The sequence below is a fragment of the Cannabis sativa genome, chromosome 3, assembly GCF_029168945.1.
Source record: "Cannabis sativa cultivar Pink pepper isolate KNU-18-1 chromosome 3, ASM2916894v1, whole genome shotgun sequence".
Lineage (NCBI taxonomy): Eukaryota > Viridiplantae > Streptophyta > Magnoliopsida > Rosales > Cannabaceae > Cannabis > Cannabis sativa.
The window spans coordinates 14850672-14922760 of NC_083603.1; the positions used below are offsets into that span (position 1 = coordinate 14850672).

The window sequence follows — 72089 nt, forward strand, 5'->3', positions numbered from 1 at the left end:
ATATATATATATTGTGAGATTAAATATGTAGAAATACTTATTTTCTATGTATTTATATGAAATATGTGTATATAATATATATCATGTATATTAATGTGTATATATGTTATATATGTGTGAGGTATGTAACATATATAGTTGTGTAATTAATGTATATATTATGTGTATATGATATATATATGTATATTATAGTATATATGTTATATATATATATGAGATATGTAACATATATATTGTGAATTTAATATTGATAATATGTGTATGTTACATATAAGAAGTTGATTAGTAACATACATATTATATTAATATATGAGTTATAACATACATATTATATTAATATATGAGTTATATAGTATGATAATAATATTGATAGTAGTATAATATTGTTTATTACTATTAATGTGGAAATTATTATCATCTATTTTGTGAATAAAGAATATTTTAAATTCTTTTTCAATTTGGTGGTGAATATCTCACTTTATGAGATAATAAAAGATGGCTTTTGAGAAGTTACATCTTTTATTGGATTATAAGAGATAATCATCTCATATTATGAGATAATAAAAGATGGCTTTTGAGAAGTTACATCTTTTATTGGATTATAAGAGATAATCATCTCATATTATGAGATAAGAAAAGTGAACTATATGAGAGTTACACTTATGAGAATTGTCTTGTCATAGCAAGAACAATAGATTAAAAGTGGATCCAAACTTGTGAAATGAGCCATAAATTAGAAGAGCAATTTTGGACTCAAAAGTAAATGAATCAATGTGGATTCAAAAAATAGTGAAGCAATTTGGAATCTTAAATAATCAAAGTTGTGAACAAAATTGATGAGAATTGTGTTAACTTTGGTATAATTTTGGGCTAATCTCAATAAGGAGATAACCTTAAAATTATGAGTAAAAATAATCACATTATTTTATGAGTAGTAATGTGAGTTTGATATTTTAGTTTTGTTGAGAAAACTAAAAATGTCAAATGGTATTTTTAAAGTGGCCTTAAAGAGTCATTTGGAGAGGAAAATACACAAAAGTGATATTTTATATACACTTTATAGTAAAAATATGGGGGTGAGCCACAAATTTAATCAAAATGTGTTGAGACATTATTGATTAATTTATTTGATTTTGAATTCAAATTCTAAATCAAATTTGGCTATGTGTATGTAAAATTTTGACATATTTTGGTGTCAAAGTTAAGTGAAAATAATTTCAAGAAGGAAATTAATTAAAAGAGTTATAGAGACAAAGTGGTCTTCTATATTTTAAAATCAAGATATTATCTTGATAGTGAAATGTGAAAGTGTGGGGGTGATACTCCAATATGAAAAGTTTAAGACATGTTTGGTGTCTTAAAATAAAGTATAATTTAGACATGTTTGGTGTCTAAATTAGTGTTTAATTTTGATATGCATGGTATCAAAATTATTGAGAATTTGAGTGTGTGAAAATTAATCTTTTATGATCAAATTTTCAAAGCTTAAGTACTTAAGGAGAAAAGTGGTCACAAAGTGAACACTATATTTTGGCATGCATGATTCACATGGAATCAATAGTGAGAGGTTATAACAAATCGCTTAATCTCCGTACAAGATTAAAGCATGAATTTTCGAGGGATGGGACCTAAACTCCCTTAGTGTTTTGCTCATTGATGGTAACCTATCTTAACACTAGTAAACATCTAGTCTTAAGTTCAATAGGTAATAACAAGTCAATAGAGTGAATATGGTACTCAATTGTCTCATCTATGAATGAGTACATGTGGTGAAAATTGAGGGTTAAAACCGAAAGGTTTTTTAATGGAGCTTAAGCTTAAGAAAACTCACTTAAGCTTAAGAAGTGTCTAAAGAGTGGTGAGACACTAAAACTCCACCTATATGGGCTAGAGGTGGTGCCGCCTCTTATGAGAATTGGGAGTCTTCTCTAGAGAGTCCATGAATTGGAATTTTGCACATGGCCATTAACGGTGCAAGAGCGAGACCTGCGGTCTCAAGTGAGCATTAGCGAGGGTGTGTGTGTTATCACCGGTTTGTATTAAAGGAATAATGGTTCAATGCTACGGCAACCAAAATTTCATCAAACTTTGTGGTAACTACACTAAGGTAAAATTCAAGTCGAAAGACATTTTACCTAATGCACCTAAGCAAGACTTCTTAAAAGTGTGTATTTAGTCAATCAAAGTGGGGGAATGTTATATTTTGATATAATATTTTTGATTGATTAAATAAATGTTACAAATGTTACAAGTTTATTACTAAAGAGATAATATTTAATCTAGTGGGGGATTGTTATATTATTTATAATAATATAATATATAGATTAAATATGTGTAATAAACTAATAATATGTAACATATGACTATATTACTTGTCATCTTTTTGTAACATTTGAGGAGTTGTTACTATGAGTAACCTCCACCATTATCACCAACATTAAGAGTGTAAAAGATGTTACACACCTTTATTTGAAATTCTTAATGCTATAGGAGTTATGGTGTGTGTAAGAGTTACATTTGAGTCCATAACATCTATAGGGGTTATGAGTTTGAATTTCAAATGGTGATATCCTAAACACTATATAAATGAGGTCTATGGTGCTCATTTGGGAGTAAGAGATGTCAAGTTTTCTATCAAGAAAGCACATTGCTAGAAAACTCTAAAAGGCTTGATAATTCCCAAAGCTATTTCCTAGAGAGTTCCCTTAGTGCTTAGAGATAGGGGGAAATAAGCTTTTGGACAAAGGTGTAATACTTTGTTCAAGTCATGGTGATCCCCACTAATCTACACTCAAGGTTGTGAGTGAGTGTTTATATATATATTACTCTCTTATTATATATTATATTGTTGTAACATTTATTTAATTTCTTGTTGGTCCTTGTATTGTATTGCAATAGAGTTGTAATATCTTGATTTTCTTCCATTGTTATAAAATCTGTAACACTTCTAATGGCAAAGCTAGTCCAAAATTTAATGAGAGCCAACACATGTAAGAATATAATTTTTTTTATTATTTTTTTTAATAATTTTTTACATTTAATTTTTTAAAAAAAATTATTATCTTCGTCGTGTAACCCTTAAAAATGTGTGCCGAAAGAAATAATTTTGTACTATAATATTACTAGCTAGGCTCAGATGAAAAAAAAACTAGGGCAAGAAGTTAAAAGTTGTGTTAAATTTGGACACAATAAATATTATTATTTTTATATATATTATAATGTTATTAATTATTATGATCAATTGACTTTTACTAAACTTTACCTTTTTTATTTACTATATTATATTTATTTAAATAATAAAAAATAAAAAATAATAATTTTTATATGTTATCAACAAAATATTAATTGATCATCAATATAATTAATTATTTTTTTTCTTATTTTACATTTTGTGCATTAGAGCACAATTGTAAATAGTGGGCAAAATATAACATAAATTTTATTTTTTTGTATTAAATTTAGCACAAATTTTAAAATCTTCTATTAGAGATGATTTAAGAGCATCATCAATATAGGGAAGAAATTAGACTCTATATTCTTTTTATATTGTCTTTTTTTTTTTTATTTTTACCCTCAAGTCTATCATTTTTACTTTTTTTTTAATATTATACTAATTTTGCCATGTCACTTCAAGATACTCTCTACGTGACTTTTTTATATCAAGGTAAATTTAGTTAATTGATAAATAAAAGAGATATTTTTTAATTTACTCCCAACCAGGCCCGGCCCTGGGCATTGGCGGGCTAGGCCTGTGCCTAGGGCCCACCCAGCTCAGGGGCCCAAATTTTTTTTTTCTTTTAAAATTATACATTTTTTTTTTACCAATTTTGAAAAATACCACATTTTTTCTAACATAAGGGCCCAAAATTTTTTTTGCTCCCTATGGCCCACTTTGTTTCAGGGTCGGCCCTGCTCCCAACTATAGGTGTTGACTGCTTGACCCCACATACAACTTTTTTTTATTAATTTTTAAAATAAAGTACCTAATCAAATAAAAAGGAATTAATTAAAAATATATATATATATAAATATATAAATTTAAGGTTAATAAAAGATTTTTGTACTCCAACTTTTGACCTATATGGAATCATGCCCTTAACTTTTCAAACTATTACAAAAGACTTCTAGTGTTAATTGTCTTCATATATAATTTGATATGTTTCACATGTAAACCACTTCTAATGTCTGAAATTCTTAAAATAACCTCACATGATATATCAAACACATTCCTTCCTTTTTGGAAGGTAATGTATGCTTTTTTTATTACTCATCTAGAAAGAACATAAATATAAAAGATTTAGTCAAAAGTAATCTAATTTAATTTTTTCCTATAATATTGGGTCTTGTATATATGTGTCTCTTTTATCATTGGCAGCCTTAAAATCCAAAGGTCCAACTTTACCTCACCATTTTCCAACCTTCCCTCACCACTAAACCAAACTACTACAAAAAAAAAATAAATAAATAAAAGAAACAAATATAAAGGAAAGAAGCTGTACACATTGAAATTGTTGTAATTATACCAAGTAACAATAGTTGTACAAAAATGATGAGATAACTAACTAGAAAACCACAAAAGACATCTCTCTCTCTCTCTTTCTTTCTCTCTATCTATTATGCTCTTATCTAAACACTACATAATACATATTTGGCCTTTAATTTCCCATGGCCACAAGATTACATGGTTACAACACCCTCACTCAACTAACTACTGATTGCCCTGTACATGTATAATATAAGGCTACAATTCTGGCATTCCAAACAATATAAATTAAGCGCAGTGCTCTCGCCGATCACATTAAATAAAAGACCAGCGAGGACAAATACGCAATCAGAAAGAATGGGAATGGGAATATAATGAACGTGCAATTTTTTTTATTTAAGTTACAAAATTGGAACTACCATGGCGTGCAGCAGCATGACAGCAACAAAGATTGCCGGTAGCATCTTGGAGAGCATTTCTCTCAATGAGCTGCTCGTGCTGCTGAGCTGCCCCGCGTTGATGTATTCATCCTTGCTAGTGGTTACAGAAACATTTACGGACGTTGAGCCTGGAAAGTAGAAGATCAACATAATTGACATCAGTACAAACTTTTACGAGAAAGAAAGGAAAGATAAACTATGTCGATAGATGATTCCGACTTACAATCGTAGTTAGCCCATCCAATCCTTTGATGAGCTAAATCATACACAAATATCTTATCTTTCAGAACTAGATCTGCAAAAGAAGAAACCAACAAGAAAAGAAAATCATAAAACTTGAAGGTATAAAGTAAAGGAGAGAAGTGATATAATGCCTTTTACTATCATCTAGAGAATGAAGTTAAAAACTGTAAGATGGGTTCATAATGTTACTTATTTTTTCCTTAATTGTGTTATGCCTGAGAAGTTTCGGAACAGGCATTGGGAATCTATTTGATTTCTTACCTCCTAAAATTGTTATGCCACCACTCTGAACTTTCTGGAAACCAACACACCACAATGCAGCAGCACCCTGTAATAAGGAACAATTATATTACTGCAATAATTCATACTTGAGATGTAAGCATTAAGCAATCTAAGGGTAGAAAAGACCCACCACAAGACCTTGACGCATAAGGTATTCTTCCGGTTTTAACACCATCGTTGCACCACCCGCAAAATTTAGACTTACTGGAGGAAATATGTCACTTACACTGAAAGAAAATGGTCATACAAGTACGATTGACTTAGATTGTATGGATATAAGAAGCCAAGAAAATTAATATGGCCAAATTTACTTGTGTCTCCTAGTAAAAGAATCTTTTCGGAAACAAAACAATATAGCGAACCTGGTAGGAACTATATAGCACTGGTTTCCTTTTGAGATGATGGGAGTCACAGATTGTGAAACAAAATTTGTTACCTACAAATCAAAAAATAAAATCAGTTTTCTAATAAGCACATCTTTTAACAGCTGCATATAGCCAGCTTGAAGTCAGCACTTCCAAAGCAACATAAACCATTAAACCGATAATCTTATATTGTCTAGCTTTTTCTACAGAAAAGAAGGTTCATGTATTTAGATTACTTGGAGAATGAGCAAAATTTCTATTTGTGTGTGTTGTAATTACAAATGGTCACTAAATTTGAACCATTCAAAAAGCTCTCAATTTCAATTTCAGGCCATGTACGTTAAACGAATTCCCAACTTAGATGAAACAAGAGAAACAAATCCACCTAGAAATTTAGTGAAAACTCAACTTGACAGCATCTCAGCAGCACATGTACTCTAGACAACAAATTTCCCCGTACATAAATGGATCTTACCCATCTTCGTTTATTATAAATTGAACTTTTGAACCACTTTAAATGTAAGTGACATTGTTAAATTATTAATAATATTGATAAAAAGAAGAAGAAGCAGAAGCCGAAGCCGAAACACTATCTTATGGATCTTATCTTATTTTATTGTTTTATCCAACCAAAGTAATTCTCTTTAGATATCAGAATACTTACAGCACTGACAAAAGGATTATATGCTTCCTCAACAAGGTATGCCAAGGTTGTTCCAGAATCAACAATAGTCCCCCCATTGCTTGATGTAGAAAATACTGCTGGATCAATTGACAAGATTTGTCCATTAACAGCTATGCTCTGTAGATCCAAATTGTAATGAGGCCTGAAGTTTAAATTAGTCAAAAGATAATAGAGACTCAGCATTTAGAGATCCAACTTAATTGAAAGTTAATTAGCAGTTAAATACAAAATTGACACAAAAGTAAGAATAGAGGCATACTGGGAAGGGACAAGAGGACTATAAACTATGCTTGGCTCCAGAATCTCACCAAGAACCAATATACCCCCTCCATTGCCATCTCCCTTTAAACAATGTGAGAACACTCTGGGAGTTATAGCTCGAGATGACAGCTGAGATATCACAGAGAATTCCCCTTGGCCAAAACCAAAAATCCCATCAACAGCTTTATCTGTCTTAGTCAAATCACCAGATTGATAGGTACTACAACTGTTCCCATCACAACCATCCAAAACAATAAGCTTCAACAAAAAAAATACGAGTTGCGGATCAACATGAAACTATAAAGATAGTTGTAATATAGATTATAGAGGGTTAATAACAAAAGTTTTAAGTTATTATCTTATTGCAGATAGAGTTAAAAAAGAATATACAATATCTATACATATGTTAGACTTCAGACACAAATTTCATGAAAAAATTCCAAAAACAAAAAGTCTTTACAATATGAACAATTCATTTTTGTTCTTATTTGGTACTTCTTTCTCTTATGTGGTACCATTCCTACGAGTGTTTGCTTTCACATTTCATATACTCAAACAACTACACAAACTTTAGAAGAAAGCTTACCCGAAAACAATGGGAGCGGAGGAGTTAGCTATTAATGATTGGCCCACAATCATGTCAAAATACAGCGCATCAGTTACATAATGACCTGATGTGCCACTTCCATCTCCATATTGAAATGAGTAAACACACTGATTTTCAGCAGAGCATTGTGTTGATGAGGTTTGAATTGCAGAATTGCACATTGGGTCGGAGCAACCAATCAGCTTAGCTGTTGATGAAGTAGTAGTGTCAAAGAAATTCAGCTTAATCTGTAGGAAAGTCAAAGAGACAACCATATATAAGCACCATATTAAGTAAGGTTTATTAGGATTAAACAAGAAAAAGGAAATGGATTTTACTCCTAGTCCACTAGTCTGGGGGCAATCATTGCAGGAGTTACAGGTAACCCACAAGATGTCACTTCCAGTATCAATCTGAACGTTAAACTCTGTTGGAGGAGAGCCTAATTTCACCTTTGTAAAATAAAGCCTAAGCAAAAACACGAACAAATAAATATTCAATCTTTATTAATGGTGAAAGAAAAGAACAACTTAGGAAAATGGAGAGGAGAGAACAAGGAGCAAAACTAGAAATAGAAACCACTAAGCAAACAGAGAAAAAATCAAACTAGTCAACACTTACGCACATAGAATAAACAAATAATAATTTGAAGTGACGATTGAAACTTTATCAGAATTTTTAAATACCAAAAGCCTATATCTCAAGGCTCATCAGAGCCAATTAAGTACAATATAAAGAAATGAGAAAGAACCCATTTTCCCAGGAAACAAAACAAGAAAACCCAAAAGAACAAAATCTCAAATTTTTATTTTCTCTTTTTTCCTTCCCCAGTTTTTACAAGAGCCAAACGAAATAACAGAACAACGCAGGAAGGCAAATTTAAAATAGTAAAGAAAATAAAATTAAGCAATTAATACAATAAATGCGTAACAAAGAACAAAAAGAAGAACTCTAAATGATCAACAAAATCTACCAACATGGGACAAAACCCATTAATGCAAACCACATTAAAAGCATCACAAAAAAAGAAAGAAAAAAAAAACCCAGTTGATAAAATTACCCGACGAGGTACGGATCGGAGGAACCAACGACAGGGAAGTCGACAACACCACCACCGCCACCTTGCAAGACTCTTCTACCATGCCTAACGCCGTCCCGAGCTCTGAGCGCGCTAAGTTCAACATGGTGAGTGGGTGGGAAAGCCCTCTCCAGTTGGAGAAAACTGGCCGGAAAAGCACAGTAGACAGCGGAAAGCGAAATGAGCACGGCGGAGACTGAGACCAAGATCGGAAAACGAAAGACCGGCGGCATTCTAAAGTGGGGTTGAGTTGAAAGGAGTTTGGAAAATGGAGAGAGCGAAAACTCAAGTGGCGAAGATCGAGGTGGTCGTGGTGGTACTGCTGCTAGTACTTTCTTTTGTGCATTGGACACAAAACAAAACAAAACAAATAGTCAGATTTTTGGAGAGAGAAAGAGAGAGGGAGTTTAGAGAGAGAAAGACTGTGAGACTGAATCCATCAAAGAAAGATTGGAAACAAATATAAAGAAGATGATTAACTAAAGTAATCTTATTACTAATAAGAAAGGTTCAAATGTTTTTGTATTTAAACTTGAGAGAGATAACTAGACTACATGAAAAACCTATTATGCCCTTCACACAGAAAAGCCAGTCTTTGGTTGAATCAACTTGCTCTACTACTTTACTTTGGTTTCACATTCCTTTTTTCGGAAATCCAAAGAATTTTTTTTATTTTCTTTCAATAAGCAATTAAGCTTATGCTTTGTTTTTGTTTATTTAATTGATAAAAACAATAGTAAAAATATATACTTCTATAATTTTTAAAATAAAATTAATTTATTTTTATGATCACACATATTCTAGTTATTTTTTTAAAATAAAAATAAAAATATATTGTATAATTATTTAAAATTACCTGTATATTTTTTAAAAAAATTTGAATAATTTAACGTGTCAAAAATAAAATTTAAATAATTACTTATATAAAAAAGAGACATGTAACAAAATATTTAAATATTATTTTGATATTATAAATTATTTATAACTTTTTTAAGATAATTTTACATAGTAAACAATTATAAAATAGTGACTAAAAAAATAAATATCAAAAAACATAAAAACATAGGTACTAAAATGACTATTTTAGAAGATAAATATTCAACAACTGTAAGAAAATAAAATCTTACTCCATAGTTGTATATAATATAACCATAAATCTGAATACATATAATTGTGTGATTAATTCATTAATTATAAAAAATAATTGAAACTTTAAAAAATACATTTGAATGATTAACTTATTAATTAGATAAAATTGAAAAAATGAAGTTGGGGTTATAAGAAAATAAATTGACTTATTTGTGAAATTTGGTCGGCTCAAGTAAAGTCAGTACGAGTCCGAACATGACATGAAAATGTAGGCGTACAAATTGTGTTGGGCTTATACTTTAAAATATTAGTACAATAAGGCATGACCCATATCTTTTTATAAGTTTTATTTTTTTAAAATAAAAGATGATGATTTTATTAATGCATTTCTTGCTCAATTACATCAAAGATGTTACTCAGAATGGAGGAAACCGAATAACTACAATCAGCATGTAACCATGAAACTCGAGCAAAAGCATGAGCAACACGATTAGCAGATCGTTTAACAAAACGAAAATTAACATTATTCAAGTTGGAAAGAAGAGATTTGCACTCCTCGATGCAACTACCAAATGGAGAAGCCATAGTTATGGAACTCCGGAGAGCTTGGACGGTAACAAGACTATCCTTCTCCACTGTGACGTTGGAGATATTTGAATTCTTTATCCAACTTAGAGCTTCTTTCACTCCTAACGTCTCAGCATAACCAGGATCAACCCTTCCTTGCCAAGAGCCGGTCCTAGCATGGATGAAACAACCGGTAGTATCCCGAAGCACCCAACCAAAACCAAATCGGTTCTTCTCCGCAAACGTAGCAACATTCATACGATCTATACTATTACAACTGTTAAAAAATAAATTGAACCAACACCATTCATACGTATTTATATTTTACTTAAATGTATATACAATTTTGAATTTATGTTCAAAATGCTATGTAAAGTGATGACTGTGAAACACATTAAAAAACCCAAAAAAAAAAAATGAATTTACTTGTAAAATCCACTTGTGGGTGATGAGAGACAATTCAATCAAAGGTTTAAAATAAAAAAAAAAATAAAACTAAAAAAAAAATCAAAGGTTTAAAATAAGAAATTATTTCACAAATACATAAAAATAATGAAAAAAATTACAAAAATGTAGTTGCTCAAAATTTTAAATATTTTTACGATTTTTTATTGTTTTATTTACATAAAATACGATCTTTTTATATAATACTCTTATTAATTTGTTGATTTTTTTTTATTACCTGTATGTTATTTTTTGTTATTGTTCTGATACTATTTGGATTTTATTTTCTTGCTAGTTTTATGTAACTTTCTTATTATTTTTATAAAAAAATTGTAAAAATATAATAAAAAAAATTAATATTTTATGTAATTCTTTTAAAATAAACCCAAATTGTGTTTCAAAAAAAAAAGCCCCAAATTGAAAAGGGCGAAGGGTAATTTGGACCATAAACCATAATACGTCATCGTTTTCCCACAGTGCTCGGGCATCACTTTCTTGACCCAATAAGTTGACAATCAATTCTTTCAAAAAAAAAATTGATAATCAATTATGAAGAAATTTAACTGCAATTTCTCGCGGTCGGTGGTCGCGGAAAATTTAAAAAAAAAAAAAAAGTGACAGTTGAGTCACACGCGCTTCCACGCGAGTAAAGAAAATAAGGTGGCGTTTGGTTGGAGGTAATGAAATGGAATGGAATGGAAAGGAAATAATTTTCATTCCATTCCTTTGTTTGGTTGCATTTTAAAGTATTGGAATGGCATTCCAATGGAATGCTCTTTCCACCATTTTGGTGGAATGGCTATTCCATTTTAAAAAGGAAGGAATAATCATTCCAATGTAACAAGAAAAAAAATTTAATTATTTTTTTATTAATTATTTTTATGCATTTTAAATTTTATTCCATTCCATTCCTATTCCCATTCCCATTCCTATTCCTATTCCTATATTTTCATTCCTCCCAACCAAACGCCTCCTAAAATTAATAAATGTGGGACCGCCACCGTGGAAAGGTTACGTTCGCCGTATTATAGTCCTCCAATCACACACCTACGTACAACTCCAAATATATTATTTTCTTTTATTTTTTTAGACAAAACATTTTTATTTTTTATTATAAAGAAAGAAATATCAAATATATTTTACTTATTAGCAAGTCTTGTATAATAATTTGGATAAACTCTAATCTTAAAATGTTGAGTTGTATTGTAAGGTATCAGATGTGTCACATTTTAACCACACAATATAATATATAATATAATATATGATACTTCTAGTCTTCTAGAGACACTAGTTTTTATTTTATTTTATTGTTTAAAAAATGTACTTGTTTTTATTAATAAATATAAATACACATTTATTTTGTATTTTTTTTATTATATTTTATTTTGCTGTAAATCAAGACATTTGTTTTGTCTATTTGGCAATAATAATTGAGTAAATAGCGTCATAAGTACCCAAAATTTTAAGTTTATAAACGGCATAAACTCTATGTTTATTTTTAGCGGCATAAGTACCCAATATTTGTAAACTGTAATTTTTTTTTAATTCGTCACTACAAACTCTGTTATTTTCTTGAACAGACCACATATAAAATCTAGATTCTTGATCATTGGGTCTAGACAGAAACATGTAGTATCATTTACTTCCAAATGTTTATTTAATAAATTCAAAACGGAGTCTGTACTGACAAAACTAGAAGAAAATTACAGTTTTACAAATATTTGATACTTATGCCACTAAAAATAAACATTGGGTTTATGCCACTTACAAACTTAAAACTTTAGATATTTATGCCGCTATTTACCCATAATAATTTAAAAGCCTTCAAAATATCTTCTTAAATTTTTTAGTAAAACAACCTAAGTTTCCATTGCCAAAAGAAAAAACACAACCTAAGTTATTAAATTTAATATAATAGTTGCTCCAAAATAAAATTATTGTATGGGATAAAAAAAAATGTCAAGATCTATTTTTTATTTCTTTTTTGAAATATATTGTAACTAGATTTATAAAAGTTAAAAGTACAAGTTACTATAAAATGTTTTGGAATAGTACCATTCCAAACAACCTCATGCTCTTGTCATAATGTTCTTTTTGCTATGAGATAGAAAATTATAGCAAATAATCTTAAATTACAGTATTTGTTGCGATATTTTGCACACGCAACGTATCGTTTCAAGTAATAAACTCACCAGGAGTGAGGTCGATCCCACAGGGAGTGTAGTTAAGTACGTTAAAATTAAACTTTTACTTCTATTTGGTTAAATAAAAATACAGATGAATTAAAAATAAGAAACTAGTAAGAAGCAATTATTCAAGAAAATTGATAGTTAATAAAAACTAGGGCTTCGATTTCAATTGTTTCTATTGATTATGGCCTAATATGATTATTTTCCTAATATTAATTTCTATGCAATAGCAGGTTTACTAAGGTAATTTATAGTCTTCTCAGATATATAAATTTCAATTACATGCAAATTTTCTACTCTCGTGATAAATTTAACATGCAACAGGCATTAAGCATAAAACCCTATAAGCTATCTAAATCATATAGGTACTCTCGTCCTATATCGAAATTCAGTTCTATTCTACTATAGCATATTTGACACTCACTTCTCAGATCTCGCATCAAAATCATAGACAGTTAATTGGTGACCAGACAATTAAAAGTAATTAAGCACAAATGAAATAGAATACATAGAAATTAGGGAGAAAATTAATCATATTAAAACCATAAACAATGTTAAACAATATCTATCTAACCCTAATTAAAGTGTTTAGTTACTCATGTTCATTGAAGCACAATTACACATATTAACTTTAAGAAAAGAGATGAAAATAGAGAAGAGAAGAAGAGAAGAATGCTGAAAACCTTGAGAAATATGCCTCCAATATTGCAGTTGATCTCTCCACTCTGTATCTAAATTCTCTCTTTTTTTCTCTCTGAAATTGCTTGATGAAATCAACTCCCTTCTTCCCTTTATATAGGCATTGAAGGCCTAAAAAGATGGAAAAAACGCACATGTTTAAATTTGTTGGAATTTATTTTACTAGGATCTTAGATCTACTCACAAGTATGTTGATTAACACCCTAAATATGAACTTTCTAAAACGATGAAATAAACACATATAAAGTTTAGGAAACCTTACATTGGGTGCAGCAGAATAATATGACTCCTTCCGTTCAGATATCTAGCCCTTGATTCCTTTCTGTAGCAGAGCATTATCAATATCTGAACCTGAATCTCTTTCTCTGAATCTTTGATGCTGAAACTCCTTCTTGCTGAAAGTCTTTCTTCACGATCTTCCTCACTATGATTGAGGTATCACTTGCTGTGTGTGGGCACTACTCATACACTAAGGATTTCGAAATTCAAGAGGAAGAGAGAGAGAGTGGGTTCGGCCAAAGATAGGGAGAGAGAAGGCTCAGGTTTTTCTGATTCAGAAAGTGTCAGAAAAAAGTGTAATTTTCCTGAAGCCTTCACTATCTATTTATAGCATTCCACTAGGGTTAGGTTTGAATTATTTGGCATTAAAATAATGAAAATATCAGAGGGAAAAACCCTACAAAAGTGGCCGGCCCTACATAGTGGATTTGGGCCTCACTTTTTGTAATTTTTGCAGTTTTATCTTTTCTGCATCTGATTTTCTCTAAAACGCCAATTTTCTAATTCAACCATTTAAATGCCAATTCTAACTATTTAATAACTATAAATAATTATTAAATAATATTGTCATTTATCATATTTATTAATTGAACCATACAAAGTATCATAATTAACAAATATGCCCCTAAAACTCTTTCTTTACAATTTCGCCCTTACTTAGTGAAAAATTCACAAATAGACATAGTCTAATTTGAGAATTATAATTGATTAATCAAAACCAATTATATGAGTCTTACAAGCAATATTATCTCAACTAGTGTGGGGACCATGGGTCTATATAACCGAGCTTCCAATAAGTAGGTCAAGAATTTAGCACTAAAATTAACTAACTTATTAATTCTTCGTTGAATCCACGCATAAAACTTAGAATTGCACTCTCAGTATATAGAATGCTCTATATGTTCCACCATATAGACACATCATTAGTTATCCATTGTTATAATCCTAATGTGATCAATGATCCTCTATATGAATGATCTACACTGTAAAGGGATTAGATTATCGTTACACCCTACAATGTATTTTATCCTTAAAACACTTGACCCCGTATAAATGATATTTCAGCTTATGTGAAATGAGTACTCTACCATTTATGTTCTTTTTGTCAAGCTCGAAGGAGATCATCCTTTGCTTACTATTCGCCAGATAGAAGCTATAGATTTCATGTTTATGTTAGCGCTCCCACTCAATTGCACTACCGTGTTCCCAAAATGTACGTATCACCCTGACCTAAAAGTAGGCTTAACTAACAAATCAAAGAACACGAATAGCCTCTCGAGATTGAGCCTATTCATATCAGGATTAAGATCATTTGATCTAGGATCAACTAGGCGATATTGACTGGAATAGATATTACGGTAAGTTTAATAAATCTAAGTCAAAGTTCAATATCGGTCCCTTCCGATGCATACTCCATGCATGCAACCTGAGCTTTACTTTAACCAATGCTCTGGAAAGAACATAGCACTTCTCCAAATGCAAGTAAACTCTGCTGTAGATTATCATATCAGTAAAACCCTATGTCTGATAAATCTAGGAAACTTTATTCACATAGTCATGTTTACTTTCCAATGTGTTGACGGCACAATAAACAGGATCAAGTATGTGAAAAGGGTTTCAGATGAATTTATACATTATGTACATATAATCATGAAATAAATCATGTGAACCATGCAACATTAAATGTTATTTCTGATCTATATTAATAAGTAAATCTGATTATATTGAAATGAGTTTTATTAGGGCATAAAACCCAACAAACTCCCACTTGCACTAATATAAAACAAAAGTGTGTTTCAAATAATCTTAACACTTTGATATACAAATCAAGTGTAGTAGTAGTAAACTCCTCGTAATAGGATCTGAAAGGTTGAATTAAACACAACCTTTTCTCCACCATTACTCTTCCTTAATCACAAAATCATTGATAATGTGAAATTCCTCTCTATATGTCTACTCTCTTGGGATACTGAATTCTTATACCTTTGGCAACTACTTTTGGTTAATCAAGAAATTAACACTAGTAGTTTAGGCAATTTAGAATGGTGCCAAAAATGTATAGAACTTTCCTTAGACTGAATAAGTACCTTTCCTGTAACTTTAACATTCAGTCTCTCTCTGGTAGACCTAGAGACTTCAGATAGGTTTTTACACTTCTCCAAAATCACTATTCGACCCCCAGAGTAACCACCATCTTATCAGAAAGATTTACTAGCACAAAGGCAAATTTCGAAATCTGATATGGTGTAGTCTAAGAGTTTTAAACACACCTTTATAGACTAACATATAGTTCCTCTTCTTAATCTTAAGATTTACTTGATTGTCTTCCAATGTTCTTCTCCTGGATTAATCTGATACCTACTCATTACTCCCACTCAATAGCAGGTGTCTGGTCTAAGGCATACAAAAGCATATCTAAGACCTCTCACTGTTGATTTAAGAATTTCTTTCATGACTTTATCTTTTCTGGAATAGTTGAGACTTTTCCTTAGATAAATAAAATCTATGTCTAAGAAGTTGTGAAGCTTCTATAGATTGCTATTAGAAAGAAAATGCTTCGGCATCTTACTAAAGTAAGTTGCTTGCATTAGAGTAAGTAATTACCTGGTATACCACAAGCCATAGGTTTAGATAAACTCAAACCTATAATACTAGGAACAGGAAGTTTTGTTAAGTCCATTGAATGGACTTATAAACGAAAATTTCCTTTTATGTCCTTGTAATAGAAAACTTTAGGTTATTCCATGTGAATGGATTAAACCATAGTTCTATTGGCTTTCTTCTTAGTCTCTTATCTTGACAATCCATTACTTGTTTAAACTCACAATGGATTTTTAAATCACTAGTGTCTCCCAAGTCATACGAAAGTGAGTTCCTAGAAACTCTCCCACTACGACAAGGTACCGTGAATTATGTCTTAAAAAAAAACTAAATGGTATTAACCTCTTTGGCTGTGACAAGACAACAGAGGCAGTGGGATCATCATATGTCAAATAAGATGATAGAACACTTTTGGAATCAAGAATTAAATATCTCATTTATTTGCTACTTTATTTTCAGACTTAGTCATTATCTTAGAAAAGTAGTATTTGTTTGAACAAACACTTTCTTATCTATTGACAATGGGATGGTCCACCCCTAATCACTTAGAACAGCTAACAAACCATGGTTAACAGTTCTAGCTTTTCTTAAGATTTTGATTAGGTCATCCATGAATCTAGTAATGATTTACATTAAGTATACAACCATTACATCATTCTGAAATTGTATTACCATAGAAGGAATTAGGCAACGACTAGTAACTAATCATCAATATGCAACTCGAAATTTCTGGGGAGGTAAGTTTGGATATAATTCAAAAATCAATTTAATGATCTTTGAACTGCATATCTACTAACTATTTCTCCACCCCTATCAGTTCGCAAGATCTTTAACCACTTACCTTAATGGTTTTAACCATTGCTAGAAATTAATGAAATTTTTCAAACATTTCAAATTTCTTTGCATAAGGTATAATCTAGAGTGATCGTTTTAAGAAAACAACGAAAAACTCATATCCACCCCTGAATGTACATCCATCTGCGAATGAGATGAACTACTTTCAGTGGATATAGGCATATTAACTCTTTGCAGAGATTGATCTTGTCAAATCCACTATGAACAAGATACAAATGCCATAGATTAAAAAAAATGTGGTAGTGTCTTTTGATGACTTAGGTTTATAAAAGAATTCTTAGAATAGTGCAAGTGGATCCTGGTCACAGAATACCTAACTCATATTCTATACAGTTTGAATCCATTAATAAAAGATGGATATTAAACACTTGAGAAAGTGTAACTGTATTGTATTCTGGAATTAGAAATAGAAGAAAATTTCTATTTGAAATCTAAAATTAAAGTCAAAGACTTAAATTTATACCAAATATAATGAGTAATTCTATCTTGGACCATCACTACTAATACAAACTCTAAGTCAGATTTGCCCATACAAGTAGGAGATTTCTAAGATTGAGGATTTATATCAATTGGGAATAGAATTTCAAGATTATAATCATATGCGTCATTTAATTTCTTACGAGAAAATATAGAATGACATGAAATGATTTATAGACCATTCATCCAATGATATGTTATTGAGCTAATTCGAAATGAATAAGCTAAGAGGAATTAGGATAATTTCGTTTATAAATAAGAATCCAACGATGCTTCGATTAGCGAATGTCAAAGTAATCTTATTTATACAATCTTCTTGTTTCATATCGTAAAAATACTAGTCTAAGGTGTCATCAATTGATGAACAGCTAGATGTCGCATATACAATATTTATCTTTCGAGATCTAACACTATTATGTATGTCTAATGGTGAAAATCCACTAGGGATTTATCTCATTAGATAAACAAGCCAAGTTAGACCAACAATGAAGATTCGAAATTAAACTACAACTTAATAACAGAAAATAACATGGTTCAATATAAATTCATACACAATTCAGAAATTATAAACATATAGCAAGTAGGAATGACAAGTGAAAATACTAAAACTTACAATCCTAAATAATTTTCAAGGTTTTCAACAAACTGATATCAGTGTCCCGTTTAGGCGAGAGTCAAAGCTACCATTCATTGAATAGAGTTGTCAGCTCGTCTAAAATGTTGAACATTCTAGCAACCTTTTATTCGATCAAGATTGGAATTCAGCGTTGTCCCGTTTAGGCGAGAGTCAAGACAATTCTATCTTATGAGCTTCTGTTAGGCTATTTTTAGCCTATGTTTTGGATCCAATTTATGTGCATTCTTAGCTGTGTTGGGACGGAATTACGCTTGTTTTCTATGTTTTCAGGTTCTTTGGAGTAAAAGAGGTCTCGGGTGCAGAAATTCATTGAAAGACGTGCTGAGCCGAAGAAAAACTTAATTTTTGAGTTTTTCCATATCTGGCCGCGGAGATGAAGAGGCTCGCCGCGGCGAGTTACGAGAAACAGAAAGCACCTAAAATTGGCAAATTCTCGCCGCGGCGAGAGGAAGCTTGGCCGCGGCGAGATCCCGTACGGACCAGGGGTATTTTCGTCCATCGAACCCTAAATTTCAAGTATAAATAGAAAACTGCGATTGGAAGTCAGGGAGAGCGATTTGGAACCCTAAAACACAGCTGAGAGCGGCAGGAAGAGCATAGAGATTCAAGTGAAGATCCAGAATTCATCCTCCAACAGTTCTTTTCTTTATTCCTCTTTAATTTATTTATGTTGAATATTGCTATAGGAATGGTTATGGATTTATTTCTGAACTAAATTTCCCATTTAGGGAGGATGATGATTGTTGTTTAATGTTTTGCCTAGTTAATGTTTAATTACCATTCCTCAATTCTTGTGTGTGAAATTATCTTAGTTTGTTCTTAATTTCATGTTTAAGATTGATCACCTTGTGCATGCTCTATGATCTCAATTCAAAATCTGAAAAGTGAGAATTGAGAATGCTAAAATTAAGATAATCAATGTTCTATGTGAAACGAAAGTATTTGCATGACTTATGTGACGAGTAGATTATTACTTAATGCTGATTTCATGTTAGTTTAATTAAGGAATTAATTAGATAACATGTGATTTAGAATCTAGAAGATCTGAAAGGAGCTAGGTTATTTCATAATCTGTCATTCACTCCAAGAATAGGATAGTAATTAATCATTAACAATTTGGGTAAACAACAACAGGATTCTCCTCCCTATTGCCTCATCTTGCTCAACTTTAAAGTGTGTTATTAAGTTTTCTGGATTTCTTTCATATTTTACTGCTTTTAATTCATAATTGCTTTCGATTTACCGAATAGAATCATAAGTATAATTTAGTGGTACTTAATCCAATTCCCTGTGGGATCGACCTCACCTGTGTGAGATTTACTACTTGATTGCGTATACTTGCGTAGTGTTTAAAATTATAGCAACAAGTTTTTGGCGCCGTTGCCGGGGAATTGTATAAAGATTGATATTACATAAAATTATACTAACTTCTACTTTGGTTTATTTTTTTTCTTGCTAATTTCTAATCTGTTCTTGCAAGATTGTTTCTATCTATTTCAGGAATTCTAAGTGTATGCGCCGTGAAGGACAAGCAGTCATAGTACCAGTTGATCCTGAAATTGAGAAGACTTGTAGGAGAAACAGAAAGAACAAGAGGCAAGAAAGAGTTTCAAGAATCGCCGAAACATCAGAAATCATGGCTGCTAATGTGAATGCGAATGCTCCAAATAACGGTCATAATGGTGGTGCCGTTGAAGATCAAGCTAATGGCCGTAGCTTGAGAGATTACATTCTCCCTACTCTTACTGGAGTGCAGTCATGTATCGAGCCACCGGCGATGGATGCGAATAACTTTGAGATCAAACCCGCCATACTCCGGATGGTGCAGTCTTCAGTCCAGTTTGGTGGACTCCCTTCTGAAGATCCTAATCTGCATCTATCGAACTTCATGGAGTTATGTCAGACCTTCAAAGTCAATGGGGTTAGTGATGACGCCATCCGTTTGAGACTGTTTCCATTCTCATTGAGAGAGCGAGCCAAGAGTTGGTTGATCTCCTTGCCACCAAATTCTATAGCAACATGGACAGACTTAGCAACAAAATTTCGTCTAAATTCTTCCCTCCAGAAAGTACGCAAAGCCGCGAGGAGAAATAAACAACTTCGTCGGCAAGATAATGAATCTCTCCATGAGGCTTGGGAGAGGTTTAAAGATCTAATCGAAAATGCCCTCATCATGGCATAGAGAAGTGGATGCTTTGGTTCACAATTTCTACAACGGGTTGGTTGGTAACACTAGAACTCGATAGATGCGGCGGTGGTGGAGCTTTCATGAGAAAGAGTGCTAATGAGGCTTACGATCTATTGGAGGAGATGGCTCTAAATAATCGGCGGTGGCCAACTGAAAGGAGTCAAACTAAGAAAGTAGCTGGTGTGCTAGAGGTTGATGCCATCACAAAGTTGACAGCTCAAGTTGAGGCCTTGACAAAGCTGATTGCAGGGCAAGCTAAACAAGCCCAAGTTATTTGTGAGATATGTGGAGGCAACCATCACTTTTCAGAGTGTCGAGCGGATGTGGATAATTTGCCAATGGATCAAGCAAAAGCCATTGGGAACTACTCCCAAAATAATAATTATGGGCACAACCAACGGGGGTTCTACCACAGAGAAATCACCCAACAAAACCAACAACAAAGTCCTAGTGGCTCCAATATCCAAGCTGATTTATTGCTCCAATTCATGATGGAAACTAGAGCATCTATTAAAACTCTAGAAACTCAAATGGAACAATTGGCTACTCAAGTGGCAAACCAAGCTCAAGGAAATTCACCTAGCACTAGTGAGGCAAAAGGAAAAGAACAATGTAAAGCAATTTCCTTGAGGAGTGGAAAGAATTATGATGGGCCTGATGTGGTACAACCATTCAATGAAGAAGTTAAAGATCAATCAGCACCAACTCCAACATCAATAGAAAAGAAAACTACTGATAGCCCTGCACCACCACAACAGTCTCCACCAATCAGTATTGATCATCATGTGAAGATACCTTATCCTCAGAGACTCCGAAAGACCAATCTAGACAAGCAGTTTACAAAATTTCTAGAGGTCTTCAAAAGACTACACATCAACATTCCTTTTGTCAAGCCTTGGAACAAATGCCCCGTTATGTGAAGTTCATGAAGGAGATATTGTCTAAGATGAGAAAAATGGAGGACTATGAAACGGTGGCATTAAGCGAGGAGTGTAGAGCCATTTTGCAAAAGAAACTACCGCCCAAGCTTAAAGATCCGGGTAGTTTCAATATTCCATGCTCTATAGGGGGTTCGGTGGAAACTAAAGCTCTATGTGATCTGGGAGCAAGCATTAATCTAATGCCGTTGTCTGTCTTCAAAAGGCTAGGATTGGGAAAAGCAAAGCCCACAACAGTGACTCTACAACTAGCGGATCGTTCTCTAACTCATCCTCGTGGCATAATTGAAGATGTACTGGTGAAGGTTGGTAAGTTTATCTTCCCTGCTGATTTCTTAATTCTTGATATGGAGGAAGATTCAACTATTCCCATTATTTTGGGAAGACCATTCTTGGCCACGGGTCGAGCATTAATAGATGTTCAAAAGGGGGAGTTAAAGTTGCGAGTCCAAGATGAAGAGGTCAATTTTAATGTTTTTGCCCCAACTGACATTCCTACCTGTTGCAAGATCGAGATGGTGAAGGGTTCTTTTGTTAAAGCTGATAAGAAGAAAGCAAAGCCTAAAGAGCGACTTCGAACGATTCAGCGTCGTTGGAAAAGATTGATGTGTGGTAGTTCTGAAGGTGAGCTTACTCTTGTGCAAAACTCTGAAATCAACACTATTGGTGGTAAATTTTCTTCATTCAGTACGAGGGCTCTTTTGGATGCAAAGGGTGGACTTGATCCCTTCTGATGGGGCTCAGGTAAGTTTCTCTCACCCTGGTTTATTTTCATACATTGGGGACAATGTGCATTTTAGTTTGGGGGGGGAGACTTAAATTTTTCAGTTTATTTGTTTTAGTTTAGTTTGTTTTAGTTTTTTAGTCTTGTGTGATAGCTAAATTGAAAGATTGATTGAATTGTTGTTAATCACTTGTGCAATGGATTAAAACATAACTGTGTGCTTGACTTGCAACTGTTTGAATTAAATTGGATGTGTGTTAGGAAGTGATTCATGTAGATTTAAAACATTTGCTATTCTCACATATCACCTCTGTTCTATTTGGTTTGTGGAATGATTGATTGAACATGGAATAGAATTTGTTTGACATACTCTCTTGAAGCGAAATCCTTGATGATTTTTGTTTGGAAAGTGATTTAGGCAAGTTTTCTTTGGAACGATTGAGCCTTTCAAGCCTGCCTATGAATTTTTTTTTTACCATAGTATACCCAAAGTTGAGCCTTAGCCTGTTTGAAAAAAAAACTTTTCACCACTTAACTGAGCTAAATTCGTTATCTTCAACTCTTTTCACCCTGAACATATCTTATTATGCCATGAGCCTTGAAGCAAGTTTGGGGGGAATAAGTGCTGTAAGTGAAAAAAATATAAAGTGTAGGAATGAGAGATTGAAAAAAAAGAAAAAAAAAGAATAATATTGTGTGTTGTGCCTATAAAAAAAAAAAAAAATGTGTCTTCTTGAAAAAAGTTAAGAAAATTATGAGGTACACACATAAGAAAAATAGCAATCTCTTATTTCTGTTTTTGGGATATATGGAAAGAAAGCAAAAGAATTGTCTAGGTTTGTTTGGTATAATTGTGCTTATGGTATAGTATAGCCTAAATGACTTCTCACCTACCCATGTACCTAAGCCATGTGATGCTAACCGAAAAAGACCTATTGATTCCAAATAGAAATTTGTCAACATTAGTGGAGAGAGGTATGTCATTCAAACTTATTGATCATGTGTTAGTGGGATGTTGGAAAGTTAGAACAGTTGTGATATTGATGGAAATTGCGATGCTTTATGTTTGTATGACTTACTTACTTGTAAACTGCACATTCAACTTAGTTCTTAGAGTTGGCAAGTTGAAATTCTGGTTATTGATGGATTGAAGTTGTGCAGGTGGTGGTAACAATTAAATTGTTGGAAAGTTCAGCTATCATTGTCAGTTTTCTTAGTTTAGTCTTAGTTTACTCGGGGACGAGTAAAGAGTCAGTTTGGGGGAGTTTGTTAGGCTATTTTTAGCCTATGTTTTGGATCCAATTTATGTGCATTCTTAGCTGTGTTGGGACGGAATTACGCTTGTTTTCTATGTTTTCAGGTTCTTTGGAGTAAAAGAGGTCTCGGGTGCAGAAATTCATTGAAAGACGTGCTGAGCCGAAGAAAAACTTAATTTTTGAGTTTTTCCATATCTGGCCGCGGCGATGAAGAGGCTCGCCGCGGCGAGTTACGAGAAACGTAAAAGCACCTAAAATTGGCAAATTCTCGCCGCGGCGAGAGGAAGCTTGGCCGCGGCGAGATCCCGTACGGACCAGGGGTATTTTCGTCCATCGAACCCTAAATTTCAAGTATAAATAGAAAACTGCGATTGGAAGTCAGGGAGAGCGATTTGGAACCCTAAAACACGGTGAGAGCGGCGGCAGGAAGAGCATAGAGATTCAAGTGAAGATCCAGAATTCATCCTCCAACAGTTCTTTTCTTTATTCCTCTTTAATTTATTTATGTTGAATATTGCTATAGGAATGGTTATGGATTTATTTCTGAACTAAATTTCCCATTTAGGGAGGATGATGATTGTTGTTTAATGTTTTGCCTAGTTAATGTTTAATTACCATTCCTCAATTCTTGTGTGTGAAATTATCTTAGTTTGTTCTTAATTTCATGTTTAAGATTGATCACCTTGTGCATGCTCTATGATCTCAATTCAAAATCTGAAAAGTGAGAATTGAGAATGCTAAAATTAAGATAATCAATGTTCTATGTGAAACGAAAGTATTTGCATGACTTATGTGACGAGTAGATTATTACTTAATGCTGATTTCATGTTAGTTTAATTAAGGAATTAATTAGATAACATGTGATTTAGAATCTAGAAGATCTGAAAGGAGCTAGGTTATTTCATAATCTGTCATTCACTCCAAGAATAGGATAGTAATTAATCATTAACAATTTGGGTAAACAACAACAGGATTCTCCTCCCTATTGCCTCATCTTGCTCAACTTTAAAGTGTGTTATTAAGTTTTCTGAATTTCTTTCATATTTTACTGCTTTTAATTCATAATTGCTTTCGATTTACCGAATAGAATCATAAGTATAATTTAGTGGTACTTAATCCAATTCCCTGTGGGATCGACCTCACCTGTGTGAGATTTACTACTTGATTGCGTATACTTGCGTAGTGTTTAAAATTATAGCAACAGCTTCCACCATTGTTTCGCAATTGCAAGTCAAGTATGGTCGCCACCATTAGGGTGATCCATACCATACAAAACACTTACAAACTACTTATCATGCGAGGTTAAACGGTGCAAAATTGCTAGTGAACGTTCCTCCATTAGGGAGGATTACTCACTAAAACAAACGCGGTGTAAAACCCACAATGGAGATCGAATATCTTAATAATAAAGCTCATTATTTAAAAAGAGTTGTATTTTATTTGATTCTCTTTATTTATTCTATTTATTTTAAATATATATTTATTTAATTAAAATTTTCAATTTAGAATGAAAAATTCTAAATATAAATTTTAATTTAATATTTATAAATTTTACTTAGATGGATGTGAAAATAACATGAATTATTTTCATCTTAGTAATGATTTCCAATAAATATTTAGAAAAATATTCAATTTAAGTTGTTACAAAATTAATTTAAATTAATTTACAACTCAAATTTTATTTTCTATAAATATATATTGCATTTCGAAAAATTAAAGTATTTAAGAATACAATTTTCGAAAAATACATGTTAAAATAAAAAATAAATCCTGGAAAAATTATTCTAATTTAATGTTGGCCCAAATTTAATTAATAAAATTAATTTACAACAAAAAATATAATTTTCCTATTTAATTAAATATATTTAAGAAAAATTTCAAATATTTAAGCATGATGATGAAAATCAACTTAAATATTAATTTTCTATTTAATTAAATACACTAGAAAAATACTTCAAGCGAAAATATCACCTATCTAGATTTTCTTTTAAATAATTAATTCAATTTCTAATAATATTTTAATTCATTTATTTAAAAATTAATCAATTAATGAAAAAATCATTGATTTAAGTTGGTCCAAAATTAAAATAAATAATTTACAACTTTAATCTATTTTTCAAATAAAATTCGAAATTCCAGCATTTAAGAAATGCAATTTCGAAATTTGATTAATCAAATAAAGAAAAAATATATTTTGAAAATTATTTAAATTTAGTTGAAAAAATAAATTTCAACTGAAATAATTTTCTATTTAATTAAGTGTCATAAAAAAAGAAATATTTAAGTATGATGATGAAAATCAACTTAGATATTTAATTTTCAAATTAATTAAATGTATTAAATTCAAGAAATAAATAATTAAGTGTAGAGAAGGCTTAATTATTAATCTCTAGTTTAATACTAGGAAAAAATATACTTAAAATAAATTGTACCAAAATTAATTATTTAAATAATTAATTTCACAATGTATAATATTTTCCTATTTAATATTAGAAATAATAAGCAGTCTAGAAATAACTATCTAGAAAATATCTTATTTGACTAAGTATCTTTTCCACAAAATTTGAAAAAAATATCTAATTTAAGTTGTATTAGAAAAAATCTAGAACTTAAATATTTTCAAATTTAAATTTAATTAAATATCAAAAATTAAGTTGTAACCACTTAATTTAAAAATATTCCATTTTAAGTTAATATTCGAAAAGATATTAACTCAAAAAATATCTAAAATATTCTATTTTAAGTTAATATTCGAAAAGATATTAACTTAAAAAAAATATCTAAAGAATCTTAATAACCAATGCCTAAAATTCCTCAACTTAATTTTGAAATTTTAAATCAAAAATATATTCAGATTTAAGTTGGTTAGTTGTAGATAATTAAATATCAACTTAAATAGGAATATTTAATGAAAAATTTACATTAAGCTTCAGAAAGAATCTAGATGGTTATAATTCTATATTTAATTAAATACAAAAAAATACATATAGTTTAGCTTAGAATAAAAAATTCTTTAAACTATAATTTTCTTAAATTAATTTCAAAATAAATGAAATTAATTATGTTGCTAATCAATTTTATTAGGTTAAACTAGTTTAATTAACCTAGTACAATCATTCAAATCAGGCAAACGGGCCTTCACAATTGGGGTGGTTCATGTGAGGGGGTGCTGGGTTCAGTATGTCGTACCCACTACTATGGCTCTCAACTCTCACACAAGGCCCAAAAGAGAGGAATTTAACCTTAAAATGAACAACTGTTATTAATTGAATAGGCCCAAAAACTAAATGGGCCTAAATAAAATCTATCAAGAACTATGATAATTTATTTTAGCAACAACAACATATATGCATCTATAATAAAATTAAACACATAGGCTCACACAGGCACACTTTGGATGGGTCCTATCATGTTGCTAGGTCATACACAGATGAAAGAAGATTGTAAATATACCTGTTACAAATTATTATCTTGACCAAGGGAGCCATCAGATCATTAGATCTGGCAAAAAGTAACCATGGCTATTTGCAATCAAGTAATAATAGGTTTTGAAAACTTACAAACAAGGTTAGCTGGATAGTTGGATGTAGGATTTATTTAATTTTAAATAAATAATTTCGAAAAATAATTAATTAAATAAATAAAAATTTATTTTCATAAAAAAAAATTAAAAAATTTTCGAAATTTAAAAAAAAATTTAAAATTAAACCTACAATTTTGAAAAATTAGGTTTCATCCAACCTAAATATCATTTCAAAATTTGCTAACTACTTTTAAAATTTAAATGTTATTTTATAAATAGAAATTAAATAAAAAATTAAAAAAGATAAATGAATATCTTTTTCAGATTTTAAATATAATTTAAATAAATAAAATAACAAAATTCAAAAGTTAGCAAAATATCTTATATCTATTTAAAATTACATGATTATAGTTATCTTATTTTAAATTTAAATAAGGTCAAATTATTTAAAAAAAAATTAATTTAAAATATTTTAAATCTGACCTTAAATTTAAAAATAAGATAAGATATAATCAAATTTTAAAATAAGATAGAATATTAAGCAAAAAAGATAGATACTAACTATTTTCAAATTCAAATTACACTAATATCTTGAATTAAATTTAAAAAATATTAAATTAATTCAAAATGATAATTAGAATTGAATTAGGAATAGTAATAGTATAAATACAGAACTACACAAAAAATCGGAAGTTAATTCCATGAAAAAGCATGAAAAAACGAAGAAAAACGAAAAAATTGTGAGCTGTACGGACAGTTTTCGCGATTGCAGGAAAATTTCAGCACAACTCCGATTTTTTCGAATCTTCAAAAAATCATAACTAATTCAAATTAAATCGAAATTGAGTTATGTAAAAAAGTAACTTGCTTAATTTTCTCCATACTATCCAATAAAAATAATTACAGAAAAAGATATTCAATTATTTTTAACGAAAATCTACAAACACCAATCAATCATCAAATAACACTCAATACAACATGATACCATCCAAAAACAAACAAACAATCGTTTTAAAGTTCAAATTTCTTGCAAGTAAATCAATTACCATGTCTCTGAGGCCAGTTGTTGGAATTTATTTTACTAGGATCTTAGATTTACTCACAAGTATGTTGATTAACACCCTAAATATGAACTTTCTAAAACGATGAAATAAACACATATAAAGTTTAGGAAACCTTACATTGGGTGCAGCGGAATAATATGACTCCTTCCGTTCAGATATCTAGCCCTTGATTCCTTTCTGTAGCAGAGCATTATCAATATCTGAACCTGGATCTCTTTCTCTGAATCTTTGATGTTGAAACTCCTTCTTGCTGAAAGTCTTTCTTCACGATCTTCCTCACTATGATTGAGGTATCACTTGCTGTGTGTGGGCACTACTCATACACTAAGGATTTCGAAATTCAAGAGGAAGAGAGAGAGTGGGTTCGGCCAAAGATAGGGAGAGAGAAGGCTCAGGTTTTTCTGATTCAGAAAGTGTCAGAAAAAAGTGTAATTTTCCTGAAGCCTTCACTATCTATTTATAGCATTCCACTAGGGTTAGGTTTGAATTATTTGGCATTAAAATAATGAAAATATCAGAGGGAAAAACCCTACAAAAGTGGCCGGCCCTACATAGTGGATTTGGGCCTCACTTTTTGCAATTTTTGCAGTTTTATCTTTTCTGCATCTGATTTTCTCTAAAACGCCAATTTTCTAATTCAACCATTTAAATGCCAATTCTAACTATTTAATAACTATAAATAATTATTAAATAATATTGTCATTTATCATATTTATTAATTGAACCATACAAAGTATCATAATTAACAAATATGCCCCTAAAACTCTTTCTTTACAATTTCGCCCTTACTTAGTGAAAAATTCACAAATAGACATAATCTAATTTGAGAATTATAATTGATTAATCAAAACCAATTATATGAGTCTTATAAGCAATATTATCTCAACTAGTGTGGGGACCATGGGTCTATATAACCGAGCTTCCAATAAGTAGATCAAGAATTTAGCACTAAAATTAACTAACTTATTAATTCTTCGTTGAATCCACGCATAGAACTTAGAATTGCACTCTCAGTATATAGAATGCTCTATATGTTCCACCATATAGACACATCATTAGTTATCCATTGTTATAATCCTAATGTGATCAATGATCCCCTATATGAATGATCTACACTGTAAAGGGATTAGATTACCGTTACACCCTACAATGTATTTTATCCTTAAAACACTTGACCCCGTATAAATGATATTTCAGCTTATGTGAAATGAGTACTCCACCATTTTTGTTCGTTTGGTCAAGCTCGAAGGAGATCATCCTTTGCTTACTATTCGCCATATAGAAGCTATAGATTCCATGTTTATGTTAGCGCTCCCACTCAATTGCACTACCGTGTTCCCAAAATGTACGTATCACCCTGACCTAAAAGTAGGCTTAACTAACAAATCAAAGAACACGAATAGCCTCTCGAGATTGAGCCTATTCATATCAGGATTAAGATCATTTGATCTAGGATCAACTAGGCGATATTGACTTGAATAGATATTACGGTAAGTTTAATAAATCTAAGTCAAAGTTCAATATCGGTCCCTTCCGATGCATACTCCATGCATCCAACCTGAGCTTTACTTTAACCAATGCTCTGGAAAGAACATAGCACTTCTCCAAATGCAAGTAAACTCTGTTGTAGATTATCATATCAGTAAAACCCTATGTCTGATAAATCTAGGAAACTTTATTCACATAGTCATGTTTACTTTCCAATGTGTTGACGGCACAATAAACAGGATCAAGTATGTGAAAAGGGTTTCAGATGAATTTATACATTATGTACATATAATCATGAAATAAATCATGTGAACCATGCAACATTAAATGTTATTTCTGATCTATATTAATAAGTAAATCTGATTATATTGAAATGAGTTTTATTTAGGGCATAAAACCCAACAAAATTCCCATTCGAATTTAAATTCCTGGGAAATCTCAAACGAGATATTTTTTCTGCTGCGTTGAATGATAGTATTTTGGCCATAACTCTCTTGATATTACTCGGAATTGGATGATTCAAGATGTTCCGGAAAGATAAAAGAGAGATCTAGAACTTTTATGTTTTGACTTTTTCCAAAATCTAATCAGATAGTGGAATTCCGGCTTGAAGTTTCTGCTTTATTTTCTTGCACAATTTTCTCTATTTTAAATATCATGATATTTTTATCTTTTTCCCATTTTTTTCTCTGATATTTTTCTAATCTTCTTCTATTTTAAATCTGCACAAATAAAAGATAACAAGTGTAAAAATGCTCCAAACATGATTAAAACTCAATTAAAAATATACTAAACTTAATCTAAAATTAATACTAAAAATAACCTAACAAATTCCCCCAAACTAAGCTTTTACTCGTCCTCGAGTAAAATACTAAATAAACATTAAACAAGTCAATCTCCAAAACATGAGTAAATTTCAAGTAGCTTCAATAACATGATTATGAAAAATTTCACTTATACATACAATCCAGAATTTCTGTTCAATTACACCCTTGACAGATTTCAATTTATTTTCATTTAGCTCATGAAACCATAGAATACAATTAACTAACAACTAAATCACTTTATGCATGCCACTTACAATCATCAATCCACTAACCTAAAATTCCATATGCTTGCAATACTTACTATTCTCCACTAATATAAATTAATGCACAACCAAGAATCAGAAGGTCTTTCTAGGCTTGTAATGTTAGGCTTAGGGTAAAGGTAGTTGAAATGGTCATTTAGGTTTTACTATACCATAAGCTTCTCCAATCATGCCTCCTAAAATATTTTTCACACAATCCCAATACCCCTTTTTCTAATTACATGAGAGATATTATTATTTTTTTTCCAACAAGATTGCAACAACTTAATGTTTATCTTCTTTTTTTCTAGATTTGACATTGGTTGTCAGATTTTTCTTTCTTTTTTTTTTCAAGTTGTTGCCAATCAATTTTTTTTTATATATTCTCTCAATTTTCATACATTTTTCCACACACACAACAAACTTCCCATCCAAATTCCCCCAAACTAAAGATCTACTTATGGTATAATTTGGGTTAAATATCTTGGATATTTATGGGTTTATCTTTTCTAGGCTCATATGTGTTGAACAAAGAATAGGTTAAGGCTCAAAAAAGGGTAACTACGATAAAATTACAAGGATGGCTTGAAAGGCACAATCGATCCAAAAAATTGCCTAAATCACTTTCCTAGTCATGCATAATTTATTATTTCGCCTCAAATAGCAAGCAAGCAAGTTCTAGAATTTTCCAAGCAACTTTCCACATGTTCCAATTAACATACATAAACCAATTCAATTACTGAAAAATTACTTAATATGATTCCATATTCTTTTAAAGCACAAAATTGAAATTAGTCAAGAGTATAACATCACCAAGCACACGGATTTTTTGAAATATAAATGAACATTTCAAATCATGCTATCTACCTACTTTCAAATTGACTCACATTAATCAAATTGACTCACAATAATAAAAACTAAAAATTAAAAATTAAAAGACATAAAACTTAAAAACAAAAAACTAAAAATAAAAATTTAAGTCACCTCCCCAAACTAAAGTGACACATTGTCCCCAATGTGACATTAAAGAAAAAGGAAAAGGAGACTTACCTGGGTGCCACATCACTAAGCGGTTGACGCCCATAATAAGCGTCATGCAAGACAACTTGAAAATTATTGTTGTACTTGCCTTCAAGCTTGGCAAGCGTTGAGTTTGTACCAAAGTCAGCACCAACAACATAAAATTTTGGATGATGAGCTTGGGGAGAAGCCTTTTGTAGCTTGTAGAGGATATAATATGGTATTGATGACATATATGGATCCATTGGTGGTTTATTTGTCAATATCATTGATGAAGTCGAATCAATGATGCCATGTTCTTCCTTATCCTCCAATGTCACAGTAGTTACACTTTCATCCAACAACCCTTCTTCTTGTTGCTCACTCTCCACTTGGCTATCCACACCCTCACTTGTGATTTCATATTCAATGATTTCTTGATCATGGATGAATTCATTCTCTTCCATGATTTCATTCACTCCACGACATTCATTATTTACCAAGTAAGAATCTGATGTAGCCAAATTTTGAGTTAATACCACTTCAAAAGGATCTTGATCTTCAATTGTAGGCTCATTATCTTTCTTGTATTCAAATAATGACCCTTCTTCATTGTACCAATAACTCTCATAACTTTCATCATTGGAGGTATTACATTCTGAATCATGAGCCATTGAATTATCACATAAGGATCTCACCATGTCAGTTAAACGATTAATCTCTCCTAGAAGTGATAGTAGTTGCTCCTCTTTTTCAGTTTGTTGGGATGAATTTGGGCAGTAAGGTGGGTATTGGTGACTCCAACCCTGAAGTGATGGATCCCAATGCCAGTCGTAATCAAAATTTGCCATATTATTCAACAGATTTATTACATCATAGCCTCTCATTAATAGAGGCAATCCAGTTGCCTCTGCTCCATATTAAACCCAGCTTCTTGTTTCATCGTTCAAGTCCATTATAAAAGAGCCACGTAAAACACCCACTTGAGAAAGTGGGATAACCTCTCTCTCCATACTCTTTAAATCTCCTCCAAGCAGAATAGAATGGTTCATTGTGTTGTTGGGCAAAATCCTCAAGATATAGCATCTGGATTTATCTTGCAGGTCAAACTCATCAATAAAACATTAGTAAAATTAAAAAAAAAAATAAAACTAAATTAGTACTAAAAAGATAAAAATTTGAAATAACAAAATTAATACTAAAAATAAGAAGAAAAACTAAATTAGAACAAAATTTAATTTTTAATAATATTAACTAACGATCCCCGGCAACGGTGGGTGACCCGGGTGTTGGAAATTATTTTACCAGGATCTTAGATCTACTCACAAGTATGTTTATTAACACCCTAAATATGAACTTTCTAAAACAATGAAATAAACACGTATAAAGTTTAAGAAACCTTACATTGGTTGCAGCGGAATAATATGACTCCTTCCGTTCATATATCTAGCCCTTGATTCCTTTCTGTAGCAGAGCATTATCAATATCTGAACCTGGATCTCTTTCTCTGAATCTTTGATGCTGAAACTCCTTTTGCTGAATGTCTTTCTTCACGATCTTCCTCACTATGATTGAGGTATCACTTGATGTGTGTGGGCACTACTCTTACACTAAGAATTTCGAAATCTCAATGAGGAAGAGAGAGAGAGAGTGGGTTCAGCCAAAGATAGAGAGAGAGAAGGCTCAGTTTTTTCTGAATGAAAAAGTAGAAAATTTAAGTGTAAATTTCCTGAAGCCTTCACTATCTATTTATAGCATTCCACTAGGGTTAGGTTTGAATTATTTGGCATTAAAATAATGAAAATATCAGTTTAAATTGCCTACAACAGTGGCTCGCCATGCTTAGTGGATTTTGGCCTCACTTTTTGCAATTTTGCAGTTTTATCTTTTCTGCATCTGATTTTCGCAAAAACGCCAATTTTCTAATTCAACCATTTAAATGTCAATTCTAACTATTTAATAACTATAAATAATTATTAAATAATATTGTCATTTATCATATTTATTAATTGAACCATACATAGTATCATAGTTAACAAATATGCCCCTAAAAACTCTTTCTTTACAATTTCGCCCTTACTTAGTGAAAAATTCACAAATAGACATAGTCTAATTTGATAATTATAATTGATTAATCAAAACCAATTATATGAGTCTTACAAGCAATATTATCTCAACTAGTGCGGGGACCATGGGTCAATATAACCGAGCTTCCAATAAGTAGATCAAGAATTTATCACTAAAATTCACTAACTTATTAATTCTTCGTTGAATCCACGCATAGAACTTAGAATTGCACTCTCAGTATATAGAATGCTCTATATGTTCCACCATATAGACACATCATTAGTTATCCATTGTTATAATCCTAATTTGATCAATGATCCTCTATATGAATGATCTACACTGTAAAGGGATTAAATTACCGTTACACCCTACAATGTATTTATTCCTTAAAACACTTGACCCCGTATAAATGATATTTCAGCTTATGTGAAATGAGTACTCCACCATTTATGTTTGTTTGGTCAAGCTCGAAGGAGATCATCCTTTGCTTACTATTCGCCAGATAGAAGCTACAGATTCCATGTTTATGATAGCGCTCCCACTCAATTGCACTACCGTGTTCCCAAAATGTACGTATCACCCTGACCTAAAAGTAGGCTTAACTAACAAATCAAAGAACACGAATAGCCTTTCAAGATTGAGCCTATTCATATCAGGATTAAGAACATTTGATCTAGGATCAACTAGGCGATATTGACTTGAATAGATATTACGGTAAGTTTAATAAATCTAAGTCAAAGTTCAATATCAGTCCCTTCCGATGCATACTCCATGCATCCAACCTGAGCTTTACTTTAACCAATGCTCTGGAAAGAACATAGCACTTCTCCAAATGCAAGTAAACTCTGTTGTAGATTATCATATCAGTAAAACCCTATGTCTGATAAATCTAGGAAACTTTATTCACATAGTCATGTTTACTTTCCAATGTGTTGACGGCACAATAAACAGGATCAAGTATGTGAAAAGGGTTTCAGATGAATTTATACATTATGTACATATAATCATGAAATAAATCATGTGAACCATGCAACATTAAATGTTATTTCTGATCTATATTAATAAGTAAATCTGATTATATTGAAATGAGTTTTATTTAGGGCATAAAACCCAACAAACTCCCACTTGCACTAACATAAAACAAAAGTGCGTTTCAAATAATCTTAACACTTTGATATACAAATCAAGTGTAGTAGTAGTAAACTCCTCGTAATAGGATCTGAAAGGTTGAATTAACCACAACCTTTTCTCCACCATTACTCTTCCTTAATCACAAAATCATTGATAATGAGAAATTCCTCTCTATATGTCTACTCTCTTGGGATACTGAATTCTTATACCTTTGGCAACTACTTTTGGTTAATCAGGAAATTAACACTAGTAGTTTAGGCAATTTGGAATGGTGCCAAAAATGTATAGAACTTTCCTTAGACTGAATAAGTACCTTTCCTGTAACTTTAACATTCAGTCTCTCTCTGGTAGACCTAGAGACTTCAGATAGGTTTTTACACTTCTCCAAAATCACTATTCGACCCCCAGAGTAACCACCATCTTATCAGAAAGATTTACTAGCACAAAGGCAAATTTTGAAATCTGATATGGTGTAGTCTAAGAGTTTTAAACACACCCTTATAGACTAACATATAGTTCCTCTTCTTAATCTTAAGATTTACTTGATTGTCTTCCAATGTTCTTCTCCTGGATTAATCTGATACCTACTCATTACTCCCACTCAATAGCAGGTGTCTGGTCTAAGGCATACAAAAGCATATCTAAGACCTCTCACTGTTGATTTAAGAATTTCTTTCATGACTTTATCTTTTCTGGAATAGTTGAGACTTTTCCTTAGATAAATAAAATCTATGTCTAAGAAGTTGTGAAGCTTCTATAGATTGCTATTAGAAAGAAAATGCTTCGCATCTTACTAAAGTAAGTTGCTTGCATTAGAGTAAGTAATTACCAGGTATACAACAAGCCATAGGTTTAGATAAACTCAAACCTATAATACTAGGAACAGGAAGTTTTGTAAAGTCCATTGAATGGACTTATAAACGAAAATTTCCTTTTATGTCCTTGTAATAGAAAACTTTAGGTTATTCCATGTGAATGGATTAAACCATAGTTCTATTGGCTTTCTTCTTAGTCTCTTATCTTGACAATCCATTACTTGTTTAAACTCACAATGGATTTTTAAATCACTAGTGTCTCCCAAGTCATAAGAAAGTGAGTTCCTAGAAGCTCTCCCACTACGACAAGGTACCGTGAATTATGTCTAAAAAAAAAACTAAATGGTATTAACCTCTTTGGTAGTGACAAGACAACAGAGGCAGTGGGATCATCATATGTCAAATAAGATGATAGAACACTTTTGGAATCAAGAATTAAATATCTCCTTTATTTGCTACTTTATTTTCAGACTTAGTCATTATTTTAGAAAAGTAGTATTTGTTTGAACAAACACTTTCTTATCTATTGACAATGGGATGGTCCACCCCTAATTACTTAGAACAGCTAACAAACCATGGTTAACAGTTCTAGCTTTTCTTAAGATTTTGATTAGGTCATCCATGAATCTAGTAATGATTTACATTAAGTATACAACCATTACATCATTCTGAAATTGTATTACCATAGAACGAATTAGGCGACGACTAGTAACTAATCATCAATATGCAACTCGAAATTTCTGGGGAGGTAAGTTTGGATATAATTCAAAAATCAATTTAATGATCTTTGAACTGCATATCTACTAACTATTTCTCCACCCCTATCAGTTCGCAAAATCTTTAACCACTTACCTTAATGGTTTTAACCATTGCTAGAAATTAATGAAATTTTTCAAACATTTCAAATTTCTTGCTAAAAGGTATAATCTAGAGTTATCGTTTTAAGAATACAACGAAAAACTCATATCCACCCCTGAATGTGCATCCATCTGCGAATGAGATGAACTTACTTTCACTGGATATAGGCATATTAACTCTTTGCAGAGATTGATCTTGTCAAATCCACTATGAACAAGATACAAATGCCATAGATTAAAAAACATGTGGTAGTGTCTTTTGATGACTTAGATTTAGTTACATCAAAGAATTCTCAGAATAGTGCAAGTGGTTCCTGGTCACAGAATACCTAACTCATATTCCATACAGTTTGAATCCATTAATAGAAGATTGATATTGAACACTTGGAAAGTGTAGCTGTATTGCTTCCTGGAATGAGTAATTCTATCTTGGACCAGCACTACTAATACAAACTCTAAGTCAGATTTGCCCATACAAGTAGGAGATTTCTAAGATTGAGGATTTATATCAATTGGGAATAGAATTTCGGGATTATAATCATATGGGTCATTTAATTTCTTAAGAGAAAATATAATGACATGAAATGATTTATAGACCATTCATCCAATGATATGTTTTGAAGCTAATTCGAAATGAATAAGCTAAGAGGAATTAGGATAATTTCGTTTATAAATAAGTATCCAACGATGCTTCGATTAGCGAATGTCAAAGTAATCTTATTTATACAATCTTCTTGTTTCATATCGTAAAAATACTAGTCTAAGGTGTCATCAATTGATGAACAGCTAGATGTCGCATATACAATATTTATCTTTCGAGATCTAACACTATTATGTATGTCTAATGGTGAAAATCCACTAGGGATTTATCTCATTAGATAAACAAGCCAAGTTAGACCAACAATGAAGATTCGAAATTAAACTACAACTTAATAACAGAAAATAACATGGTTTAATATAAATTCATACACAATTCAGAAATTATAAGCATATAGCAAGTAGGAATGACAAGTGAAAATACTAAAACTTATAATCCTAAATAATTTCCAAGGTTTTCAACAAACTGATATCAGTGTCCCGTTTAGGCGAGAGTCAAAGCTACCATTCATTGAATAGAGTTGTCAGCTCATCTAAAATGTTAAACATTCTAGCAACCTTTTATTCGATCAAGATTGAAATTCAGCGTTGTCCCGTTTAGGCGAGAGTCAAGGCAATTCTATCTTATGAGCTTCCACCATTGTTTCGCAATTTGCAAGTCAAGTATGGTCGCCACCATTAGGGTGATCCATACCATACAAAACACTTACAAACTACTTATCATGCGAGGTTAAACGGTGCGAAATTGCTAATGAACGTTCCTCCATTAGGGAGGATTACTCACTAAAACAAACGCGGTGTAAAACCCACAATGGAGATCGAATATCTTAATAATAAAGCTCATTATTTAAAGAGAGTTGTATTTTCTTTGATTCTCTTTATTTAATTTATTTATTTTAAATATATATTTATTTAATTAAAATTTCCAATTTATAATAAAAAATTCTAAATATAAATTTTAATTTAATATTTATAAATTTTACTTAGATGGATAAGAAAATAACATGAATTATTTCCATCTTAGTAATAATTTTCAATAAATATTTAGAAAAATATTCAATTTAAGTTGTTACAAAATTAATTTAAATTAATTTACAACTCAAATTTAATTTTCTATAAATATATATTGTATTTCGAAAAATTAAAGTATTCAAGGATACAATTTTCAAAAATGCAAGTTAAAATAAAAAATTAATCCTGGAAAAATTATTCTAATTTAATGTTGGCCCAAAATTAATTAATAAAATTAATTTACAACAAAAAATATAATTTTCCTATTTAATTAAATATATAAGAAAAATTTCAAATATTTAAGTATGATGATGAAAATCAACTTAAATATTAATTTTCTATTTAATTAAATACACTAAAAAAATACTTCAAGCAAAAAATATCACCTATCTAGATTTTCCTTTGACTAATTAATTCAATTTCTAATTATATACTTTAATTCAATTTATTTTAAATTAATCAATAAATGAAAAAATCATTGATTTAAGTTGGACCAAAAATTAATTAAAATAAATAATTAATTTGCAACTTAATCTATTTTTCAAGATAAAATTCGAAATTCCAGCATTTAAGAAATGCAATTTCGAAAATTGATTAATAAAATAAAGAAAAAATATATTTTGAAAATTATTTAAATTTAGTTGAAAAAATAAATTTCAACTAAAAATAATTTTCTATTTAATTAAGTGTCATGAAAAAGAAATATTTAAGTATCATGATGAAAATCAAATTAGATATTTAATTTTCAAATTAATTAAATGTATTAAATTCAAGAAATAAATAATTAAGTGTAGAGAAGGCTTAATTATTAATCTCTAGTTTAATACTAGGAAAAAATATACTTAAAATAAATTGTACCAAAATTAATTATTTAAATAATTAATTTCACAATGTATAATATTTTCCTATTTAATATTAGAAATGATAAGTAGTCTAGAAATAACTATCTAGAAAATATCTTATTTGACTAAGTATCTTTTCCACAAAATTTGAAAAAATATCTAATTTAAGTTGTATTAGAAAAAATCTAGAACTTAAATATTTTCAAATTTAAATTTAATTAAATATCAAAAATTAAGTTGTAACCACTTAATTCAAAAATATTCAATTTTAAGTTAATATTCGAAAAGATATTAACTTAAAAAAAATATCTAAAATATTCCATTTCAAGTTAATATTCGAAAAGATATTAACTTAAAAAATATCTAAAGAATCTTAATAACCAATGCCTAAAATTGCTCAACTTAATTTTGAAATTTTAAATCAAAAAGATATTCAGATTTAAGTTGGTTAGTTGTAGATAACTAAATAACAACTTAAATAGGAATATTTAATGAAAAATTTAAATTAAGCTTCAGAAAGAATCTAGATGGTTATAATTCTATATTTAATTAAATACAAGAAAATACATATAGTTTAGCTTAGAATAAAAAATTCTTTAAACTATAATTTTCTTAAATTAATTTCAAAATAAATAAAATTAATTATGTTGCTAATCAATTTTATTAGGTTAAACTAGTTTAATTAACCTAGTACAGTTATTCAAATCAGGCAAATGGGCCTTCACAATTGGGGTGGTTCATGTGAGGGGGTGCTGGGTTCAGTATGTCGTACCCACTTCTATGGCTCCCAACTCTCACACAAGGCCCAAAAGAGAGGAATTTAACCTTAAAATGAACAACTGTTATTAATTGAATAGGCCCAATAACTAAATGGGCCTAAATAAATTCTATCAAGAACTATGATAATTTATTTTAGCAACAACAACCTATATGCATCTATAATAAAATTAAACATATAGGCTCACACAGGCACACTTTGGATGGGTCATCATGTTGCTAGGTCATACACAGATGAAAGAAGATTGTAAATTTACCTGTTACAAATTATTATCTTGACCAAGGGAGCCATCAGATCATTAGATCTGGCAAAAAGTAACCATGACTATTTGCAATCAAGTAATAATAGGTTTTGAAAACTTACACATAAGCTAAAACACAAACTCCTGCAACAAGGTTAGCTGGATAGTTGGATGTAGGATTTATTTAATTTTTAAAATAATTAATTTAATAAAAAATAATAATTTTCGAAAATTTAAAAAAAATATTTCAAAAATTCGAAAATTTAAAAATAATTTAAATTTAAAATTAAACCTATAATTTTGAAAAATTAGGTTTCAACCAACCTAAATATCATTTCAAAATTTGCTAACTACTTTTAAAATTTAAATATTATTTTATAAATAAAAATTAAATAAAAAATTAGAAAAGATAAATGAATATCTTTTTCAGATTTTAAATGTAATTTAAATAAATAAAATAACAAAATTTAAAAGTTAGCAAAATATCTTATATCTATTTAAAATTACATGATTATAGTTATCTTATTTTAAATTTAAATAAGGTCAAATTATTTAAAAAAAAGATTTAATTTAAAAATTTAAAATCTGACCTTAATTTTAAATATAAGATAAGATATAATCAAATTTAAAAATAAGATAGATAATTAAGCAAAAAAGATAGATATTTACTATTTTCAAATTCAAATTACACTAATATCATGAATTAAATTTAAAAAATATTAAATTAATTCATAATGATAATTAGAATTGAATTAGGAATAGTAATAGTATATATACAGAACTACACAAAAAATCGGAAGTTAATTCCATGAAAAAGCATGAAAAAACGAAGAAAAACGAAAAAATTGTGAGCTGTACGGACAGTTTTCGCGATCGCAGGAAAATTTCAGCATAACTCCGATTTTTTCGAATCTTCAAAAAATCATAACTAATTCAAATTAAATCGAAATTGAGTTCTGTAAAAAACTAACTTGCTTAATTTTTTCCATACTATCCAATAAAAATAATTCCAGAAATAGATATCCAATTATTTTTAACGAAAATTCACAAACACCAATCAATCATCAAATAACACTCAATACAACATGATACCATCCAAAAAGAAACAAACAATCATTTTAAAGTCCAAATTTCTTGCAAGTAAATCAATTACCATGGCTCTGAGGCCAGTTGTTGGAAATTATTTTACCAGGATCTTAGATATACTCACAAGTATGTTTATGAACACCATAAATATGAACTTTCTAAAACGATGAAATAAACACGTATAAAGTTTAAGAAACCTTACATTGGTTGCAGCGGAATAATATGACTCATTCCATTCAGATATCTAGCCCTTGATTCCTTTCTGTAGCAGAGCATTATCAATATCTGAACCTGGATCTCTTTCTCTGAATCTTTGATGCTGAAACTCCTTTTGCTGAATGTCTTTCTTCGCGATCTTCCTCACTATGATTGAGGTATCACTTGATGTGTGTGGGCACTACTCTTACACTAAGAATTTTGAAATCTCAATGAGGAAGAGAGAGAGAGTGGGTTCAGCCAAAGATAGAGAGAGAGAAGGCTCAGTTTTTTCTGAATGAAAAAGTAGAAAATTTAAGTGTAAATTTCCTGAAGCCTTCACTATCTATTTATAGCATTCCACTAGGGTTAGGTTTGAATTATTTGGCATTAAAATAATGAAAATATCAGTTTAAATTGCCTACAACAGTGGCTGGCCATGCTTAGTGGATTTGGGCCTCACTTTTTGCAATTTTGCAGTTTTATCTTTTCTGCATCTGATTTTCTCAAAAACGCCAATTTTCTAATTCAACCATTTAAATGTCAATTCTAACTATTTAATAACTATAAATAATTATTAAATAATATTGTCATTTATCATATTTATTAATTGAACCATACAGAGTATCATAATTAACAAATATGCCCCTAAAAACTCTTTCTTTACAATTTCGCTCTTACTTAGTGAAAAATTCACAAATAGACATAGTCTAATTTGAGAATTATAATTGATTAATCAAAACCAATTATATGAGTCTTACAAGCAATATTATCTCAACTAGTGCGGGGACCATGGGTCAATATAACCGAGCTTCCAATAAGTAGATCAAGAATTTATCACTAAAATTCACTAACTTATTAATTCTTCGTTGAATCCACGCATAAAACTTAGAATTGCACTCTCAGTATATAGAATGCTCTATATGTTCCACCATATAGACACATCATTAGTTATCCATTGTTATAATCCTAATTTGATCAATGATCCTCTATATGAATGATCTACACTGTAAAGGGATTAAATTACCGTTACACCCTACAATGTATTTATTCCTTAAAACACTTGACCCCGTATAAATGATATTTCAGCTTATGTGAAATGAGTACTCCACCATTTATGTTTGTTTGGTCAAGCTCGAAGGAGATCATCCTTTGCTTACTATTCGCCAGATAGAAGCTATAGATTCCATGTTTATGATAGCGCTCCCACTCAATTGCACTACCGTGTTCCCAAAATGTACGTATCACCCTGACCTAAAAGTAGGCTTAACTAACAAATCAAAGAACACGAATAGCCTTTCAAGATTGAGCTTATTCATATCAGGATTAAGAACATTTGATCTAGGATCAACTAGGCGATATTGACTTGAATAGATATTACGGTAAGTTTAATAAATCTAAGTCAAAGTTCAATATCGGTCCCTTCCGATGCATACTCCATGCATCCAACCTGAGCTTTACTTTAACCAATGCTCTGGAAAGAACATAGCACTTCTCCAAATGCAAGTAAACTCTGCTGTAGATTATCATATCAGTAAAACCCTATGTCTGATAAATCTAGGAAACTTTATTCACATAGTCATGTTTACTTTCCAATGTGTTGACGGCACAATAAACAGGATCAAGTATGTGAAAAGGGTTTCAGATGAATTTATACATTATGTACATATAATCATGAAATAAATCATGTGAACCATGCAACATTAAATGTTATTTCTGATCTATATTAATAAGTAAATCTGATTATATTGAAATGAGTTTTATTTAGGGCATAAAACCCAACACCGGGTTCGCTCCCCGGTAACGGCGCCAAAAACTTGTTGCGATATTTTGCACGCGCAAGTGTACGTATCGTTTCAAGTAGTAAACTCACCAGGAGTGAGGTCGATCCCACAGGGAGTGTAGTTAAGTACGTTAAAATTAAACTTTTACTTCTATTTGGTTAAATAAAAATACAGATGAATTAAAAATAAGAAACTAGTAAGAAGCAATTATTCAAGAAAATTGATAGTTAATAAAAACTAGGGCTTCGATTTCAATTGTTTCTATTGATTATGGCCTAATATGATTATTTTCCTAATATTAATTTCTATGCAATAGCAGGTTTACTAAGGTAATTTATAGTCTTCTCAGATATATAAATCTCAATTACATGCAAACTTTCTACTCTCGTGATAAATTTAACATGCAACAGGCATTAAGCATAAAAACCCTATAAGCTATCTAAATCATATAAGTACTCTCGTCCTATATCGAAATTCAGTTCTATTCTACTATAGCATATTTGACACTCACTTCTCAGATCTCGCATCAAAATCATAGACAGTTAATTGGTGGCCAGACAATTAAAAGTAATTAAGCACAAATAAAATAGAATACATAGAAATTAGGGGGAAAATTAATCATATTAAAACCATAAAATAATGTTAAAAAATATTCATCTAACCCTAATTAAAGTTTTTAGTGACTCATGTTCATTAAAGCACAATTACACATATTAACTTTAAGGAAAGAGATGAAAATAGAGAAGAGAAGAAGAGAAGAATGCTGAAAACCCTGAGAAATATGCCTCCAATATTGCAGTTGATCTCTCCACTCTGTATCTAAATTCTCTCTTTTTTTCTCTCTGAAATTGCTTGATGAAATCAACTCCCTTCTTCCCTTTATATAGGCATTGAAGGCCTAAAAAGATGGAAAAAACACACATGTTTAAATTCCCATTCGAATTTAAATTTTTGGGAAACCTCAAAAGAGAGATTTTTTCTGCTGCGTTAAATGATAGTATTTTAGCCATAACTCTCTTGATATTACTCGGAATTGGATGATTCAAGATGTTCCGGAAAGATAAAAGAGAGATCGAGAACTTTTATGTTTTGACTTTTTCCAAAATCTAATCAGAAGATAGTCGAATTCGGTCTTGAAGTTTCAGTTTTATTTTCTTGCACAATTTTCTCTATTTTAAATATCATGATATTTTTATCTTTTTCCCATCTTTTTCTCTGATATTTTTCTAATTTTCTTCTATTTTAAATCTGCACAAATAAAAGATAACAAGCGTAAAAATGCTCCAAACATGATTAAAATTCAATTAAAAGTATACTAAACTTAATCTAAAATTAATACTAAAAATAACCTAACAGTATTATGTAAGTAAATATTTTTATTTTAAAATTTGTAAAAAAAATGATTTTTTACACTATTAATTATTTAGATTATTTTTTGCCATAGAAAAAAATATTTTTTTTCATATTTTTTTAAGAGTTAAAAGCAAATTACTTAAAGATTATGTTATATTTGTATTAGTTTTATTAAAATCTTTTTTATTTTAAAGTTGTATCAATTTTTTTAATTTTTTATGGGTTGTTGGTATATAGATTTTGTAGTATAGTATATTTCTGTTTTGTTGTATGATATGTTATTATTCTTATATGATATTTATTTTTTATTTTGTTATGTATAATAGTAATGTATAATTTGGTTAGCATAATACAAATATTTTAATGTATGTGTTATACCCAAAATTTTGCTGTACTTCAGAAAGTGACTTGTGTCAATTAAGTGGAATATGAAACACCAGATATAATAATAATTAAATTATTAAATAAAAATAGAATAACTCATTAAATATAGAATTAATAGAGTATATTCATAACTCGCTGACTGTTATAGTCTTAGGCGAGATAAGGATACACAAACTATCAATTCATATATTAACGAGATACCATCTTGCCTCAGAAGGCATAATCTCGAGGGAACTACAAATAATACATAGCGAGACACCTACCTTGCTACATATACGGAAGCATTGACGAGATGAACCAGCTGTTGAAACACTTAGTGTATAATCCACGTTATAATAACTAAGTGCAACAACTTGGGAGCATGTAGGACATGATTTTCCAGTCTACGAGGTCTTATGGTCAAAGAGCAGTTCTTAAGTTTGTTCAGTACACTGGTGCTCATGCCATAGCTGGAAGGCATATGAACAAACCACGTCATTATTGGTCATCTATGTACAAAGCAGGATGCCTCTAGCAAGATGTTTCTATCCACGTCAGCATCAATCGCCTAGAAGTTAGGAGTGATGACGGTTATGCAGTTTTCAAGTGTTATCTACACGTGTTTAAATGGAACGTGATCAAAGTTCACATTTCGTGAAAACAATTATGTAATTCAAATTTAAATGTAAATACTGCCAACCTATATTCCTATATATAGGGGCAGATTCTACAGAATAAGGGACAGAAAATCTTTGAGAGAAAAAAATCACAAACTGTAATTTTGTATCTAGAAATATCTTTAATAAGATAGACTCGTGGACTATGCAGATTTAACTGTAAAACCACATAAAAAATTTGGTGTCATTATTACTATTACTATTCTTTTCGGTTTTCTAATATATTTGTGTTTAATTTATTACGAAAAAAGGCTCATTATTCACTAACAAAAATCTGCGTTAACAATGTGTATATAATTTTATTGGCATGCTATATATATTTAATTATTATTTTTATATATTTTAATTGTATAATACATTATTTATTTTAAATAATATTTAATTACTTTCTATTTTATTATATATAATGGTGGTATATAATTTTGTTGTCACGATATATTTTAATTATGGTATATAATTTAGTTAGTCTAGTATATATATTAGTAATATATTTTTTTTTATTATTATTATTGATAATATATATGTTTTGGTGAATGGTAGATGTATTTTATGTTATACGGTATATTATTTTTTTTAAAATAATATTTAAGTTCTATTTTATATTATATTTTTTTTGACATGATATATAATTTTATTAGCATGCTATGTATTTTTATTATATATTTTTATTGTAAGGTATATATTTTTTATTATATGGTATATAAATTTTATTGTATAGTATATCATTTTATTTTAGATCATGTTTAATTTTTATTGTATATAAAGATGATATATAATTTTGTAAGTATAATATAATTACCACTAGCAGGAGGATTCGATGCCGTGACGACATCCTTTACAGTATGCTCTTTCGCAACATGTTGCTCAGCTTCTTCAGCAATTAAGGCTAGCTCTACCACTTTCTTGTACAAAGTGTCATGTGATGTGGTAATCTTCAAGTCCCGACTGATTGTGGCATTCAGTCCTCTCACATACTTCTGTTTCCTGGTGAAATCTGTGGGCACCAGATCACCAGCAAATTTCAACAACCGATCAAATTCTAGAGTATACTCGGCCACAGACATCTTTCCCTGAGTAAGCTTCACAAAGTCTTCCATATGTGAAGTTCTCACAGCGATATTGTAAAACTTTTCTTCAAACAGATTTTTAAATTCTTCCGAGGTCATTACATTAACAGCCCGGGTTTGGCCCACGATATCCCACCAAACGCGGGCATGATCTTGTAACATGAAGGCTGCACAGTTCACTCTCTCTGTTTCTGTCACTCCCATATTATCAAGGATACGGGTAATAGTGCTCATCCACTGCTCGGGCTTAATTATATCAATACCTCCCAGAAAAGTCAGAGGCTGGAGCTTCACAAACCGCTCAAAAATAGAATCTCGATGCGGCATAACAATCCCTTGGTTACCCACCACTGGCATAGGTGCTGGTGGTAACACTTGATCAACAGGGGCAGCCGGTTGCCTTAAACGTCACAACTCTTCTTCTTGGCGAAGTATGACACTTCGCATTTCTTGAAACATTTGTTGCCAGTCAGTATGAGGATTAGCACTATCAACCCCCGCATTATGCCCCTGATTCTGCGGAGGTGGAGGCGGTGCCGATGGATCGGTTTGGGCAGCCCCAGGATCTACTTGTTCACCCTATGGTCTAGATGATTGCGGAGGGTCCATTATTAGTACCTCTGTAATCAACAACCCCAGCGAGTTAAGCACCAATACCACACTTACGCACTTATTGCCTTAAACCCTAACTCATCTATTTACCTCATATAAATATTCACTTAATCAAATACCATTTAAAGCATGACATCACATAACACATAAACACTCTAGATGCTTGCATACTGCCTAAAATGGAAAGCGGTAAATAGATTATCACACAAACAGTAAAGTATTTACTCTCAATACTTACTGCACCATGAGTCGAGCTTGTCTCTGACGATGAATGTACATGTTCGGCCGGTCTACAAGAAGTTTAAAAACCTTGGCACTCTGATACTAAATTGTAACGCCCTAAATAATTAGGCACGCTACCCAAAATACTTATGAAACCCTAATCTCCTAAACGGGATTACTAATAAAAAGGGCGTAGAATTTAAACTTTTATAATAAACAGAATGAAAATAAAACTTGTAATAATTTAAATTTTACAATAGTTGGGATCCCAAAAATATTTACAAACTTTATTACAAGTCTTTTTCTTTCAGCCAGCCTAAGTGGCAAAATAGAGTTTCAAAATACATCACTAGTAGACCCTTAACCCGCTTGGTCTGATATGGCCCGGACATGTACATTCTTCGCCCAGTTCTCGAACTCATGGCTGATCAACTAAAGTCTTATCCTTTCCTGCACAATAGAGCACCCGTGAGCCAAGCCCATCAAGAAAGTATAAATCATAACAATAATATGCTCATCATGTTATTTAAAATAGTAACGCCATTCACATATATGTCTGTGTGATACAGACCTGCATGTTGCTCTCACATGCCTATTTATGTCTACGTGGCGTAGACCTACGTGTTGCTCTCACACGTCTAAATACAATAAGGCCTTAGAATGGTTCATCTCAGTTATGGTTACCGAGTCCAACCTGATTATGCCTTGAGCGCATAATCCCTAAATCTCATTACATTTAACATGGCATGGCATTTACACACATTTATCAGTAGAGTAATAACCCTAGGCTATTAAACCGCTCATGTTAGGGTAATAACCCTAATCCCGGTTACTATTAACTCACATATAACATTTTCAATATAAGCACCACTGCGCATACTCTATGTGCTAACTACTGTCTTACCTGTTGTCCCGCAATGGCAGAGATTTTGAATCCCCGGGTGCTCCTGACCAGGTGCCGGTAATCCTAGTCACACTATCCGGGATTTTTACACATAGGGTAAACCCCTGATTTCAAACTCATAAAATATAATCATGGCATTTAAAACTCAGAAAATCACATAGAGCCCGGAACGAGATTTCCAACAATATAAAGAACTCCCAAATCGGAGTTCGGAATCAAAAGTTATGAAATTTCAAAGTTGGGAATCTAATCTGCCCAAAAATTCGAGGGCGGGCCGCGGCATGCCCAAGCCATGTCGCGGCACCTGGGACAACATCCCAGGTTCCACCAACAGGGGCGGGTTGCGACATGCTCAACCCATGCCGCGACACCTAGGTTTCAAACCCAAAAACCAGCCACAAAAATCACGAAAATTCAACACAAACCTCAATCAAACTCATTCAAATTCATAACCAAAACTTCCAAATTATAAACTAGAGCTGCTAGCAAATATTAGGGACTTAAAACACATATTCATGCATTAATTTCCAGCAATAAACCCCCCAATTTGGATTACATAAAATGCTCAAAATCATGCTTCAAACTCATAACAATCAAGCTCTTGATCTTGAACCTAATTTCAACATACCCAAATATTTTCCGCAACAATCATCATCAAACAATTTGAATTCAAGATAAGGAAGAAACCCTAGAATTTCATCTAGAACTTAAATAACTAACACACCAAGAATTCAAGCAAAATTCACTTAAATTAGCAAAAGAACATCATCTCATGCAACCTATACTTATCATCTTCATCAACACCAAAATCATGCATTACTTGGAATTATTTTACTAGGATCTTAGATCTACTCACAAGTATGTTGATTAAAATCCTAAATATGAACTTCTAAAACGATTATAAGTAAACACATATAAAGTATGAGAAACCTTACATTGGGTGCAGCGGAATAATATGTCTCCTTCCACTCAGATCTCTAACTCTTGTATCGTTTCTGTCGCAGAGTATTATCAAGATCTGAGCCCGAATATCCTTCTTTGTTGAATCTAGATTCTTCACGATCTTCCACACTATGATTGAGGTACCACTTGCTGTGTGTGGGCACTACTCTATCACTAAGGGGTTTTGAAACAATCAAAGAAGAAGAAGAAAGAGAGGTGGCGGCTAGGTTTAGAATGATGGCTCAGGTTTTTCTCTAAAAGGAATAAGATGCATGTTACTTTCCTGAAGCCATCACTTTCTATTTATAGAATACCACATAGGGTTAGGTTTGAATTATATGGCATTAAAATAATGAAAATATTAAATTATAAACCATATGCAAGTGGCCGGCCATGGCTCGTGGATATGGGCCTCACTTTTGCAATTTGTTGTTTTATCATTTCTGCATCCCATTTTCTCAAAAACGCCAATTTTCAAATTCAACCATTTAAATGTCAATTTCAACTATTTAATAACTATAATTAATTATTAAATAATATTGTCATTTATTATATTTATTAATTAGACTTACCAAAGTCTCTTAATTAACAAATATACCCTATAAACTCTTTCTTTACAGTTTCGCCCTTACTTAGTGATAAATTCACAAATAGACATAGTCTATCTTGAGAATTATAATTGATTAATCAAAACCAATTAAATGAGTCTTACAAGTAGTATTGTATCAACTAGTGTGGGGACCATGTGCCTATATATCTGAGCTTCCAATAAGCAGATCAAGAATTTACCTCTTAAATTCACTGACTTATTAATTCTTCGTTGAATCCACGCATAGAGCTTAGAATTGCACTCTCAGCTATATAGAACGCTTTATATGTTCCACCATATAGACACACTATTAATTATCCATTGTTATAATCCTAATTTGATCAATGATCCTTTATATAGATGATCTACATTGTAAATGGATCAAATTACCGTAACACCCTACAATGTATTTTATCCTTAAAATACTTAACCCCATATAAATAATATTTTAGCTAAGTAAATGAGTACTCCACCATTTATTTTCGTTTGTTTAAGCTCGAAGGAAATCATCTTTTACTTTCTATTCGCCAGATAGAAGCTATAGATTCCTTATTTATGTTAGCGCTCCCACTCAATTGCACTACCGTGTTCCCAAAATGTACGTATCACCCTGACCCAAAAGTAGGCTTAACTAACAAATCAAAGAACACGAATAACACTCTTGAGATTAAACCTAATCATATCAGGATTAAGATCATTTGATCTAGGATCAACTAGGTGATATTGAATTGAATAGATATTACGGTAAGTTTAATAAATCTATGTCAAAGTTCAATATCGGTCCCTTCCGATGCATACTCCATGCATCCAACCCAAGCTTTACTTTAACCAATGCTTTGGAAAGAACATAGCATTTCTCCAAATGCAAGTAAACTCTGTTGTAGATTGTCATATCAGTAAAACCCCAGTGTTCTGATAAATCTAAGAATCTTTAATCACATAGTCATGTTCACTGTGCTGACAACATAATAAACAAGAACGAGTATGTGAAAAGGGTTTGGATGAATTTATAAATCAAATAGATAAATAATTGATAAGGTGAACCAAAACATACACAAATGAATGAAAAATACTTCTGTTTCTTTATTGACATTGAATAATTCGGATTACATTGAAATGGAGTTTTATTTAGGGCATAAAACCCAACATTACTAACAATCAAAAATTCAGTAGATACAACTAGATTCACAACTGAAAAGATTACCTCAAGTCTCAAGCTAGGATTGAGCATAAATACACCAAGAATCCAAGCTCAATCAAGTCAAAATCAAGTAATTTCTTCCCAAAATCAACTTTGAAAAATTAGAGAGGGTTAGAGAGAGAGAGAGAGGGGTCGGGTGAGAGGGAGATTAAACCAGAATTTTTCTTTTCCTTATTCTTCAAAAATTCATTTAATCAAATGTAAATCAATAAAGGTCAAAAGACCAAAATGCCCCTAGGGCCAATTCACACACAACCAAACATACAAGGGTAAACTTGTCATTTCACACTCATTCATTTCCAAATAAAATTCAGACTTCACATTATCAAATAAAATGCCAATTAATTCAATTCAAATTACATTTCTGGCCCGAACCCGGTTTGACCCGAAATACCCGGTTCTGACTATACCGTGCCAACCTGTCAGAACACACCTGAAAAGACAACACAGGCATACTATATAATAATATAGGTCCATTAAGCACGTACTAAATTAATTTCATCAATTTACCCTTCTTGGGTCATAATTACTAAAATGTTCCTGACTCACCAACGGGGTCTTAACATATAATTAATCACATAAATTCTCATATATTGAACTATATAATAATATAATTCCTCAATTATTCACAATTATCTAATTAAGGTTTTGCTAATCCATTTCTTAATTTTAGGGTATTACAGCACAGGACCCAAAAAAATAATAAAGAATCCAATATTTTTTTTAATGTCTTTGAGTTTTTATTTTGTTAATGAACTCAACTTTCTAATGGGTTAACAATGTTATATTATTTATAAATAATATAATATATAAATTAAATATGTGTAATAAACCAAGAATATGATATATGACAGTATATATTAGTTATCATCATTTTGTAATATATGTTACTATGAGTAACCTCCACAATTATCACCAATACTAAGTGTGTAAAAAGGTGTTACACATCTTAATTTGAAATTCTTAATGCTATAAGAGTTATGGTGTGTGTGTGAGTGTGCATGACTTACATTTGAGTCCATAACACCCATGTTATGGCTTTGAATTTCAAATAGTGATATTTTAAACACTATATAAAGATGTCTAAGTCTTGATATTATTAAAGCTACTTCTATGAGTTCCCTTAGTGCTTAGAGATAGGGAAAGTAAGTTTTTACACAAAAGTGTAATACCTTGTTCGATTCCCACTAATCTACACTCAAAATTGAGAGTGAGCGTTTCTATATATATTCTTCTTATTCTACATTTCTTATATATATATATAAATATACATATAAATACATATATATATAGTGTAGTATATGTTTTTTTTTATGAATAAGAATCATTGTATTGCTCATCCAAAACATTTACATTTTACAAAAACTTTCCTCAATTCACATTTCTCTATCTCTTAGTGCTCTACTGTAGCTAAAGTCAATTCTATTAATCTATACAACTTCAATCAGTACATACAAATCCATTCTAATTAGTTTCCTAACAACCATTGCTTATCCTCATCCTTAAGCTTGTTAGGCAACCCCAAAATCCTGAGTTTACAATCTTGTTGTACCCGTTGTATGGTAACTCTTGTATGCCACAGTTTTTGATGCCAAAATACATCATTTTTGGCTTTCCAGATATGATATACCAGCCCAGCAAGAGCAGTCTTCAATACACTTCTTCTAGCAGTAGGTACTGCTTTGTTCTTGCTGAAAACCTTTGCTAGTTGTTGCACATTTGTTGTTGTCGATCTCCATTGTAGCCAAGACTTGAGCCCCTGTAAACAACTTTGACTATACTCACACTCAAAGAATAAATGGTTGCTTGTTTCCTCTTCTTGTCCACAAAGTAGACATGTCAAATCTATGATTGAGTTGTATTTACCTATCCTTTCTTTAGTGTTTAATCTTCCCCAAAACACAAGCCATAGAATAAACTTGTGTTTGGGAATGATGAATCTATCCCAAACAGTCTTGGACCAAGAAATCTTGTCCCTGCTTTTAAAAAGAAGTTGATAGGTGTGTTGAATTGTATGCCTCTGCTGCACAAAACCATCAACATCCACTTTTTGCTTCAGCTTATTCTTCACCCCTACAATCTTTTTCCATGACCAGCAACAATCCAAAGGTGGGTCATAATCCCACCAACTACCATGTTTCAAATATACATTATGAATCCACTTAACAAATAGGCAATCTTTCTTACTTGCTATGTCCCAAACATACCTTCCCATGGCTGCAATATTCCAGTTTCTGATGTTTCTAAATCCTAGACCTCCTGCAGATTTGGTTTGACAAATATTGTCCCAAGAAACCAAGCCTGGACTTGAGGTCTCTTGTGTGCCTTTCCATAAGAAGGATCTGCAAACAGCTTCAATGTCTTTCAGCAACTTCTTTGGTAAAATAGAGATTTGAGCCCAATAAGTATGAATGGCCAATAGAACAGAATTAATCAATGTTGCTCTCCCCATATATGACAAGTTCCTAGAACTCCACATCCGAATCCTTCCTGTCATTTTTTCAAGAAGCTCTTGGCATTCTCCTCTAGATAGCCTTTTAGAGCAAATAGGAATCCCCAAATATCTAAAAGGCAATGTGCTTCTAGAGAATTTTGATGCTTCTAAGATCCTGTTCACCTCCAATTCTGGCATCCCTGAATAATACACCGAAGTCTTCTGAACATTAGGCTCCAAACATAAAGTGGAAGAGAAAAGCTTCAAACCTTTGAGCATGAACATAGCTGAAATAAAGTCACCATTGCTGAATACCAACAAGTCATCTGCAAAACAAAGATGATTCAGTTTGAGGCCTGTACACCTGTCATCGAACTTGAATCCAGGCCATTCCCCAATCTTCTTAAAAATTCGAGACAAATACTCCATACCAAGAACAAAAAGAAGAGGGGACATGGGGTTTCCTTGTCTTAGCCCTCTCTTTGCTTCAAAAAATCTACACATAGAGCCATTGAGGAGAAGAGAAAATTTTGGTGTCCTAATACAGTTCATAATTAGTTGAATGAACTGTATAGGGAAACCAAAAGCAACTAACATCTCCTCCAAGAAATCCCAATCAACTGTGTCATATGCCTTCCTTAGGCCGATCTTGATCATACAACTAGGCTTACAATTTTTCCTTCCATATAGCCTTACCAAGTCTTGGCAAACCAAGATATTATGTGCTATATACCTCCCATGAACAAAACCACCTTGGTTTTCTGCAATAAGATCAGGAAGAATTTTCCTAAGTCTATTGCAAATCACCTTAGTATCTATCTTGTACAATACATTACAACAGGAGATAGGTCTGAAATCAGCTACACTTTTAGGACAAACCGATTTGGGGATGAGTGTAATGGTAGTGGCATTTATCTCCTTAAGGATTTTCCCAGAATTCAAAAAAGATAACACAACTTCCTCAATGTCCTTACCAACAATTTACCAACAATCCTGGTAAAAGGCACTACCAAAGCCATCGGGGCCTGGAGCCTTGTTCCCAGGGATAGAGAATGCAGCATCTTTTACTTCCTCAGCAGAATAAGGAGCAGAGAGGATTCCACGATGAACTTCAGTAAGTTTAGGGCCCAAATTAACAATCGACTGATGAACATGTCTCCTATTAGGCAATGACTTCCCTAACAATCCCATATAATAGTCTAAGAATGCTTTTTGAACCCCCTCAGGATTGTCTCTCCAGATCCCAGTTTCATCTTCAATGGAGAAAATTTTATTTTGTATTCTTCTAGCTTTCAATGAAGCATGAAAAATTGCTGAATTTTCATCTCCATACTTAGCCCAATTAAGATTAGCTTTTTGAGTGATAAAGAGGGAAAAGGCTTTATGTACCTCTGTGTAATGTTGATGAGCTCTCTGTTCCTCTTCTATCAAATCCATGTTCATCGGGTCTTTGTATAATCTTGTTTGTATATCTGCAAGGGTTGAACTGGCTGCTATATCCTCCTTGTGAATTTCCGAAAAGCCCTCTTTATTCAACTTCATTAACACATCCTTCAACCTTCTCAACTTACTGACCACTTGAGACATTCTCGACCCCATGATTCCAGGATGCCAAGAATGTTGGGAATTATTTTACCAGGATCTTAGATCTACTCACAAGTATGTTTATTAACATCCTAAATATGAACTTTCTAAAACGATAAAATAAACACATATAAAGTTAAGAAAACCTTACATTGATGCAGCGGAATAAATGTCTCCTTCCACTCAGATCTCTAACCCTTGATTCCTTTCTGTAGCAGAGTATAATCAAGATCTGAGCCCGAATCTCCTTCTTCTTCAAGCTTTGATCCTTCACAGTCTTCCAATCTATGATTGAGTTACTGCTTGCTGTGTGTGGGCACTTACTTTTTCACTAGGGTCACGAAAAAGATGAAGGAAAAGAGGGAGAGAGGTTTCGGCCAAGGTAGAGAGTGAGGAAGGCTCAGTTTTCTGAAGAGAGAAATTTCTGTCAGAAAGGCTTATTGAAAACTTGTTTTTTTGACTGAGCCATCACTTTCTATTTATAGGCAACTTACTAGGTTTAAGTTTAGAATTATTTGGCATTAAAATAATGAAAATAATAATTTTAAAAAGCCTTATAAGTGGCCGGCCATAGGTGTTGTAATGGGCCCCACTTAATTTTGCAATTTTATCAAATTTTATCTCTATTTTCTCAAAAATGCCAATTTTCCAATTCTAACCTTTTAAATGCCAAAACTAATTATTTAATAATTAAAATACATTATTAAATAATATTGTCATTTAATTTAATTATTAATTAGACATATAAAGTCTATTAATAAATAAATAAACCTAGAAAACTCTTTTCCTTACAATTTCACCCCTGCTTAGTGAAAATTCATAAAATCAGACATAGTCTAAATTTAGAATTATAATTGATCAATCACGAATCAATTAATGAGTCTTACAAGCAGAATGTTCTCAACTAGAATGGGGACCATGGATCTATATGCTGAGCTTCCAATAAGTGAACCAAATTTACCAAGTAAATTCCTACTTATTAATTCTTCGTTGAATCCACTCTTAGAACTTAGAATTGCACTCTCAGACTTATATAGAGCATATTGTATGTTTCACGATACCAATATACTATCTCATTTAACCATTGTTATAATCTTATTGTGATTTAAAGATCCTCTATATAGATGATTTACATCGAGATGGGATTTCTTTACCGTTCTCACCCCTCAATGTATTTTGCCCCTTAAAACACTTAGCTACCTGTAAATGGTGTTTAGTGATCTAATAATTAGTCAGTTAAACAAGAGCTCATCCATTTACTTCTATTTGCTAAGCTCGAAGGGAATCATCACTTAACTTCTATACACCAGTAGAAGCTATAGATTCCATATTTATGTTCAGCACTCCCACTCAATCATACTATCATGTTCCCAAAATATACGTATCACCCTGACCCAAAAGTAGGCTTAACTAATAAATCAAAGAACATGAATAGCACTCCTGAGTTGAGCCCAAGCATATCAGGATTTAGATTCTTTTCAATCTTAAGATCAACTACTGATATTGACTTGGAAAGATATGTATAACGGTAAGTTTGTAATATCTTAACTTAGTTGCAATATCGGTCCAGTCCAATGTATACTCCATACATTCGAAACTAGTATACTTTACTAATGTCCTGGAAAGAACATAACACTTACTCCAAGTGTAAGTACACATCATCGCTGATTATCACATTAGTGTAAATCCAATAACACTGATGAAACAGGGACCAAAACTTTTGATTCATATGATCACAATCACATTCCACTGTGTTGACGATACTGTAATTGTGAATAAACATATGATCTGGATTTAACTGATTTTGTGTGTATGAATGTAATAAACATATTAAACATATTAAACCATTAGCATGTAAAATTCATGCAAACATCAATCACTTCAAATTTCTTATATTGATAACTAATCAGATTGTAAAGAGTTTTATTTAGGGCATAAAACCCAACAAAGAATCTGCCACCAGATTTTCGAATTGAGGAGCAAGCTTCCACATATTAAAATACCTGAATGGCTTCTTCCCTGTGTTGCAATCCTTGTAAATAGAGACCAGAATGGGAGAGTGATCAAATGACATTTCAGGCAAAAAAACCGCTTCTGAGCTAGAGAAAAAATTCATCCAACAAGGATTGATCATTGCTCGATCAATTTTTGAATAAATTCTCTCCTCTGGCTTTTGTTTGTTATTCCAAGTGAGAAAGGCCCCATAATATTTCAGATCTTCAAGGTTGCATTGTGAAATACAATCCTTAATTCTCTGAGAAGGTACAACATGAGCTCTTCTACCAATCCTCTCATTAGCAAAGAGAATCTCATTAAAATCACCCCATACCAGCCATGGTTCTGCAATGTTAGTGGCCAAACCTTCCAATTCAGTCCATAGTTCTCCCTTCTTTTTTCATCATTGAAGCCATACACACAAGTAACTTGAAATTTCCCCACTCTCTATTTTGGAGTAACAGTACAATGAATAAGTTGACTTGTGCAAAGACCAATGTCTACAGAATAAACATTTGGTTGCCAAGCAACTATTATTCTCCCTTTATCTAGCCAAGGGTTATTATTAGTGAACCACCAACCTTGAAATAAACTTGTATACAAATCACCCATATTCTTATTCTTAACTTTAGTTTCTAGGAGGCTAACAAACCCAACTTGCTTTGAATAAATCATATTCCTGATTTCATTGTGTTTTTGATGGTTGTTAATCCCCCTAACATTCCAACATAGCAATCTATCCATTGGAAGTAGAGGGCTCTCCCCCCTCTCCCATATTAACTACTCCTTGCTCATTCTCACTGTCCAAATATTGGAATCTATTACATACTTCAGTTCCCCCTGGCTCCTTCTCCATGCTCACTTTTTTGCCTTTCATAACCCTTTGAAATCCCTCTGCATCTTTTTCAATCTGTTTAGTAACTTGTTGTTTCTTTGGAACCCAAACTTGTTTCCCTTGGTCATTCTTGCTCTCCTCTTTTCTACAAGCATCAGTACTATGCCCAATCCCAAAACAGTTATAGCAAACTAGAGGAATCCATTCATATTTAACTTCTAATTCCACCTCATGGTCATGTTCATCAATGAAATTTATGGTACTAGGAAAAGTTTGTGCCAAACTAACCTGAATTAACACCCTCGAGTATTGCAATCTATCTCTATTCTTTGTTATTTCATCCACTTGCAGAGGCTCCCCAACTTGTGCCACTATCTTGAAAAGAGAGGGCTCTCCCCAATACTTGATATCCAAGCCTCTCAATTGCACCCAGGTTGGAACTGAGGTCACTTCCTCCTTTGTAAAGTCATCAATAGGGTTCCATGGTTTCATAACCATAGGTTTCCTATCAAAGAACACATAGCCTTGTTGCAGCACCCTATCTCGTTGTTCCAAGTTTTGAAACCTGATTATGAATATGCCTTTAGCAAGCAGTCCCACCTTCACCACCATATCCTTCCATAGCCTTTTAGCAAAGCCTTCGAGAATAGAGATTGGAGGATTAGCCCCAATTACATAGAAAACCAGAGAAGGCTGCCAATAGTTCACCTCATCCTCTATATCAGCAAAAACTGATCTTAACTTTTGAAGTTGCAGAAGATCTTACCTCAGTCTGCTGAACAGAGTTTGCAAAACTAGTATTCAAGTTTCGAACAATACCAGAACGCAAAATCGGGGGAGAAGTCTTCTTCCCAGAATTGACATCTTGAGTAGTTCGATTAGCAACTTGTAACCAATATGAGAAATCATGTCTGATCTCGCTTCGCCTCTGGAAAAGGGCTTCAGTCTCTTCAGGCGAGTATATCTTTTCAGCAAAACACTGTTCCATTGATTCAAAGCATTGTTCCATTGGTTTCTCGATCTGTTCATCTTGTAATTCCTCCTCTGCTATCTCTAATTCCTGTACCCCAAGCACTGCATCCATGGATCTGGTCTTAATAACCCTATCCGAAGATGTAGTATATGTTGTTGTAACATTTATTTAATCTTTTTATTATTATTGTTAGTACATATATTTTGGTGAATGGTATATGTATTTTATGTTATACGATATATCATTTTTTTAAAAAAATAATATTTAAGTTCTATTTTATACTGTATTTTTGTTGACATGATATATAATTTTATTAGCATGCTATATATTTTTAAATTTATTAATTTTAATTATATGCATTTCTATTGTAAGGTATATATTTTTTATTATGTGGTATATAAGTTTTATTGTATAGTATATCATTTTATTTTAGATCATGTTTAATTTTCTATTGTATATAAATGTGATATATGATTTTATAAGTATGATATAATTATTTTATGGTTGTATATAATTTTGTTAATGTGGTATATATAATTTTTTTAATAACATTATCTTATTTTGTTTATTATTTATTGTAGGTATATATGTTTTGTTGTATGATATATGATTTTTATTGTGTATAGTATTAGGAGTGTTCATCAAACCGCTCAAACCGTCCGCACTACACCGCACCGTAAAAAAATGCGGTTTGAAATTCTTTGTGGTGCAGTCGCGGTTTGAATTTTTCCTAAACCGAGCGGTGCGGTTTGCTGTTTTGAATTATTAATATGCGGTTCAAACCGCACCGCACATTATAAAAATACTAATTTTTATATTTATTTAGGTCCAATATGTGAATGTCCAACCCAAAATCCACTAATTATTGTATTATTAAAACTTAATTTCTTTTTTCATATTTATTTTCAAGCCTTATGGTATTTTTGACAAGTGCTGCTCAAATTTTGTTGTATTTGTGATAGTTTAATTATTGATGATAGTCCAAACCGCATTAACCGCACCATACCGCACCATTTTTTGTTCTGCGGTTTCTATGGCTTTTAATTTCGCGGTGCGGGTGCGGTTTGAGAAATTAGAAAAACCACATCTGCATGTTTGTTTAAAAAAAGGTCAAAAACTGCACCACCCGCACCGCGAGCACCCCTGTATAATATATCATTTATTTAAGATGATATTTATTTTTATTTTATTATATATAATGATTATATATAAATTTTTTGGTATGTATACATATTTTAATAGTGGTACATATAATTTTGTTAGCATAATATATATTTTTTTGAGTATTAATTTAGTATTGTTATAATTTCTTTGTAATTAATTCTGTACTATATTTATTACAAAAAAGGCTTTTTTTTTTTATAGTTAATGAAAATCTGCGGTAACAGTTTGACACTTTCATTGAGAGCTTTTGTAATAAAAACTCAGAAAATACCCTCCTTATAGACACAACTACAAATTTGTATCTATAAAGGATAATACCCCTCGTAATGAAGAAACCATCTAGAGGAGACCAACCTTCACCCTAGAAAGGAACCTCAGGGATCACAAAGACCCAACACGATTGAAACTCCTAGATCTAGAAGAAATGATGAAAATTTTAACTCAACTGGTGAACAGATCCCATAGTGGCAAAGTGAAGACTCCTATGATACCACCAGATATGTCCCAGTGGTGGAATTAAAAAAAATAGGCAACTTCGATAATGCCTAGTTGAGTCAAACTAAAGAAATGTCGAGTTAGAACGAGAGGTTGCGGCAGCCAAGGCTGCACAGGGAACCACTCCTCAAACTCAACCTGATCCATCTGCAAGGTGACCACAGGGAAGGCCTTAAGGTTCCCAGACCAGGAGACAAGAAAATAATCAAGGGAATCCCATAAATACGTAGGAAGAACAACCTGGGAATACAAGAGATATCCCAATGGATAGAGAAAATCCACCAAATACTGGCAATACAAGAAATCAAGAGCATCAGCGTGATGTTTCAAGGACTTCCCATGGTTTTGCAAACCAGAGGAATGAACAACTTAATATACTGGAATCATCTCGCACGAGTGCAATGCAAGGCAGTCGTGACCAAGAAACCAGGAAATCCCCCAATATGATGGGAGAAATACTAGAAATCAACCTAGGATAGGTTGACCCCCGAGACATCCACAAAGGCCTTCTCGCAATGACAGAGAACACATACACACATACATAAGTCTATAAAATACTAGTGTTACTAAAATTGTCTTAATATGACTATTAAAAAGGTGAGCCTAAATTGTCCCAAAGACCCTGAACACTCCAGGTCTAACCGTCTTGATATGTACAATCTTCACCCTTAGCTTTAGACTCATCCCATTTCAGTTCTAGCTAATACCTACACGTACACGTAATAACTGTGAGGCGACAGACTCAGTAAGAAAAGCATAATCATAAACATAAATATATATCTAGACCGTAACTAGGTGCCCATACACCTATTCACGATATGATAATTGGGTCAGGAATGTTCTTGACAAGTATGACTAACTACGAATCTAGCCTATTCTCAGTACTCTAGTCGTATTGATGTGGTAGCAACTACTTCATACTATTTAGGGGCTTGGCATCTATATGTTGACATCTTTGTGCAACTCTATGTACATTTCACTGATACCTTGATATGCTAATATGATGGCCAGTGATTTGCCTAACATATATTTGTTAGTACCTCGGTGCAACTATATGTACACCTCACTGGTACTTTGATATGTTATTCTAACAACAACTAACATGCACACTAAACATGTATAGTGCAAATAATTCTACTAATCTTACATTGATTCTGAATGCAAGTGTGTCGGTAACTTTGAGTGAAAATTGCTGCTCGATGAATTAAGGCCCTAAGTCACAATTTACGTAAAACTGGTAAGTGATCCGCTAAATTACTTTTGGGGTTTCTAACCTTGAAACTAAAAGTTTCCCTATCGCTAAATAGCATGACTAAATCTTACACATTGAGAAAATTGCTGAAAAATGGGATTTCAAGAAAAGTATCCCAAAAAATAGTAGGCCATTTTTGTGAAAACGGTAAGGCGTTTTTATGAGTTTACTGCCTTGAAAAACGGTAGGCTATTTTACCAGAAATGGCCTGCTATTTTCTTAGTGGCTTTTTTCACAAAATTCTAAAATTCAACCAAAATAACTCCAATCTCTTCCAAACTTTCCAGAACTTCAAATAAGGCTAAAATAAACCTATTTCATCAAACAATTGCAACTATAAAGCCTTAAATAAAAAATTACCATAGTTGAGCTAAGTTTGAGCTCAAAACTTAAACCTAGCTCAAACCTTGCCAACAACACACAACCTACCCTAAACTAGTTCAAAAAAACATAATTTAATCCCTAGAACTCAATTCTAACAATAACCAAACTCAACAAAACCATCCGCTTAAAATTACATACTCCAACCTAACTTTTCACTTGAAAATTGAAGAGAAAAAGGAGGAGAGACTTACCTCAACCCTGGATAACAAAACCTTTTGGATTTCTATGCTAAAATCCTCAATATTTGATCTAAAATGGTAAAGGAAAATCTGAATTATCTTGGTTTCTTGGTTTGGCCGAACAAGAGGAGAGAGAGAGAGAGAGTGAAAAGGTGATGTTTTATTTTGTGAGTTGAATTATTGAAACTTAATTTGTTTTATTCAGCTAGATAAAACCTAGATAAATTTAGGAATTAATATTAGAAAAGCATAATTTATTCCCCAAAAGACAATTCTACCCTTAGTTTTATTAGGAAGTAACTGTTGGAATATATATTACTAGGACCTAGATTTACTAACAAGTATATTTTTTAACATCCTAAATATGAATCTCTAAAACGATAAAACTTAAACACATAGAAAGTATGAGAAACCTTACATTGGTTGCAGCGGAATTAAATGACTCCTTTTGTTCAGATCTCTAATCCTTGTTCCTTTTTGTCGCAGAGTATAATCAAGATTTGAACTCGACACTCCTTTAGTTGTTTGGATTCTTCACAGTCTTACACACTATGATTGAGGACTAACTTGCTATGAGTGAGCATGCACTCAATCACTAAGGCTTGAATTTTTATGTGAAGAACTCAATAGAATTTTGAAATTAGGAAGAAGAAGAAGTCTCAAACTCTTTAGTTGTCTGACAAGATGTAAACTATATTTAGAGTCATTAGTTGGATTATGAGACTATTCTTTTCTTTTTATACTAATTCACTTAGGGTTAGAATTGAATTATATGGAATAAAAATTAGCCAAACATAAGGATAAGTGGCTGGCCATATTTGTGCCCAACACTAGTTATATTTTTGCCATTTTTCTTAACTATTTATCTATTATTTCACAAATGTCATATTTTCCAATTTTAGCCATATAAATGCCAAAACTATTTATTTAATAATTGTAATTAATTATCAAATAAAATTTTCATTTATATTATTTATTAATTAGACTCCACAAAGTCTCTTAATTAACAAATAAACTCTAAAATCCTATTTCTTCACAATCAAGCCATATCTTAGTGAAAATTTATAAATAAGACATAGTCTGATTTAGAATTATAATTGATTAATTAAAATCAATTAACTGAGTCTTACAAGCAGTTTTGTCTCAACTAGTATGGGGACCATGGGCCTATATAACCGAGCTTCCAATAAATAGATCTAGAATTTACCAAGTAAATTCCCTAACTTATTAATTCCTCCTTGCGCCACTATAGATTTGGAATTGCACTCTCAATTATATACAACGCTCTATATGTTCCACGATATAAATACGCTATAAATTATCCATTTGTTATAATCCTAATAATCAATGATCCTCTATAGATGATCTACACCGAGCATGGACAAATTTACCATTACACCCTTCAATGTATTTTATCCTTAAAACACTTAGCTACCTATAAATGATATTTCAGTGAACTAATATAATCATTGAAATGAGCGCTCAACCATTTATCTCTATTAAGCCAAGCTCGAAGAAAATCATTGTTTCACTTCTATGTCCAGATAGAAGCTATAAATTTTGTATCTATGATTAGCGCTCCCACTCAATTTAACTACCATGTCCTTAATCTATATGTCACGAGAAGAACCATTGGTTGATTTTAACGAACAAATTGAAGAACACAAATAATACAATTGAACTAGAACCTAACCATCTTAGGATTGAGATCATTTGATCTTAGAGTAATTAGGTTGTATTGAATGAATATATATTACGGTAAGTTTATTATATCCGATCCAAGTTTGATATCGGTCCCTTTCCGATGCATACTCCATACATCTAACCCAAGCTTACTTTAACCAATGCTCTTGAAAGGACATAACACTTATCCAATGTGCAAATAAACTACATTGTAAATTATCCTATCAGTTAAACCCTGTGTACTGATAAATCACAGGAATACATTTAATCACACAATCTTGATTATTTTCCATTGTGTTGACAACACAATAAACAAGAATATCAATGTGGGTTTGGATGAATTTATAAATCAAATAAATAACTAAATGATCACATGAACCAAATAATACATTAAATAAGTAATGATAATAAATCTATTTCTTTATTGATAAATGAATATAAAAGATTATATTGAAATAGAGTTTTATTTAGGACACAAAGCCCAACAATAACCTCACCTTCTAGGAGTAAAATAGCATAAACCATAACCCCGGTTAAGTCTGATATTTTAAATGTCTATCAAGTCTCGCTAATTCTAAGATACTCAACCATATCTAAGTAACTCTATTGGCCAAAATATCGCATTCTATTGTTACCGAGCACAAACATGAAAATCATAAAATCTCATATACAACATATATATAATGCATCTTGAATTCAAAATATATCTCCGTAATTGAGAAAATATTTTTCTAAGGCCTATTTCTAGCAATAAACCCTAATTTCTACTAAGAGGCATATAATCATAAAATAATAATTAAATCTTTAATTATTTGCTAATTCTCATGTTTTAACTACATATAGTCTTTAATTACAATATGTATTAAAAAAGTAATATTTAAATGAATGTAGAGAAAAAAATAAAGAAATTAATATATGGTGTAATATAAAAATTTGAGGTAAAATAAAGAAAGTAAAATTTTTGTGAGGTATTTTAAAAAATAGAGTAGAGCTGATGCTCAGTAAAAGTGTTAGCTAAAATAGATAAAATTGAGTTTTGATGAAGTATTTTAAAAATTAGAATAGAGATGTTGATGTGAGTGCCACGATTCTTAAAAAAAAAAAAAGAAATATACTCATTTTTTTTTTACAAATGAAATATACTCATTTAGTACCTTGTGTTTTTCATGAAAAATATATTTGGTATCCTAAAGTAAAATTTAATCAATACAGTGTTATCAATTTAACTAAACAATTCTCAGTTATATGTAATTAAATAATTAAATTTGAATTTAGAATTCATAAAATTTTAGACTGTTGATTGTATTGATAAAATTTTATTAAAAAAATTTGAATTTAGAGTATTAAATAGGTAATATTTTAAAATATAGGGTACTAAATAAGCATTATCTGTATTTAGATAAAATACCAAATGTGTAGACCAAAAAAAAAAAAACTTTACTAGTAAAAGTAATAACAATAATAATAATAAAAAAAAATAAAATCCCTAACCTCTTAAACTCCTCCGCCTCCCTCTATCACTCTCCTAAACCCCCGTCGTTCACCTCTCTCTCTCTCTCTCTCTCTCTGCGCTTCTCACACACCCGCAGTCGATCTCTCTCCATTTCTCTACCATCCAGCTCCTCTTCCTTCTCTCCACTCCGCACCACACAGCTCCTCTTCTCTCCGCAGTCGGCACCACGCAGCTTCGGCCTCTCTCTCATGAATCTCCACCTGGTATTTTTATTTTTAAGCTTGAATCAATGTTTAAGTAAGTAGAGCTAATTTTTTTGTTTGATTTTGTGTTTATTTCTGTAATTTTTTTGAGCAAGTATGAGTATTGATCTGCCTGTTCAATTTTCAAGACTTGGGACTGAGTTAATTTAGGGTACTTTTGATTTGCTTGTAGAATCATTAGCAAGGATTCTATATTTGCTTCCGTTTCAGCAATTTGGGTACTCCTCCAAGCTCCAACAGGTATTCAGTTTCGGTTTTGAGATTGATTTCACTAATTTTGAGTTGTTTAATGTTTGTCTAAGACTTTGCTTTTTTCTCAATGTAATCTGCCTACTGTTTAGAACATGTATTTTGAATAGCTATGTCATTGTGCACGTAATTATTTCCTCACCATGACAATTAGGAGTTTGTTTGTATAACATTTATTCAAGATTATTTTGTATGGAAATGTCTATAAATCATTTTATAGTATTACCTTTGACATTTAGAGTCCACTTCATACATGCATGATGCAACAGAAAGAGTGTTACAATGTCAGACTGATTCATAAAATGACTAATTAATAGTTATCTTATAAAGGTCATATTATAATTTTTCATTCTATTGTCAAATATTTAATGATCTTTTCAAGAGTTAAATTCTTAGAACTAATTAATGAACTGATCAACTTCAACATGTTTGAATGTCTAGACTTTGAAGAAAAAATATAAGCACTATTGGATTCTTGTAATTAGCTTCCATTGAAATAAAGAGTTCACACTTCAAAACTGAACTAGTAAAGTACCAAAATAGCGTCAATTTAACCATTTGTAATGGAAGAAAATCACTGATTAAATGAAACACAAACTAAATATTTATTCTAATCTATATCTCACAATTTCAAGTTTTGACATTGGTAACTATGTACTTTTGGAATCTTTAGATGATTGCCTATTGGACTGGTTTTGTATTACTGTACTAGCTGTTTTGGATTTTACGGTGGTTGATTGTTTTATATTTGATTTTGATTTGCACTGTGGTTGATTTGAACTTTGAATTTTTGATTTAAAATCCAATTTAGACTATGTTTGTCTTATTTTTAAACTAAATTTAAGTATAAAATTGAATCTAAGAAAAAAAAATTATTGTCAAGTAAATCATTTTCTAATTTAAGTAAATTATGCTCTATTATATAATAGCTATTAGTTGGTCTGGTCCTTTTTCTGTGTTCAAGACTGAAATTAAGCTTGTTCAAAGTTTAGTAATTATATGATTAGGGTCCTTATTACTAGTATTAAGCACTCCTCTTTAAAATTCATCAGTTCCTCTATTCTTGCTGAAGTTTTTTTGATAAATATTGATGTATTTGACGCGCACCACAACTTTGAGAACTTGACTTGGCAAGTTTTTGTTGACGTGGGTTTAGGTTATGAAATTATATTCTGTGAACATAAAGGAAAACTACATATTGCAGATTCTATTTCTAGGGAAGAAAATTAGCAAATTTTATGTTGATTTATCGAGATTGTGTTGTGTCTGAGACACTTCCAATTTCAAGTGTTGAACTCCCTAAATCAAATGCTTGACAATAGAATTGCACACTATATGTTAATTAGTGCTATATGGTGAAACCCAATATTTCAACAATTTAATTTTACTTTAATTATATAAAAAAAACTTATGTAACTAAAATAGTTTTTAGATTAATCTACACTAGTCACATATTTTGTTTCAGTTGTATATTCATTCTTTTTAAAACTCTTAAAACAGTGAACTTTGTACAAGCAACACATTTTTACAAGCATGTTTTCACATACGAAATTGAGATTCTTATTTTCGAATCATATTTGTTCTGTTTTCATGGATCTCTGCGTAATGTGACTTAACCAAAAGCCAAAAGCCCAAAAAAAAAAAATCAGTGAAAAAGAACCTATGGGGTTCCTTGTGTGAGAAGTGTTCTATTGCTTGCTATTGACCTAATTTTTTTATTTTAATTTTAATGATGGGTATATATATGCACTTTTAGAGACTGTTTTTTCTTGGGAGAAGATTGTTATAAATTACGGTGCATGAAATTGTTTTGGAAATTTTCATTTTCATTCTTCTCTGCACCCATTACCTTATTTTTATAGTTTTAGGTTATGTTGTAATGTATTTTATTTGCTTATAGTGTTTTTGGCTTTTCAGGTTGAAGGTTTTGTAATTTTTACCATGATAAGTGAGAACCTATATCGGAGAGGTTGATTTACCATTTGTTGGAAGGTGAAATTTTGTTAGACTTGAAGATGAGCTTGATTTTAAGATTGAAGCATCATTTGCCAAATGGCTTCTGCAGAAAACCGATAGTTTCCTCTGTCGTGGCATTAAATCTTGGGAAACTAAATGGATTGTGGCAAAACTATAGTCAACCAGCAAGAAATGATGAGGAAGAGGAAGAAGTAGAGATTGACCAGAGGAGGCTCCCCACTGATTATGACCCAGCAACGTTTGATCCTACTCAGCATCGCAGTCCTCCTACCGATCGTGTTTTCAGGCTTGTAGACGAAATATCAGGACTTACATTGGCTGAAATTGCTGAGCTGGGTTCCATTTTGATGCGTAAAAGGGGAATGACGGAGTCACCAAGTGTGGGAGTCATTAAAGCAGGAGCTGCTGGCTTAGCGGGGATAGGGACGAAAGCACCAGCAGCTGCCAAGGAGGAGAAGAAACAAGAAAAGACTGTCTTTGAAATTAAATTAGAATCATTTGAGGCAGCATCAAAGATCAAACTTATCAAGGAGGTCAGGAGCTTCACTGATTTGGGTCTTAAGGAAGCGAAAGAGTTAGTAGAGAAGGCACCATCGGTTCTAAAGAAAGGAGTGTCGAAGGAGGAAGGAGAGCAGATAATTGAGAAGCTGAAAGCTCTTGGTGCAAAAGTTGTTTTGGAGTGAACATAGAGCACTGCTATGTAAGCTGTTGCAATTTGGAATTTGATGGAGCTCTGATTCTAGACATACTACCCGTAAAATTGATTACCGAAACAAATCTCTCGAATGTCTTGAATTAAGTTTTTGCTCATCATTTTTTGTTTTCTTTTTTCTCAATGAGATTATAGTTAACTTAAAAGGTGGAAATTTTTGATGAAGAATGCTGCAGAGGATACTTGCTGTCCTTGTGTTTTCTCTTTGTTTCTTAATAAACATCTTCCATTGCAGCTGTGTAAGAGATACATGTAAAATTAGCTAATATTAGAAGGTTTAACACTAACTGCTGGATATTTGATCATAGAATAGAAGCTTCTATTGGGTAAGAAGTCAACCCTTTTAGTAGTTTTGTACTCTTGTACAGTGCTACATCCCTTGATTTATTTATTCGTATGGTTTTGTTATAGAAGTGCTTAGATTAGTAAGGGGTATTTGCGGGTTGTGGGCTTGTGGCATATAAATACCTATGTTAAACTGAGTATTTTATATTGCACATATCTTAATTACTAAAAAAATTAAGTTTTATTGATTTCTATAACCTCTTAACTCTTAAGTTTCATTTTTTTTATTAAGCTTTATTAGGGCTGTTCATCCGATCTAATCTGCACTTTTTTGGTCAAACAACATCTAATCCGCACTAAGTGCGGATTTAATTTTTTAGATCCAATCCAATCCATACAATAGCTCAAATCCAATCCAATTCAAGATCGGTTACTTTGGATTGGTTATTTTATAATATTAAATTATTTAATATTTATGAAAAAAAATATATTTTTTTTTTCACATAACTAGCAACAAAATAAAACAATTATAGTTATTTTATGTCTCCAATAACACATTAAATAAATAAAATAACAAATACCAAATTCAAAGAAAGAAAAAAAAATTGTATATATATTAAAAATATTTAATTTTATTTTAAATTGTATGTTAAAAAAGAATATATAAGAATAGAAATAACATTTTATCTATTAAGTTTTGCAATATGATTGTATTATATGTATTAAACTTTTAAATTACTATTTTCTTTACGTTATTTGTATATATAATTTTTTTAATTTTTTTATAAATGTGTGGATTGGATTGGATCGGTTACTTTTACATATCAATTAACATCCAATCCGCACAAGTGCGGATTTTGAATTTTCCAATCCAATCCAATCCGCACAAGTGCAGATATCCGCACTTTGTGAATTGGATTGGATTGGATCGTACGGATTGAATTGGATCAGCTATTTTATGAACAGCTCTAAGCTTTATCCTCTTAAGGTTGCAGATGTAAAATTCTGTTTATGATGATGTACCTGCAGCCTTTTTAGAGTTTTGTTCTCTGATTTATGTATCATTGATGTAATGCTAATATGATTTTAGTGAGGTGTTCACCATATAATGATAAATATTTTACATTTTTAGAGTTAATAATATTCATGTTTATGTTGGAAATTATTTTACCAGGATCTTAGATCTACTCACAAGTATGTTGATTAACACCCTAAATATGAACTTTCTAAAACGATGAAATAAACACATATAAAGTTTAGGAAACCTTACATTAAGTGCAGCGGAATAATATGACTCCTTCCGTTCAGATATCTAGCCCTTGATTCCTTTCTGTAGCAGAGCATTATCAATATCTGAACCTGGATCTCTTTCTCTGAATCTTTGATGCTGAAACTCCTTCTTGCTGAAAGTCTTTCTTCACGATCTTCCTCACTAAGATTGAGGTATCACTTGCTGTGTGTGGGCACTACTCATACACTAAGAATTTCGAAATTGAAGGAAGAAGAAAGAGAAAGTGGATTCGGCCAAAGATAGGGAGAGAGAAGGCTCATGTTTTTCTGAATCAGAAGTGTCAGAATAAAAGTGTAGAAATTTTTTTGTGTAAATTTCCTGAAGCCTTCACTATCTATTTATAGCATTCCACTAGGGTTAGGTTTGAATTATTTGGCATTAAAATAATGAAAATATCAGTTTAAAATGCCTACAAAAGTGGCCGGCCCTATACTAGTGGATTTGGGCCTCACTTTTTACAATTTTGCAGTTTTACCTTTTCTGCATCTGATTTTCTCAAAAACGCCAATTTTTTAATTCAACCATTTAAATGCCAATTCTAACTATTTAATAACTATAAATAATTATTAAATAATATTGTCATTTATCATATTTATTAATTGAACCATACAAAGTATCATAATTAACAAATATGCCCATAAAACTCTTTCTTTACAATTTCGCCCTTACTTAGTGAAAAATTCACAAATAGACATAGTCTAATTTGAGAATTATAATTGATTAATCAAAACCAATTATATGAGTCTTACAAGCAATATTATCTCAGCTAGTGCGGGGACCATGGGTCTATATAACCGAGCTTCCAATAAGTAGATCAAGAATTTAGCACTAAAATTCACTAACTTATTAATTCTTCGTTGAACCCACGCATAGAACTTAGAATTACACTCTCAGTATATAGAATGCTCTATATGTTCCACCATATAAATGCATCATTAGTTATCCATTGTTATAATCCTAATGTGATCAATGATCCTCTATATGAATGATCTACACTGTAAAGGGATTAGATTACTGTAACACCCTACTATGTATTTTATCCTTAAAACACTTGACCCCGTATAAATGATATTTCAGCTTATGTGAAATGAGTACTCCACCATTTATGTTCGTTTGGTCAAGCTCGAAGGAGATCATCCTTTACTTACTATTCGCCAGATAGAAGCTATAGATTCTATGTTTATGTTAGCGCTCCCACTCAATTGCACTACCGTGTTCCCAAAATGTACGTATCACCCTGACCTAAAAGTAGGCTTAACTAACAAATCAAAGAACACGAATAGCCTTTCAAGATTGAGCCTAATCATAACAGGATTAAGAACATTTGATCTAGGATCAACTAGGCGATATTGACTTGAATAGATATTACGGTAAGTTTAATAAATCTAAGTCAAAGTTCAATATCGGTCCCTTCCGATGCATACTCCATGCATCCAACCTGAGCTTTACTTTAACCAATGCTCTGGAAAGAACATAGCACTTCTCCAAATGCAAGTAAACTCTATTGTAGATTATCATATCAGTAAAACCCTATGTCTGATAAATCTAGGAAACTTTATTCACATAGTCATGTTTACTTTCCAATGTGTTAACGACACAATAAACAGGATCAAGTATGTGAAAAAGGTTTCAGATGATTTATACATTATGTACATATAATCATGAAATAAATCATGTGAACCACGCAACATTAAATGTTATTTCTGACCTATATTAATAAGTAAATCTGATTATATTGAAATGAGTTTTATTTAAGGCATAAAACCCAACAGTTTAGTCTAATGAGCTAGATTTCTATTAGTTTAAATTAGTTAAATGGATTTTCATAAGAAGAACTTACACTCAATAAGAGATTTTAAGTTAATAATTGACAAATATGATTTCTTTTAATATTTATTTTGTTATATATATATTTTAAATGTGTTTTTTTATATATTTGGTTTGTTATATTTAATTTATTAAAATTCATATATTTACGTATTTATTATTTTATGTTTATTATTATTTTTATGATATGTTACTTAGCACTGTATTTATA

The 72089-nt window shown here is 31.5% G+C and overlaps 2 protein-coding genes and 1 non-coding gene across 5 annotated transcripts; 1 reads left to right on the top strand and 2 right to left on the bottom strand.

Moving 5' to 3' along the window:
• Positions 1-4480: 4480 nt before the first annotated feature.
• On the bottom strand, positions 4481-8920 carry LOC115711356 (aspartic proteinase 36). 2 transcript variants are annotated; one of them, XM_030639692.2, is made up of 10 exons: positions 8406-8920; positions 7684-7813; positions 7346-7593; positions 6758-6985; positions 6478-6640; positions 5811-5884; positions 5579-5675; positions 5428-5494; positions 5147-5218; positions 4481-5051 (listed from the first exon to the last, which is right to left on the bottom strand). In XM_030639692.2, the coding sequence occupies exons 1-10, from the start codon at positions 8654-8656 to the stop codon at positions 4885-4887; spliced, it is 1497 nt and encodes a 498-aa protein (XP_030495552.1). In that variant the 5' UTR covers positions 8657-8920; the 3' UTR covers positions 4481-4884. The 2 variants fall into 2 exon arrangements, with proteins under 2 accessions (XP_030495552.1, XP_060967672.1); XM_061111689.1 differs by lacking the exon at positions 8406-8920 and adding an exon at positions 7971-8289.
• An 11415-nt stretch (positions 8921-20335) lies between these two features.
• LOC115711725 (small nucleolar RNA R71) lies at positions 20336-20440 on the bottom strand. Its single transcript, XR_004010604.2, has one exon. It is a non-coding gene; the product is annotated as a small nucleolar RNA R71 (small nucleolar RNA).
• Positions 20441-65265: 44825 nt separating this feature from the next.
• Positions 65266-68762, top strand: LOC115709931 (uncharacterized). 2 transcript variants are annotated; one of them, XM_030638195.2, is made up of 3 exons: positions 65266-65537; positions 65710-65777; positions 67704-68762. In XM_030638195.2, the coding sequence occupies exon 3, from the start codon at positions 67802-67804 to the stop codon at positions 68444-68446; it is 645 nt and encodes a 214-aa protein (XP_030494055.1). In that variant the 5' UTR covers positions 65266-65537; positions 65710-65777; positions 67704-67801; the 3' UTR covers positions 68447-68762. The 2 variants fall into 2 exon arrangements, with proteins under 2 accessions (XP_030494055.1, XP_060967673.1); XM_061111690.1 differs by having other exon boundaries at positions 65311-65537; positions 67687-68762.
• Positions 68763-72089: the final 3327 nt, after the last annotated feature.

Bases quoted from the DNA above. Each gene is read 5' to 3' on its own strand.
- LOC115711356 (XM_030639692.2), bottom strand. From the start codon at position 8,656: ATGCCGCCGGTCTTTCGTTTTCCGATCTTGGTCTCAGTCTCCGCCGTG. The intron at 7,594-7,683 runs GTAAAATCCATT...ACTTTCCTACAG, and splicing joins CCCAGACTAGTGGACTAGGA to ATTAAGCTGAATTTCTTTGA. The intron at 5,495-5,578 runs GTGGGTCTTTTC...TCCTTATTACAG, and splicing joins TTATGCGTCAAGGTCTTGTG to GGTGCTGCTGCATTGTGGTG.
- LOC115709931 (XM_030638195.2), top strand. From the start codon at position 67,802: ATGAGCTTGATTTTAAGATTGAAGCATCATTTGCCAAATGGCTTCTGC.